Raw genomic sequence first — 60948 nt, forward strand, 5'->3', positions numbered from 1 at the left:
CAATCAATAAATTAAAACCCCCGCCCAGCACGCATTATAATCATATCCCACTGCACATACATTAAATTTCTTCTGATCTGATCTGATCTGATCTTGTGTGAAACAAACAAAGAAAGAAATTAAAAATGGATGTTGAGGAGGAGTGGGAAGTGTTGCCAGAGGATGGGTTTCTTGAAATCAATGATGATGGATCTGGGAAGAGCATCTTCTCCAGAAAATACAACAACACTCACTTCAACATGAACTACACCTACTTCGTCTGCCCTTCCCAATTCGTCGACCCGACACCCACACCGACAAAACCATCCCACGTTGTCCCTCCTCCGCCGGCTGTCGGCGCCTCAGAAGACAAGATATCGCAGGTTTGCTTCAAGAAAATGAACGATCATCATCATCAGGAGGCTGCAGCAGCCGAGAATATGAAAATGGATTCGCCTGCAAACATGACCACAGTAGTTGTGCCGCAGACTGATGATGATGATGATGATGTAGGAGGAGAAGAGTTCGAGGATACTAAGGATGTTGTTGTTTCATCATCACCGGGAAGAGCTGATCATCAAGAAAACGAAGAAGGCGGCGGAGGGTTCAACTTGTGGCAATGGAGTTTGAGTGGAATCGGAGCGATTTGTTCATTTGGGGTAGCTGCTGCCACCACTATATGCATCGTTTTCATCGAAAATCAGCAGAAGCACAAAAGGCAGCACCACAATCACAACATCCGCTTTCAAATCTATACTCATCACGATAAGGTACGTTTGCTAATTAATTTTACTGCATTTTTTTACCCAGCGGATCAGATCAGATGTATCATCTAGGATAGGTGCCAATTTATTTAACCATGATCTCATTTCTCACGGATCCAACGGCTCAGGTTTAGCCTCGTAGTTTAGATATAAGTGTAATGTTTATCATACAAAAAGTAATATTAATTAGAGATAAATTGATTGCTACTTATAAAAAAATTGTGATATTTTTTAATTAAAATGTATTATATAGAAGTTGAGTTATTTTATGAGAAAAATTGTAATACTAACTTCCGGGTTTCAAACCGACCTTTGAATCAAAATATAATATTTAGAGTTGTTGAAGAGTTGAGAAATATAATACTTATGAAAAGTCTCACCATCTCATGGATGGGTCTTATAGGAGATTTTGCCTTTATTTAATTAATAATTAACTTGTTATATTGACACTACAAATACATATATTTCAATGTTTTTAAGGTATGGTGATTAATGATTATTAAGGCATTTGACTTACACTTATCTAGTCTAAATTAATTTTTATGGGATTAAAACATAATTATATTGCAGAGGATCAAGGAAGTGGTTGAGCATGCAAGCAAGTTGAAGGAGGCAATATCAACGGCGAGGGGAGTTCCATTCACCAGAGCTCACATCACATTTGGGGGTTACTGCGATGCCTTTTAGTTTTAGGGCAAATATATATATACATCCACTTGTTGTGTATGCGTCACCTTCGTACCATTACATCCCAATTTATAGGATCTATTAATTTTGTGTACATAAATATTTTGAGAGATTCTCAAGTGTATTCGGATCTACTATATATGGGGTCCTAGATTGTGTGTCTGTGTTTTATCTTCTTTTTTTTTTTTTTAATAAATAAATCAAGAGTTAATTAGAAATTTCATAAATTTTCGTCTTTTTTGGGTAGTAAAACAAACATACACAATTTTTTTTAGTTGTGATTCCATTTGAGTCCCTCGATAAATGATGTTTTCACTTTTGGTTATCAATTTTTTTTATTAGTAAATTCTTTACTAATCATGAATTCTTCTAACAAAACAAAAAAAGCAGGAAAAAATAAATAAATAAAAAGAAGAAGAAGAAGAATAAAAGCCATCTCCTCTCATATTATATAAACTTAGCTTTCTACTTGCGTGAGTCTATAATGACCTCTATAGCCTAGCTAGCCGGTAGGGGCAAAACTATAAATTTCCTTTATAGGGCGTTTGGTTGGAGGGAAGGAATTAAATGGGAAAGAAATTGCAATTCCATGAGAAAAGAATAATATGCGAATAATGTGGGAGTTTAAATTATGCACCGACAACTGCTATCTACTCGACATGAGCTTCTTTCTTATGTTGCTTTTGCTGTTGAATCTTCAAGAGCTTTTATTGCATCTTTTTCTAGCTGTTCAGTTTTTACAGTCCCTAGGTCTGCGAACCTAGGCGCTCATACTCTTGCTACTGCTGCCTTTTCACAGGCTGGTATTTTATTTTGGGATTCAATCCCTCCTGACTCTATTTCTGATATGATATAAAACACATGGTGTTTGCTTTCAAAAAAAAATGTGGGAGTTTAAATTCTAGTGTTTGGTTGGAGGGAATAAAATTACTAGGAATTTCAATTCCAATGTTTGGTATACATGGGAATTGAAAGGGAATAAGGAGTATAAATTCCAAAATGCCCGTTGTTGTTGTTGTTGTTCTTATTATTATTATTATTATTATTATTATTATTAAATGACAAGTACACAAAAAATATAACATATTAAATTCAAATACCACTCATCTACCGTATCTCTTGAACTAGATATATTGTAATTAATTTTCATGCAAATACTTCATTAAATGTTAAGCTTCATAAGTTCAACATACATCAAAATTAAGCCAGGAACCAAGATATACATAATGTGCTTTTCAAAGTTTAGGCAACTCAAAATTTGCTTTCAAAATTGCTGCATATAAAGATTTACACAAATCACGCCATTTCATCACTATTTTGAACAATTCTGCATATATATTTTGAACATATCGGCGCATAAACAGAAAATTTTGCTTTTGAAAATTTAGATAAATACGTTATATACACATATAAAATTTAAATATTTAAGAGTTATGAGAAAACAAGATAATACACCGTATTAACTAAAAGAGAAGGTCATGCATCAATTATAGATTAAAAATGATAAGGGTAATTTTGTCTCAGGAGTATCTTTTTTTATTCCTTAAATCCATGGAATTGAAATCCAAGGGGGGCATGGGATTCTAAGGGCATGTTTGGTTGGCTGGAACTTTTTTTCCAAGGAAAACATTTTCCTATAAATCATGGGAAGTGAAGTTTTCTTGTGTTTGGTTCATTGGAAGTTATTTTCCAAAGGAAGTGCAATTCCTTATTTTCATGAAAAACAAAATCTTAGGTGAGGGGTGGGATTTCTTTTTCCATTGCAATTGGGAAGAAAAGCCAAATGGTATGACAAATTTACCCCAGTACTTCTCTCTTAATACATACATATAAATAATAATAATAAGGGCATATAGGTCTTTTTGCATATTATTCCTTACCATTCTAAACCCAACCAAACAGTGGAACCAATATTCTCAGTAACTTATTTTCCACTAACCAAACAATAAAATTTATCTTCCTAGTAACTACTTTTCCATGGAATTTCACTTCCACTTCCCTTCAAATATTTTCCGCGAACCAAACGGACCCTAATTCCATGAAAATGGGGGAATTGCAATTCCGCAGAATTGCAATTCCCTCCAACCAAACGAAGGAATTTAGTTATCTTCGGAATTAGGTGGGAATTAAGTGGGAATGAAATTTAAATTTCCTCCAACCAAACACCCTGTTATGGGTTAAGTATTTTAGGTCTCTCTAATAAAATTGTAAATATCATCAATTGAAAATATATAGTTATAATTAAGAAAATGATATTTTAGTCCCTCAATTATATTTATAGTGTAATTAATTTAAAAATTTTGCTTAAATGACATTTTTAGTCTTGTCTCACTCGGGCACTCGAACATGTAACCTTCAATTTAAAAAAATTCACAAGCTATAAGCTATTATTATTATTATTATTATTATTTGATTTTTTTTTAAAAAAAGTGTGAATCCTAATTTGGTATGGTCTTTTTGAACATTTGCATAGCTTTATTACTCCTACACAAGATGCTTTGACCACAAGAATTACTTTTAAGATTGAAATGATTCTTGGACTAATTTTAGCTTTTTTTTTTTTTTTTTTGTTTAGCTAGGAATAAAATGGATTGGCCAAATCATTTAGTAGGAGGTAGAATGCTATAAAAATGATTAAAAAGACCTTGACAGATTAAGATTCATTTCCTTTTCAATTAATCAATTAATATTTTTCATTAGACAAAACAAATAACATCATCTTGATGAAAACTTGCTAAAAGACTAATTTCACACCTTTAATAACTTAAAGAACCATTCTATAACACATGTATAATTTAAAGATTAAAAATGTTAATTTTTTTTTGATTTAATGCATTAAGTTTTTTATTTTAAAAAAAATGTTATTTTTTCTTATAATTATATCACTAATTAATACGATAGTACAATAAACAGAAAAGAAATACTACGTAGTAATTATACAAATTACATTACTAAGAAAAGATAATAAGAATTATATATACATAAATATTAAAATTAATTATAAAACTTTGGGGGGGCCCTGCAAGCCATAGCTTCTGAGTTACTGTGTAGGCGGTGGCGGGATTAGAAGAGCAACCCAAATGCAAGAGCCGTAAGAGAGGTGACGGCGGCGGCGGGTATGAAGGCGGCGGCGCTGGCGGTGGCGGAAGGACCAGGCGCCGCAGCTGCAGGGGCCTCCGTCGCCGCCGCGTTTTGGGCGGCGGAGAGTGCCAACAAAACCACCACGAGAGCGGCGAACAGGGCGTTCATCTTCATTGCCTCCATCTTTTATATAAATTGGGAGAATATATATATATATATATATATATATATTATTTAGGATTTGTGAAGATCAAGAATGTTTGGAGAAACTTGTGGAGTTGTGGAGGCAGATAGGATCTGGATTGATGACGAATATATATTGCATTCTGGGATGACCGAGAAGAGCGTTGGTCCACCGGCATTCTATGGCTTTTCCGACCGGACTGCCCGTCCCTTCGTATATAGGACGTTCAATATATATCTTCTCCTTGCTTTCTTCCAATATTATTTGAGAGAGATCAGAGTTTAACGTAATTGAATTGAAGTAGTGAACAATGTTATTTGTTTTTGAAAGCAAACAATGTTATTTCTTTTTTGAGAATACAAACAATGTTATTTCTAGACGTTAATTTTTACATATCGTTATACAAAGTTAATTCATTTTGGATAAAGTTAATTTTGGATACAGTCGATGTTATTTAAAAAATAAAATAAAATTGTGCATATAATATTTGGCATAATTCTCATCTTTGGTGTTTTTTTTTTTTCCAAATTTAATCATTAACAACTAATTTATCACAATTTAATATTGACTTTTATAATTTTACTAAATAAATTAGTAAATTTGAGTAATAAAATAGATTAGAAATTTAGTCCTCCATCATATAATTTATTGGCTCTGTTTGGTAAATGGATGTTGGCTGATTGGGTTGGCTGTTTGGGTTAGAAGGTATGATTTGTTAATAACATTGGTCCTGTTTGGTAAATAATCAGCCTATCAACCAATTTTGACTTATTTGACCACTATTATTTGATAAATAATAAGTTTTTTGTAACTTCAAAAGGCTAAAATTTAAAAGGCTACTCAAAGCAGCATTTTCAATTAGCTTTTTGAAAAAAGAAATTATACCAAACAGCTATCAGCTAACAGCTAATTTATCAAACAACTTTCTACAATCAACCAATGTTATCAACAAATCATATTTTCTAACCCAAACAACCAACCCAATAAGCTAACAGCCATTTACCAAACAGGGCCATTAGCTGATTGGAAAAAGTTGTTTGATAGATTAGCTGTTAGTTGATAGCTGTTTGGTATAGGGCTTGTTTGGTTATTAGCGGTTAGAGTTTAGCGGTAGCGGGTTGTGTTAGCGGTTATCAAACAGCGGGTTGTATTAGCAGGTTTGACCAGTGAATTGTATTAGCGGTTTGTAAAAAGATGTTTGGTAAAATTAGCTGTTTAGATTAGCGGTTGACATGTAAAATGATCTAAAAGGACATTCATATTATTATTATTATTTTCATCATTATTATGTAATAATAAAAAATAGAATTTACAATAACAATTACAACAATAATCACAATAAAAATAATAATAATAATAATAATAATAATAATAATAATAATAATAATACAAAACAAAATATATATATATATATAACAAAAAATATATATATATAAAATAAAAAAAAAATAAAAAAAAGAAGAAGACTTTGTAAATGTGATGTGGGATCTAAAAGATCCCACATCGAAAACATTTGAAAGAGGAGCACTTGAGCCCCTCTTCCAAAAAAAAATGCATGCATTTGTTTGGGATTTGAGAAGCCGAAAGGCTCTCATTAAAGAAGCCTTAAAGGCTTCTCAGAAGCCTTAAAAGCCTCACAGGTTTTTTTTTTTTTATTTATAATAATTATTAGTAATTAGTAATAGGGGCGTTTTGGGGAAAATTATATTTTCCCCAAAACGCCAAGCTCAAACGCTGCTCTTAGCAGCGTTTGAGTTTCCAGCGGTTTGGAGCAATCCGCTGCTCCAAACCGCTGGCTAACCAAACGTTTTTTTTGGCGTTTTGACTAAGTCAAAACGTCAAAATTTGGCGGATCCGCCAATAACCAAACATGCCCATAATTTTTTTCTCAAAAAGCTAATTGAAAAGGCTGCTTTGCGTAGCCTTTTGAATTTTAGTATTTTAGAATTATAAAAGCTTATTAACCAAACAACTAATAGTGATCAAATAAATCAAAATTGATTGATAAGCTGATTAAAATTGATTGATAAGCTGATTATTTATCAAACAGGGCCATTATATCACCATTAACTCCATGTACCTGAAGTCAATGTGTTGACACTTGTGGGCTTGTGGCCCAACAATCCACTCGACTGTGGCAAATTTTTAAGTGGACCAGATTCACACAGTGTAACAAGTTATTGTGTAGCAGTTGTGGTTTATTTAAAATTAAAAAAAAGTTCTTATTTGATGTGTGTTAAAATAATGAATATTTTGGTGTAAGATAATGTAATTTATGAATTAGAATAATGTATTTTATGTGTTATAATAATATACTTTATGTGTTAGAATAATGAAATTTGTGGGGGTAAAAGTAAGATAATGTATTTTATGAGTTAGAATAATGTACTTTACGTGTCATAATAATATATTGTATGAGTTAAAATAATATATAATGTACTTTATGTGTTAGAATAATGAAATTTATGTGGTAAAATAATGTATTGAATGAATTAAAATAATGTGCTTTATGTGTTTTTTTACCGTGGTCCACAGTCCACACAACTGTGTGGACCATAGTACACACAATAATGATTGACTGAGTGTTGTGTGGGCCATGAAAAGTTACATTTTTTTTTTGATCAGGGGGACGGGGGATACCCGAGGGAGAGTACATGGATTAGTTTCTCTCCCGAACTCTGCGATCACAGGTCACTTTGGCCAGATCATGCTGAAAAGCCCTGTCGCTAATTGCCGGGCTAGAGCAAAAAGTCTTCCAGCTTTCTTGTTGCATCGATCCAAGTTCTGCGAGGGAATCTGCTACCATGTTTTGCTCTCTATAGATCACCTTGATAGAAATGTTCCAAGTTCTTCGCATGCAACACTGAATATCCTCTACAATGTCTCTGATTGGACCCCAGAGAACGGGGCTGCTTTGGATCCACTCAACAACCTTCTTAGCATCAGATTGGAGCTCGACATCCCGAACTCCCTTTTCCCACGCCCATTGCATCCCTTTGATAATGGCAATAGCTTCCATCTCTTCCAGCGAGGTGACCTCAATGTTACCCGAGAATCCGTCTAGCCAACGTCCATTAGCATCTCTGAGTACACCTCCGACACCCGCCTTCTTGATAGAGGCTTTTACGCTGCCTTCAACATTGATAGTGTAGCGTCGATTTTCAGCAGGCTTCCAGCAGAGGCTGATGATCTGTTCCACAACTCGTCCTCCATTCATACTCGCCTCCCTCATGAAAGCTCTGCCTATCTCGTCCTTTGCTTCCTTGATCCAGGCTGCTTTCCTTTGAGTGCTTATGTGTTCATCGTTGAAGACTCTATTATTTCGCCAACGCCAGAGCCACCAAGCAGTAATTGCGAAAGTGCGTGGCCAGTCGTTGTTGTAGGATTGAATCTCCCCAGTTAAATTGCTGATCATCCACCTTCTGTAGTTCATTTGGCTCCACGCATTTGTAGAAGCACTTCCCAGGATCGCTGTCCAAGTCTCTCGAGCTTGTGTGCAATTCTTGAGGATGTGCTCTGTGGATTCGTCACAATCTGGGCAGAGATTGCACTTGCCATCGTCGGTCAAGCCTCGTCTCATTTTTAATATACTAAAAGTATATTATTTGTGTACTGAATGTACATTATACAAAATAGTATATTTTCAGTACTCAAATAATGTATTTTTTCTTAATACAAGGTACATTTTTAATATACTAAAAGTATATTATTTGTGTATTGAATGTACATTATTTTATAGTATATAAAATAATGTACTTTTGGTGCTTACATAATGTACTTTCAAATAATATATTTTATGTACACAAATAATATACTTTTTATTTATGATTCACAGCTATGTGGACTATGGTACACATAATAACGGTCGCTTGTAGTACCATCTAAGACTTTTAGATGGCATCACAATAGGGTGGATGATACTATAACAAAGTTTTCAATAGGGGTGGGCACTTCGGTTCGGTAAAACCGAACCGAAAGAACCGAACGGTACTTAATATAGAGAAATGGAACGGTTCGGTTCGGTTTTTTACCGAATCGAACCGAAAACCGTTCAGTTGTTTTTTTTTAAATATATATAATAATAATTAATAATGATTCGTGATGAGGGGATGATAGATGGACAAGATATTACTTTACAATTTAGATTGCCATGTTAATTTTGTGTTTGAATTGTTTTGTTTTTATGTAATATTTATATTTTAGACTTTGGATTATGCGAATATGTATTGTTTGGCAGTGTGTTGTTTGGAAAATTAGTAAATTTTGAAAATTGAACATCCTAAACCGAACCGAAACCGAACCGAACTTCATTGTAAAACTGAATGGTATCATTTTTTGTAATACCGAAATATCGAAACCGAAATCGAAAAAACCGAACCGAATCCCGAAGTGCCAACCCCTAGTTTTCAATCACCATGACTTTATTATCGAAATGATGTAATCATCTATTATAATGAGTTTCAACTTAATCTATTGGTATACCTTGAATAAATGCTCCAAGTTTCAAGTTATTGTCGAATCGATAGTTGTTTTGAACTTGTAGGTGTTAGGTTGAACTATATATTGCTAAGATGCAGGATGTGTTTTCCCTTAAAAAAAAAGAAAAAGAAAAAGAAAAAAGGCACTCCCTTGAGGGGCTAACTATTTTCCCTTTTAGAACTACTAGTAAGCCATCCGTGTGATGCACGGTATGAAATTTGAAAATAGAAATTTAATGTTATATTATTACAAAAATTAACTTTGTAGTAAATTTATAATTCATTTTGATATATACTTAATTTAATAATAGCATGACGGTAATAATCAATTAAAATAAGTAACAATATTAAAGGTGGATTATCATATTCATTACAAAATATATAAACACCTTTTTAGCTACACATAAAAATAAAATGTCCATTGTATATAAAAGTAACAAATTCTTAAAAACTTCCTTGTATACGGCATTTTATGTTGAAGAAGAATAATCTCCTTTATCATTAACAATAACAACTTTAAGACCATTAGAATTGTTAACTCTCAATAGAGCTACATATAGTTGTCCATGTAAAAAAAACAAGTTTCTTTAAAAATAGTCCAACATTAGACAAACTTTGTCCTTGGCTCTGGTTTATTGTCATTGCATAAAACAACAATAGTGGAATTGTCTCCTTTCAAAATTAAATGGCAATCGAGGATCTGATGGTGTCATTGATAATCTAGGGATCAACACTCGAGTACCCATATTTTTTCCACACAATATTTCTGCTTCAACAACATGCTCTGCTAATTTAGTAATAACCAATCTGGTCCCATTACACAACCCAATAGAGTGATCTATATTTCGCAACAGCATTACTGGAAAATCAACTTTAAGAGCAAGTGAATGAATGGTTAGGAATACCTGAGCATCGCAACCCATTCAAGAATTCCAGGGTATGTAGTTGAGCAAATGAATCTGTACGTGCATTAGAGTGACAAACACTGTCACAACTAAAATATGTTTTCCATCCATCGGATTCAAATTACGCATATACTGATTGATTTCATTAATTACATCTAGAGTTGGTGCTAATATAGCTCGGCCATTCAAATGCCGCATATCAAAAGAATCAGTAAGAAACATTGGGAATGTGTTGTTAACTATTGCTTCAATAGGATCACCTGAAATTTGTAACAAATTGTCTTTTGGAATGTCTATGCTTGTATGGCCATCATCTTCCACACCAATTTCACCATCACCTATAGCAGCTATCCAATTAGCAAAATTCTCAGTTCGTGCACGACAATCAACATCTCCTACTGATTGTAATCTTGATATTTTAGTTAGCCTTAGAACCTTACAACTGTTCCACAGATAAGAGGAGTTAATGCTTGCCCCAACAATATCTTGTCTTGAACCCTTTGGAATCACTGGTAAAATTTGTCGAAAATCATCACCAAGAACAACAGTCTTACCCCCAATAGTCAGACTTCCACTTAAGACATTTTCAAACCTCATTAGATCTCTCATTGTTCGATCTAATGCTTCAAATAAGTGTTTATGCATCATTGGTGCCTCATCCCAAATTATTAGTTTGCATTTGATTATTAACTCAGCAGGATCACTACCTTGTGCTATGTTACATGTTGAATCCTCATTAATCTGAATAGGTATAACAAACCGAGTATGAACAGTTCTACCACCAGGCATAAGAAGAGAAGCAATGCCACTCGAAGCAACATTTAAGACAATATCACCTTTTGAACGAATAGCAGCTGACAAAGTTTTCCAAACAAAAGTTTTGCTTGTACCCCCATAACCATACAAAAAATATAATCCACCATTATGACATTTAACATCTCCAAGTACAGTATCGTATACATATTTTTGGTATTCGGTTAACTGACTAACCAAGGAATCATGTTCTCTCTTAAGCTCATCACGATCATAAGACAACTCCTCATACAATAAACAATTTCCAGACACAAATTGATAACTTAAATCAGGAATAGGCATAGACGAAAAATTTACCAAACTTTTGTTCAAAACTTTCAGCATTTTTTCCAACTCAATTAAAGCATAAGTTTTCTTCTCATCGTCATTTAGAACCAAACCGAACAAAAAATTGCAAATATCTCTTATTGCTTAGAACTAATAAATATAATAAAGAAATTACTATTATTAAACTTAAAATAAACATAAATACAAAGAATATATAAAACAATACCTGAATCAAATAGTAATCTCCATTGAGTATATTACGCATCCTCAGCCAGGTGATGCCATACAACATTCCAAACATTTTCGGGTTGACTAATAGCATTTGAGGTAAGCATTGTTACAAATAGCCTCCTCATAGATGATGCTGATGACCATTCACTTGCTTTATTTATTGCATCAATATATTCTCTATCATCTGTTAGCAACCCATGTGCATAACATGCATCTCTATAAGAGAAATGTTGAACATCGTTAACAACCTTTATATCTTCAAAACACATAGGACTACGTACCAAATTCAACAAACACCTCATATAATAAATTTCGTCACTACCGGGTGGAACATAAAACATACGACCTATGACAAATCCTCTTTTCCTAGGATGCCACTAACGAATTTTTTTTCCACACAAATTTATTTGGCATTTCAGAATAAGTTAATACTCGTGCTTCTGAGTATTGCTTATTAGCTTCAAACCAACCAAGAAACATACTTTCCCCAATTGTATGCCTACTCAAAACAGCATCAACTGAATCATCATCATTGAAATAAACAGGTTGTTGTTCAGGCAAATGAAAACTAAGTAGTTCGACTGTAGGAGTCCTGAATTGAATGTCATAAAACATTGTAATATCATCTATAACCTGCTGACCATTAACATCTACGATACTCTTGTAGAATTCTGCAGTCACACGATTGTTACCCTTATTCACATACTTAAATAAGTATTTCATGGATCGGGACTGGTTGCATCATTCAACATTGATGTCTGCTCGATACTTCATAAACAAGTATCTGTTATGTTGGACTACAAATATGTTATCCAATAAAATGTTATTCTTATCAACAGTCTGACCATTGTCTAAACGCACTACTTGATGTGTGCTCGATACTTCATAAGAAAGTATCTGTTATGAAGGTGCTGATCAATATCTCAACGCACTACTTACACTTTATATTTATTAAATTAGAAGGATTAATATTTACCTCTTGTCTTGCATAAACATGCTAAAGAGTAGTAATCTCAATTTGACTACTTGAAGAACCAAAGTCCTTCTTAACAATAGACAACCTTGAACTTGAGTCAATCCTCCTTATAGGAGTGCACATAGATGGTAAACTGGGAATAAAACAACATAGAAAGTAACTTAGAATAAGTGCAAAAATATAGCTATAGAAATACAAATAGGACCATAGGGCTTACCTCTCAAACAGATGCAAAGAATTGTGGGCGTTTATGATTAAACCAAAGTTTTGTTGCATTGAAAGAGCTTGAAATCCTAACCTCACCATCTGAAGGCAGTAATAGATAAAAAGAATCTAATATTATTATGCCTTATTTTTGTTACAGGAAAAAAAATATACAGAAATGCTGATAAATGAAACTACAAAAGCAGAATGCCAGGCATATATCATGTACTATGTATTCACAAATATGAGCACAGAAATGGATCTACACAGGTAACATTGCTGCTAATTTGTCCATTATAAACACTAAAAATTGTTCACATTCACCAAGTTTTGCCTTATCTCTCTTACAGGTAAAAGAACAGAGATAGAGATACAAAAATTTGAAACAAAAGATTGGAGGGCTAAGCTCAGGGTCTATGGGACTCAACACTGAGCAGAACATTGGCTCTAAACAGGTAAGAACGCTGCTAATCTTACCAAATTCATGCTCTCATTTCTATTGTGTATAGAAAATACAAACTGAAGATAATAAACATATGAGTAGGATAATCTATATCAAATAAACGTTATTTGATAAAAAGACTTACTGTCAAGGAGCCTGACCCTGCATAACTGTAGCAGCAAAATCACATGTTCGACTGAAGTTGAATTAAAGTAAGGGAGCAATTGATCTACATGATCATCCCATACTATACAGTAAATTTGATTTTCACTGAAAAGAGAAAAGAAGTAATTCACATACAATTTCATGGATAATAGGAATCAAAGACAACATATATAAGTAATCAAACTTACTTTGCATCTTCCAATACAAAATCTATTAGCCTCGACATCCTACCTCCGAAATTTCTCTCAACGGGAGAGTAGATTTCCATTACTCTGCCAATGATATCTGAGCAAATAAAAAATTAGGTTAGAAGAATAGAAACATAAATGTAGAATGTAAAACATACAAATGAAATCACATACCTATCAACACCTTCTCATCAACCTCATGTTTCATTAGGATTAAGGAAAATAACTTCAACCGGAAGGTATGATTATGAAAATCGAATTTCTTATATTCCTTGACCAAAGTGTCGTTTTTAAATTTGATCACGAACGGTAGCATACTGGTTTTATACTGCAAGTAGTTTGACACACATAAGAAATTTTTTACTCCATAAATCTTCCCCACTTTAAACTTGCTGGAATACTGCTCAACTTGTTTCCTTTCGATGGTAGCATGAATAAAATTGCCCTACATGCATAACAATGAAAAAATAGTAAAGATATAACTATTAACAAAACTTTTTATTTTAAAAAACTACTCACCTCTTGATCATGAAATAGACATTCAATAGTCTTAATGGACTTTGATTTATGATTTACAAGTACATTATAGCAACGGACCAGACGTGCTCTAACAGCCTTGTTGCTAAAACCGGCCTTTAGTTGAGAACCAAGAATGAATTGGCCAGCCATGGTTGAAAGATAATGGGAGCTTTGAAGGAGATTTGTTGTATTAGCAGTGTGATGTGGTGTGTAAATGTGATTGTTTACGGATATATATAGCAAAAAATAGCATAGATAAGATGAAAGTAATCATCATATAGGCAATACATAGCGCAACTAACCTAAAGAAAACTCTTAAGGTTTCTAAGAACACCATTAAATAAGTTCAGAACTAATAGACCAATTAGATTCAACTTAGAGAAAATAAAATGTAGAGTCTTATTAAAGCTGAACAATTCAAAATCAAGAATTAATTCCAAAATTGTTTTCCGGCCAATTACAAATACAGATTAAAAAAAAAGCAATGATGATAAGGAAGCGTAATTCTTTAACCAAAACAGATACGGCAACCCATACAAATTCTTTGGGAACCTAAATCTCCGGTCCATTTTTTGAGAGTCCAACATAGAAGACAACTTTCACCCTAAAGTATAGCAAAAAAAAAAAAAAAAAAAACAAAGAGAAAACTAAAAGGGAAATTGTTAGACGGGAGAATGGAGCCTTTTTAGAGGCCAAATCCCCTCTCTTTATTATAATAAGAGATTATATTGCCCCAAAAAAAAGTGTATTTTCGACATCAATTGGGGATGTACATGTAAGGCATAAAAATTAGCAATAACAAGCAATGCATATTCAACCTCCATTAAAATTGTTGATGTATCAAAATTTACATCAAAAAATATAATGGAGCTACCTTTGAATCATGATAAGTTTTTGGGGTGTTTGGCAAACGACTGGTAGCTGATAGCTGATAGCTGATTGGTTTAGCTAGTAGCTGATGGCTGATTGCGTTAACTGATTTGACCAGCTGGTTGTATTAGCTGGTTATAAAAAACTGTTTGATAAATTAGTTGTTTACTTGTAGTTGATTGAATGTAAAATGACATTTAAGGGTATGAGTGTATTGTATTATTTCAACCTTTATTAAATATAACAAGAAGATAAACTCTTATATTAATAAATAATTATAAATTTTAGGTATCATCTATACTTTTTTAAGGACATAAGTTAATTATTTTTGTTTATTTAACTCTTATTAAATTATATTCTAAAACAATTTTTATTAATTATTTTCAATTATTATTATTATTATTATTATTAAATAACAAATACACCACCCATTTAAAAGTAAATTCCGTTGATTTCAAAAGAATAAAATGGTCAATATACTCATTGACCCCAACAAGCTTATAAAAAAGCTACATTCATAAGCTTTTCAATTTTCATCTTATTGGCTAAATCAGTCAAGGCCAATAAGTCATTTACCAAACACTTCAAAATAGCTTATTGGTAGGTCAAATAAGCTAAAATTTGACTTATAAGCCAATAACCAAACACCCCATTTATTTTTTGCTAGTAATCAATGATCTCTCATGCTGTTTGTTCCCCTTTTTGTCTAGGATGTTAAGTTTGATCTTCATATGTTCTTGGTGTGTTTTTGGATTGTCATACTTTGCTCTAGAAGTTTAAGAACTCATTAAATAAGAAATAAATAATATATTAATACATTCATATGCAAATCTTTGCAACCAATTGCGAATACAAATGAGTGTTTGAACATTTTTCGAGAGAAGAGAGGATCTATAATGAGTCAAAACTCGAGGGTCAATACTAAATGAGTTTTTACTAGAAACTCCAGTGATCATAATGCTCAATATATCACAAGCCATTCTAGACAGACATGAAAATCTTGTTTGTTGCTCTTTTCAATGTTGTAAAACATCCATGTTCACATAATACATAAGCTCTAGCTTCCTTCTTCTAGATATATATATCTAACTCAGACTTTGGAACATCATAATCAATCGTTTTACTAGAAAAATAAAATACTTCTACAGTTCTACACAATTGCACAAATCAAAATTAAAACTCAAAAAACATATTCAATAAAATTTAAAGTAAATTTATTAATTCAAAATACTTACACCAAAGTAATTGATATGTGATGCTTATGAACTACTTACTTGAACACTACTTGAATAAGATGCATTCATTGACATACTCGGAGTTGTAGTTACGTTGAACTTGAAGTATTATTGTAGTTAGCAAAATGCCCATACATCTTCTTCTTTATTATATCCAACTTACTTTTCCAACCTATAGAATCAAGGCAAAAACTTGTGTGAGATCGTCTCACGAGTCTCAATCCATGAGACGGGTCGGATCTTTGATTAATGAGGTTAAAGATCTAACTCATTAATCAAATATCCGACCCATCTCACGGATTGAGACTTGTGAGACGGTCCCACACAAGTATATAGTAACTTTGAATAGCAAAACTTAATACTATCTAATTTCATCATTAGATAAACAAAAATAGAAGCAATGGCAAGAATGACATTGTACTCACTCTAATACTGGTCAAATTTTCCTTTAATACTTGTTGCCAATTTGCCATATCTATCTTGAATAAGCGAATCATCACTATTTTCATTATCCACCAATAAACGCTCTATCGTTCAAATTTGTATTAGAATAAGACGATCTAGAAAATAATTTAGTGATAATATAAAATGGTCGGTCAAGAAATCTCAAATCAATTCTAATCTATTCCATTCAAAATCCACTAGACAAATACAATAATTCTTGTCATGTAATACTAGACTACCAAAAATACGTTTCAAAACACTTTTTAACACTACATATGTTGAATTTCACCTAATAATGGGAACATCTAATCTCAAGCCCACATTACTATCAGTGCTTCCTACCAAGAAGTTTACACAAATTTGTAATTTTTAATCCTTTTTGTTTGAACTCTTACAGCAGTTTGGTTTACGGAATGAATTTGGAGGGAATAGGAATAGTATTCCACAAGGAATGGAATAGGTAAGGAATAGAATATGAATTGTATTCTATTGTTTGGTTCACTGAAGGAATAGACTTTAGGAATTGTATTCCCATGTTTGGTTGGTTAAAAGAATAGAAATAGAATAGAGTTTAAAGACATAAATACCCTTATACATAATAATAATAATAATAATAATAATAATAGTAATAATAATAATAATAATAATATTATTATTATTATTATTATTATTATTATTATTATTATTATTATTATATACACACATGTATGCTTGTTTATATCTAAGTTGTCTTTAATTAATAATTCTTTAATATAAATATGTGTTTTTATAATAATAATAATAACAATAATAATAATAATAATAATAATAATAATAATAAGTTTTCAATAATAATAATAATAATAATAATATATTTGTTAGAGAGATACATGGGAGATTACTCTGATCCATATTATAATAAAAATACATATTTATATTAAAGAGTTATTAAATAAAGACAACTTAGAATTGAATGTGTGTATGTATGCATAATATATATATATAATTTATTTAAATATATATTTAGTGATAGATAAAAGGGAAAATTGCATCTTTAGTCCCTGAGTTATGGGGTAGTGCACCGTATCCGAGTTTAGTCCCTCACTTATTAGCAAAGTGGCGAGTTTAGTCCCTGATCATTAAATTTGACGAAAAAATTAAAAAATATATAAAATTTGAGGGGTAAAATAGGAAAATCACATTTTATTCTTATTCTTATATCAAAACTACTTTTACAACATTATTTTTTACTTCAAAGCATCATAATTTCAAGATTCTTCAATTTTAAAAGCAATTTAATAACTTTCATATGACTTGTTAGGAACCTGACTCACGTATAAAGAAACACATGATCATTGTATTTAGGTGTGTGAAACACACTATCCTAACAAGTTTTGATTTTTTTTTACTAAGTAACAAATGTAATCAAATTAAAACTTTTGAGATATAAAATGATGTCAAATTTCTCAGGTTGCTTTTATGAGAAATTCACTAAAAGAATATTTGACTAAACTACTGCATACAAAAGAACTTTTACATACTAAAAATCTCAAGTTATTTCGTTGGTGATCAAGTGTTTCTTTGTTTGTACTAAGTCTTAAGTTTGTTATACGAGAGCTAGTCAGCCAGGTTCCTTACAAGTCATTTGAAAGTTATTGAAATGCTTTTAAAATTGAAGACTCTTGAAAATAATTAGGCTAAGAAGTGAAAAATAATGTTGTAAAACTAGTTTTGATATAAGAAGAAGAATAAAATGTGAATTTCCTATTTTACCCCTCAAATTTTAAATATTTTTTTAATTTTTTCATCAAATTTAACAGCCAGGGACTAAACTCGCCACTTTGCGAATAATTGAGGGACTAAATTCGGATACGGCTATGACTCAGGGACTGAGTCGGTACTACCCCTATAACTCAAAGACTAAAGATGCCATTTTCCCTAGATAAAATTATAATTAATTATATATATACATTTATATAATACATTATATTTATTAAAGATAAATATAAAATAAATTGTAAAGGGTATTTTTAGTATTTTCAATATAAAAGCTATTCCCAATGGCATGGGAATAGCTAATACCATAGCACCCCTAGGAATGACTATTCCCTTTGCAAAGGTAATAGCTCATTCCTAGGAATGCTATTCCCATGACAAATTGACCGAACCAAACAATGGAATAGGTCTATTCCAAGGAATCCTATTCCATTCCTGACCTATTCCATGAACTAAACATATCATTAATGAAGCTGTATATTTAATATAGTTCGTCTATTTATTTATACATCAATTATAATTAATTTTACCAATCTTATTTATATAATCAAATATGTCTTACCTAATAGTTCTTATCATAACATAACAACAATATTTATAATCTTTAGTTCATGCATCACTAAGGTATCATGCTAATTACTTTTATATATTAAGATCAATATCAATAAAAAGTGAAGATGATCTACGTTCGCTACTGGAGATTCTCGAACCACATAAGAAAAGCAGAAGAAGTGGTGCCAGACTCATATAATTCAGGGTTTTGATTATTTATATTAAAATTTGGGGGAACTAACTAAAAAATAAGTCAACATCAGCTAAATACTGGCACCATATCATTAGAGAAACTGGAAAACCTATAAAAACAATTCTAGGCGAAAAAAAATTAATTGTTTGTGAATCAAAATATATGTCATGAAATGTTAGGGTGCGACATAATAATATGTTATGGACCTATAGTTCATGGTGCGGGATGACACTGTTTTCTTACTTGTAAACATTTTTTTTCTTTTTTACTTGCATTTACTTATATAAACATAATAATGAATGTAATAGATAAGATGATAGGCTAAGGGTGTGTTTGGTTCGCACATGGGAATGAGAATCGGAATCGGTATGAGTATCAAATACTAGATAATAGTAATGAGTTTTGGTGAAAGTATTTTGCATGTTTGGTAGTAGGGTGGAATGAGAATGATTATTAATAGTGAAGGAAGATGAGAATGAAGGGAAATGAAACCTTTATTTTATTAGGGAATGGAGTTTTGCCATTAATGGGGTAATCAAAACCTATAGTAGTGTTTTAAAAACCTTGTCAACCAAACAATAACAATGCATTTGATATCCATTCCTAATAGCTAAACCCGTCAACCAAACACACCCTAATTTTGTACGTTTTCCATTTATAATATAATTTTTAATTATTCTTTTTAAATTGAAAAATATTTCAAGTTTTCAAATATGAAAAATTGTACTAAGAAACATGTTGCTTTATTTTTTATAACTTCAAAGACCTTATGTTCTAATGGTACCCAGTTACACACTTGCACCCCATGTCCCCATATGAAAAGGGTGGGTTCAAAGGCTTATAAATACTACATGAATGAAGTCAATAATACTATTTCCTCGTCTCTTGTATTTGTAGTTGCAAACTTGCAATGGTAGGGTCGGGTTTGGGTATTTGACAATGATACGGATTGAGAGGGTGACTGCTCTGTTCCACACATGGCCCAATCCAAACCGCAGTCATAAACTCTACACCTTTCCTGCCTGTGACGCTAGCATCCCTCCATTTCCCAGTTTCAAGAGCTCCACAATGAGAACTCAGATTATCGACCATGGAGTTGTGAACCAGCCGACGCCGAGCATGCAGGCGTATCTCTTATGGCGCCCCACCTCCATAGACAGAGCTGGGGGAACCAATCGGAACTTACTCATCGCTCCATGGACCTGGCCAATTACCAATAGCTGCATCGCCGTCCGCCGTCGGTGGGCGCCCCTCATGGCATCCGCCGCAATCGGCGGCCGCCAGAACCACTACTCCGTTCTCGGCGTCTCTCCCACTGCTTCTCCCGCCGATATTAAGAAAGCCTATCGTCTTCTCGCTCTCAAGGTACTTGTACATTTACAGACTCGTCTACTCTGACTTAGATGCGTGGATATAATATTTGAGTACGGCATTGAAATAAAGTGGTGCTCTCGATTTGAATTGGATTATCAATGCGAGAATTGAATCGATTCCCTTTCTGTCGGATATGGAATTTTTAGTTGGGCTAGTATTCTTGTAGTTGGAAGTTTGATTGAAATTCTTTCTTTCTTTCTTCTGTTGAAAATGCTATGTTGCTAGTTTGAAATGCCATAATGAATCATGAACAGAAGTAGGAAAAGGATGTTTGGGTTATTAATTTGTTATTTTACCCATTTCCAGATTGTTTAACCCTATAAAATTTGAAACGTGAATGCACTTGTTGTTGCAATTTCTACCTTTGAACGTTTTTACCTGAAGAAAAAGTGAAGGAATGCATATTTATTAGTTCTATTAGATATGCAAATGTCTTTCTGTAGTTTTGTTTTTACCTATGTTTTAACTCATTTAGCATTTCACCTCAAATGATATTCAGTAGTTGGGCTTTCTTTTTATTCAAGTGCAATGCTTTCTGTTTTGCGTGATGAGTGAAACATTAGCCACTACCTGTAGTGTGCACTGGCCAGCAAAGGACCACAAGGAAGTAAACCAGCCTCGGTTGCACATAACTGACCGACTCAAACCAAGAAAGCCAATAGGCTGCTCCCTATGGGAGTCGAACTTGTTACCGTGGTTACCAAGTCAATAGCCTCACCAATTTGGCCGGGTTGCCTCCCAATGCTTTCTTTTGAATCTATAGGAATGTTCATGCAGCCAACCCAAACTGATTGGGAAAATTGGAATAAGACTAACTGCAGTTAATTCTGTGATGCTCTTCATGTTTTCACACTGTTCAGCTGTTCTCTCATATTTAGATTTGATAAATTTTCTTTTTCAATATCACTGCTTCCTGTAGATTAGATTGTTTTTCTACTTACACTCAAATTCTTTCTATCCCATCATGACTGCAGTATCATCCTGATGTTAGCAAGGATTCCGGAGCTGATCAGGCTTTCAAGAAAATCCGCCTTGCATATGACGTGAGCAAGCTATTTGGTTTTTTGAAATAATCTCTCAAGCTGTTTTGTGGCTCTTTGAGTAAACTTATTAAAGAAAAAGAAAGACTTTGAGAGATGTGGCTGCTTACAGTAATATTCTGATAACTGCTCAATATAGACTACTTATAAGGTTCTATCTCTCACTGTTCCTCCCACACACATATTCAAGCTGTTTTGTGGCTCTTTGAGTAAACTTGTTTAAGAAAAAGAAAAGCTTTCAGAGTTGTGGATGCTTACAATAATATTCTGAAAACTGCTCAACTTGACTAGTTTTAAGGTTCTATCTCTCACTGTCCCTTCCACACACATTGACAAGCACACTAGCTCACCCTGTGTAAATGTACAAAGCTTTCCTACTGTAAATACCACACAATCAAATATTTTTGTACAGGTTTCTGCTAATTTGGTAATTATTATAAACTTTTCCATGCTGCATTTATTTTCTTTATTTTGTGAGAGTGCTGCAGGATCTTGATCCTGCAGTGACAATAAGATGTACAATGCTTTACGATTGTGATAAGGATTTTATGGTTACTGCTTGTCCTAATAGAGTTTTCAGACCTTATATACGTATAGATGTGATGCTTCTTTGATGTGCTGTAAATAACTTATTACAGGAGAAAAATTATTTGCTAATGTTAAAAATAAAGACAATTTGCGTGATCTTTGCTAGGTATTGTCAGATGAATCAACCAGAACCCAATATGATAGGGCTCTCAAATATCAAGAAGACACGAGCAGGACAGTGGTGGGCAATTGGGATGACAACTTTGGATATGAAGATGGGTCAAGGACCTATAGGTGGGCTGAACTCAGACGAAAAATGCAACAGGAGACATATTGGGAACAGTATCACAAGAAAGAAAATTTTTCTTTTTATTATGAAACAGAGGATGGGTCAGATGAAGAAAGTATTGATGACGAAAGAGGACCCTTTCATGAAGTGCTTAGATCTGCCTTTCTCTCTCTGTTCCTAATGTACACAGTAGGCATTCGGCTATCTTTGACGTTTAGTAGCCTTATGGCCTTGCTTGACCGGAAGTTGGATGCCGGATACAAAATAGGTTATGTGCTTGCTTGGGTACTGGGAGGCAGAGGTGGCATTTTACTTACATTATGCCTTTCATTTTCAAGTTGGCTGTGCGGAAAAACCAGCAGCAGCGTAGTCGTTCTGGTGGTCGTAGCCATGTGGATTGGCTCAAATCTTGCAAGGTTTGCTCCGCTTCCGCAAGGTGCTATTCTTACCCTCTTGTACATGTCAATCAAGTTACAAGTTGATCTGAACTGACACTGCTGTCTGAGTTTATGTGTGTAAATATGTTGATGTCTTGCCTTGTCTTGTATAAGAAGGAAGTAAGATAATTGTCTAGTGTAAATTCATGTCTTGGGTGTAGTCTCCACTCTCCATTTCCTTCTGTTCACCTCTTTGAATAAATGGGAAAGTTTATTCTTATTCTCCAACATTTGTGTCACTAGTGTCCAATAGTTATACCATGGACCCGGTTCAGACCCATCACAATTTACATACTGAATGTTCACAATTAAAATTGTAAACATTCAGTATGTAAAGCGTGAACATTCAATATATAAACTATGAACATTCAGTATCTAAATTGTGTATTTTAAACCTGAATTTACCTTGCAAGGTGTACCCGGTCCACAGAATAATTTGCCACTAGCGTCTTGCTATTATAAATACCATGCTTGTATTGCGACTCCTGGATTAGTCTGTCTCTTGGTTTCACAACCCCCCCTCTCCCCCCATTTGTGCTCTTCTTTTTCTTTGGGTCAAGTTGAATACGGATGGGTCATGGGTGCTTTAAAAACAATTGTAGAGAAGTTATCCGGGATGCCTTGGGTCTTTGGTTTGGGGCTTTTCTTTTTGTATTAGTTCATGTAGCATGTAACATGTTGTACCTTATAAAGTGGATCACTGACATTAAGGTACATTTTAATACATTAAATATTTATTTTTTGAAGATATATTATTTGATTACTGAAGATTAATTATTTGAATATTACCAAATAATGAACTTTTAGTATACAAATAATGTACTTTTAGTGAACATTTATTCATAATCTACATTGCAACGTGGACCATAGTACATAATATAATTTGCCCACATTGGAAGCAGTCAAGCATATGGTTGAAAAATCTTGAACAACTACAACTTGTATAGGCAAAGGGGTATACGCACTAGGGATGTCAATTTTAGCTCGAAATTAATATGAAAATTAGTCAGATTGTCCAAATGGGACTAGTTCGATAGCCTGAGTCACCTAAGGCTATTATTTGTTTCCAAAGTGAGTCAATCTTAGCTCGAAATTGATGAGTTGGTTCGAAATTGATGAGTTGGTTCGATAAGACCGAAAAATTTTAAGATTAGGATAAAAAAGTTTAGTCTGAAAAAAATCAGCCAGATAGATAGTCCAAACGAGCTAGCCAAAAACTTAGTGGGTTAGCCCAATAGCCTGAGTCACTTAAGGCTATTATTTGTTTTAAAAGTGGTGTAAAACAAAATATTTAGAGAGTTTACAATCATTACACGGAGTATCATGAATCATGGTTCACCTTGTAAGGTAGATCACTAAAATAAGATTCATTTTTAATATACTGAAAATTCATTTTTTATGTGTTCATTATTTGGTATAATGAACCTTGGTGTACATTGCAATTTAAACAATGGTTTGTAGGATAATTTGTTGAGAGTTTATATATAAACTCATCTTTAGTAATTTTTATTAAATTTGTAAATAAAATTTTAATAATTTTATTACAAAATAAAATATATTTTTTAAAATAAATGAAAAAAACTTATTGTAAAATTTTAATTATTATATTATTATTTTTTTTTGAAAAATAATTATATTACGGAGTATATTATAGTGTAAATATATTAATTATTTTTAGTTGAAATGTGAAAATAGAGGTTTAGATTGATTGAATGATGTATTAGTTTATATATTTTTAGTAGAAATGTGAAAATAGAGGTTTAGATTGATTGAATGATGTATTAGTTTATATTTATTAGTACGGTAGTTTGTTAAAATTGAAGGTTTAGAATGTTAATTTGAAAACGATAAAAGTTTTAGTTGAGCATATCCGAGATTTAGGGCTAGGGCCATTAATTTTAAACTCAGGCAAAAAAAAGAAACCAAACACCTAGATAGGACTAGTTTAAAATCGAACGGACTGACCCAATTGACATTCTTAATACACAGTTTATTCTTAAAATTGATTGTACTATGGTGATTGTTTAATGAGGAGAGACATAACTAGATGACGGTTGCGAAAGTTTACATACATGAGATGATAATTTCTTTTATATTCATCATTTTGATTAAAACATATATAAGCAAACAACTTTTCTCCCTCTCTTATCACCAATTCAAACTCCCCCTTCATCTAACACAACCTCACCCTACAAGAACTCCTAAACCACACTATACGATAATTCCATAACTCGATAAAATTTTCCTATCATTTATTGGTAAGATCATATAGCTTAATATTTGCAATTTGAACCAATAACACAAATATTTGCATAATGGCACACATAATATAGCAAGTGGAATCTATAAGAGATTCTTAGAGTCTTAGAGAGACTTCTACTTAAAGATTCCTCTCTAGTGGAATCCTCAAAGTGAGCTGCTTTCCTGGTTACATTTTCTTTTTTTTTTTTTTTTTTTCAAAATTTGGAAAAGAAATAAATAAGAAAAAAGAAAACAGAAGAAACACAATACAAAACAAAAGATATAGCCCCTTCTCTTTTTTAAATGAGACCCATATAAGTTATATATTAGAGTTTATTCATGCAGATTCGTACTTGGTACAAACTCAATGCTTTTATATCCTACGCTATTTTCATTTATGCAATTCGATCACTTGCAATTTTCTGTGTGACATTTCTGAACATTGTGTAGTGCTTTCATGCATACCTAACGGTGCATTTTTTGTGATGTGTACCTAATGGTGTAATTTTTGGTGTATTTTTGTTATTGGTGCATATGTTCATAACTATTGATGCGTTCGCATTGACTGCACGTTAAGGCAGAGCCGCACCTAAACTAGAATATATATATATATATATATATATATATATATATATATATTTATTTATTGGGAAGAGTTCATGTGCGAGTATAGCTTTTTGTGCAGTTGTGTGGTTACGAATCTTAAGCATTAAAATAGCACACCTTTACACAAACCACGCATCTTAAGCTAAGAACACAACCTATACTCCTAAAGTTTTCAAATGGTGCACCTTCAGTACACAAAATACGCACCTTAAACATACAAACAAAGCACATTAAGTACACACAGACCACGCACCTTAAGCGAAGAACACAAACCACACACCTAAAGTTTTTAAATGGTGCACATTTAGTACACAAACTACACACCTTATGCACACAAACAAATCACTTTAAGCACACAAACCACGCACCTAAAATTTTAAAATGCCGCACCTTAAGTTTCGACACTGACGCACCTTAAACATACAAATTACGCACCTTAAGAATGAAAACCACGCACATAAAGCTTTAGGTTGACGCACCTTAATCACACAAACCACACACCTTAAAAAGGAAAACCACGCACCTAAACAACTGCACTGGAGAAGGCCAACCGCACAAGAACTATATATATATATATATATATATATATATATATATATATATATATATATTTGTTTGTTGTACACATATTGCAATTCTGCTGTCAGAATTACAAAGGCCCTTTTTGGCCTTTTATTATTATTATTATTGATAAAAGAAATAAATTTTTATAAGGTGATGTGATAGTTGGACATTTTTGAAAGAGAAGCGAGAATTACATGGATGAAGAGTAAATAGTAAATAATTACAAATTTAGTTATATAACTTATTAAAGTAAGAGATGATTGCAAAGGTGTGGATATCCTTTGAATTTATAAATGAGACCTGTACTTGGTACAAACTCAATGTTTTTACCATTCACTTTGGAATGGTACTAAGGGTGTGTTTGGTTGGGGGGTTTTGGTATAGAGAATGAGTATGAAAGTAATTGCTAGTGTTTGGTTGATAGGTTTTAAGAATGCTATTATGGGTTTGGAATACCCCATTAATGGGAAAACACATACCCTTATTAAATAAGGGTTTCATTTCACTTCTTCATTTCTTCCTCAACTATTAATATTCATTCCCATTCCACCCAACTACCAAACATGCTAAATAATTTCACCAAAACCCATTACCCTTACCAAGTATTTGATACTCATTCTGATTCCGATTCTCATGTGTGAACCAAACACACCCTAAGTATGAAAAGACAGCAAGCCAATCGACATGGTGAAATTTTCTATAAATTATATATATATATATATATATATATATATATATATATATATATATATATTCGTTAACTAATGAATTGAAGCTAGACATCCACATAAAATGTGGTAGGATAGTAGTATTTCTCTTCAAAAATTATCTTGTGGAAAAGTTGTCTTTTGAAAATGCCTAGCAGGTTGGTCAAATAATGAACACATAATGGACCAACCTTTTAGGCCGCACTATATTATTTACTACTTTATACGATTAAACAAGTTTGAGTTGCCATTAACTTTAGGAATAGTGTGACTTTCTTCTGACTCTACAGGAGGAAGCTTCTCAAGTTGAGATTCCTAGGAATTACACACCAATCAAACTCCACCCTTTCTTTGATTAAAATTAAAATTAAAATAAGTTTCGTTGTGCGCTAATCGGGTTTGGAACAAGTTTGACTATAAAAAATATTTACTCAAATTAGTTTAGATTCATACTCTAAAACTCATACATGTGCTTGTACTCTAATGGGGTTATACATTCAACCTAATCCTACCGTAAGTCTCAAAATCGTACTCCTAATTTTTATTCCTCTTTGTGTTCAAATTTGATCAGGAAAAGAAAAAAGAAATGGATAAACATCATACCCTATATTAAATTAAGCAATCAAGACATATCATGCCATAAGGAGTAAAATTTGAGAATTCATGTCTGATCTATTTTTAGTCCTAGTCTCATGCATCACCCTCGATTAGTGTTATTCAAACACGTGACATGATTGACAGTCACACTCACTATCTGGTCGCCAGATGTTACTAAACAAGGAAAATTTGGTATGTGTTTCTTGTTTGGAGTACTTTATTAATACTTCCATAAAGTTATCTTTATTCTTACACTACTCTCTCACTTCAAAAATTGAACGCACTTTAATTACATACATTAAAATAAAATTTTCAACAAAAATAAATAAAAATAAAAAAGTACAAAATAAGGTTGCCGCATCCATGCAGCAACCTTTTGTACGGGTTACAAGCTTGCAACATATGCGACATTTTTTTATTAAAAAAAAAAAAAGAAATTTCAATGCTTTTAAAATTTCTGTTAATTTACCAACCTTAAACTTTGAGGGATAAATTTAGCCTAAGCTTCATGAAGGGAGGCTTTGGATATCTCCCATGAGCGTGAGCTGTCGGCTCGGCATTCTCTCTTTACACTACATGTGGTCTGTCTGATCGGAATTTAATCCTACTTAATAAATCTTTCAATAATTATTACAATTATATTATTCCACTTCTCTTCACTTGTTTTCAGACCAACTTATGTTGTCTGGCTCATATATCCATTATCATACTCGATTATATTTTATTTGATTTAAATACCCGTATGTATTTGAAATTACTACTATGATTTAATTGTTACAAGGGCAACTCAACTAAGTTGGTTGGCAATTATCTTAATAACCACATACATGTTTAAGAGTTGCCTATAGGATCACAACGTGGGTCAAGAAAGTAGTTTTATATGGATTATCTTTTACTTTTATTTTTATTTCTCCAAAATATGGTTCTACCAGTACCTTATGGATAATATAAGAATGGAGTTTGGAACAAATTCGAGTAATAACAATACTAAGCGGGTTTGAATATAGGTAGTATTAAATGGATGGGTATCCACCCGTTGTTATACCGTGGACCATGGATCATGTCTGATATTGCAGTTGTGTTGAACTGATACTGCAGTTGTGTTGAAGGGAACTGTAGTTGCGCGGAACAGAGGCCGTGTCATCCGTCTGGAACTGCAGTTGTGTTGAATAGATACTGTAGTTGTGTTGAAAGGATACTGCAGTTGTGTTAAACGGATGAACGGTGTCTGTTCCGCGCAACTGCAGTTTCCTTTCAATACACCTGTAGTATCTTTTCAACACAACTACACTATTCGTTCAACACAACTGCAGTATCAGCCATGATTATGGTCCACAATGCATTGTGGACCATGGTGCACAATATAATTTGCGGGTATCCACTCCGCTACGCCCTTACAATATATATAATAACTTATCCTACAATTTAAATTTGAGCTTATTGGTATTATATATAATTAGTTCAAATCATCTATGTTTATACTACATGTTAAAAATATATATTAGGAGAAGGTTAATAATGAGTTATCTTAATTTGAACTCATCATCCTTAACTTTTTTAATAAAAATAGTTATATATTATTAAAAAAAAAAAGTTCTCAATTATTATAGTTTTCGTATAATTAAAGGTAGACACTAACGTGATCATCTTGTTATTGGATTGTGCTTTGGTTTGTATTTTGTGCTGTCTACATGATGTCTAAGTGAGTGCATGTTGGAAACTTGGAATTGTTGTCATAGTGGAATCTCCAATCTCTTTTTTTATTTTATTTATATTTTATATCACGATAAACTTCTTGAAAATATGTATAGGATAAACTTCTTTCATATGTAATAATGAACAAATCATACATAAGAGATAAATCGTATTAGAAATTATGTGTAAGAGTTCGACCAATAGGGTATTAGCATGAATCATTAGTACAAATCTGCACATCAGCTACACTTGTACAAGTGAATCCGCTAAACAAAAGTGTAGCGTTTTTCTTATGTATTTATTTACAGTTTTACCACCACACTTTTTTTTTCAACTGTACACTACACTTTTATTAAAAAGTGTATGAATATTCATATTTCTATGTTCATCTTTATAGTAATGAATTGAACTTGTATCATTCTTGTAGGAGCATATCCAATGTTTTTGACATATACATACATGTACCCTTCATTGTCTAATAATTGTTGTTCATCCAAAATTTTTGCACTTCTTTATGATCACTTTACAATATGTATGTTTGTGTCCTTTATGTTTAAGAAAGAAAGAAACATAAGAAATGTTATTATTTAGTTTCTTTTTGCCTTTTGCCCTTCATTTGTTTTTTTGGATTCAATGATGAATATAAAACAAAATTTCATTACATGTAGATCATATGCATGTTATATAGATCTACTAATGATTTCAATAAATTGAAAAGAACTTTTTTTTATTAGTGTGGTTTAGTATGCAAGTTTTGTGAATGAAGTAACAAAAACAATTTCTCAACAACATGGGTTCCAATAATACTTAATTAACTTTAAATTAGTCGGAATTATTTCATTAAAATAAAATATAATGACCCTTTTCATTCCTGAATTACAAGGAAATAGTAGTTTTTGTTCCTCAATTATATTACCGTTACTTTTCATTACTCAATTGTCTGCAAAGTGACTTTTAAACCAAACCGTAGTAGTACTTGGGGATGAAAAAAAATTACTTCGTAGACAATTGAGTGACGAAAAGTAATAGTGTGTATAATTGAGCAATGAAAAATGCTACTCCGTATTTAATTTCCTAATTCAATGATGAAAAATGTCACCTTTCATATGATTAATAAGGTTTACTTATTAATCATATGAAAGGTGACATTATTAAGTATAATATTAAGAGAGCTTTCCAACATAACACATTTTACATTAATCAAAGTTCTATATGATCAAATATCAATAAAAATAAATAAATAAATCACGGTATGGTAGGTGATGATCTGATGATGACGAACTTTTTAGACAACCCTAAAACTCAACTAGTTAATAGGACTTTTGGTCAAAAAGATGTATGGTTGCCTAAATGATTTTCTTTTAAAACACAATTGAGGTATGACACATGCTGCACTATTTTGGTTGAATTATTAGAATGATGAGATGAGATGAGATGAGATGGTGAGTGTGACAATTGACATTAGGAATGCCACTGCTGGTTAGTTGTTTCCAATACTCATACACTTTTTTTTTGGTCCTAAACTACACTATAGGAGGAACCTTTAAATTAGTATCATACACAAATTAATTTTCGTTCGCACGGGTGGTCCAATTAAGGGGTAAAGTGCTGACCAGATTAATTATTGATTTTTTTATACGAGAAGGAGTTCGAAGTACTCCCGACCTCTCTTAAGAGATAAGAGTGCACGACCACTCACGCTAACCAAAATGGTCTCCAATACACGTGCATGGTTTAATTTTACTAACACAAAAAGTCACCATATTTCTTGTCTAAATAATACAATTTATAACTTCAATTAGCTTTCATTAATCATTTATGGGGCATTTGGTTGGAGGGAAGGAATTAGATGGAAAAGGAATTGCAATTCCATTGAAAAAGATAATGTGAAATAAAGTGGGAGTTTAAATTCCAATGTTTGGTTTGCAAGAATAAAATTACAGAAATTTTAATTCTAATGTTTGGTATATATACATGGGAATTGAAAGGAAATAAATAGTATAAATTCCAAAATGCCCATTGTTATTGTTATTGTTATTGTTATTACTATTACTATTACTATTACTATTACTATTACTATTACTATTATTATTATTATTAATCTTATTAACAATGCAAATCTTTCATGGAATTTATAACTTCAATTAGCTTTCATTAATCCTTTATGGGGCATTGGGTTGGAGGGAAGAAATCTATACTATATATAAAATTAAAATCCTTCTATTTCATTTTCCTGCACAAAGTTTTGTAGTCAATTAATTAAATATTTTATTGGTCAAATAATTAATAGAACTTATTTGGTAAGAAAATGTAAAATGAAAATTAACTAATATATAATAATTGGTAATATTGTTTTTATATTCACGTATTAACGTAATAACATAATACCGTGTGGAAAAGACTTATTAATCTAGACTATATATAAAAGTAAAATCCTCCTATTTTATTTAATTTGTCCCGCCCAACCTTTTGTAGTCAATTAATTAAATATTTTATTGGTCAAATAATTAATAAAACTTATTTGGTAAGAAAATGTAAAATTGAAATTAACTAATATCTATTAATTGGTAATATTGTTTTAATATTCACGTATTAATATAATTGCATAATACCGTGTAGCAAAGACATATTAATTAGGTAATAACATAATAACATAATTGGTAATATTATGTATGGTATACTTGGTTTTCTATTTTGACCAACTTCCATATAGATGGTACATATTTTATTTACATTTTTTATTTCCATATATATGGTAGAAAACAGGAATGGAAATCAAGAATATTTAGATGTTTATTATATTTTCAGCCATTATTCAATACACAGGTATTACAATATTTTCAGCTAGTATAATTACGTAATAATTATTATGGTAATTAAGAAATTAATTACACAAATATTAGTATAATTGATTAATAATAATTAGTATAATTACAATTAAACATGGGTTGTTGAATTTTTTTATAATAATTACAATTAATTCATTTAGATAAGGTGAAAATGAATATACTTAAGGTATAAAAGAATAATTACACATATATTTGTGTAATTGCCTAATAATTACTATGGTAATTAAGCAAAACATTGGTCGTTGAATTTATTTTTATAATAATTAAAATTAAATTATTTCTCATTTTTTTCATATTTATTTTAGTAATAATATAATTACATAAGACATATTACATATCGATCTTTTTAAGATAATTGTAGACAAACAAGTCATATACTATTCAATTAATTGAGTGATAATTTTGCACTAATCTTATAATTAAATAAATGTACACGTTCAATATTAGATTTTTTTTTTATAATTTCATCTTTAATTTTATTATCTAAATATATAATAAAAAAAATTTATCCGTGCATCGCACAGGTAATTTGACAATTATTTGCTCTAATTCAAGTAAGAAAAACATGAGAAAACATAATCGATCCAACCAATTTCATCAATTGCACTATATAATATTCGATGTTATAATTTATATAATTATAGCCAAAAACCTTGTGGTTTAGTGGCACCTGGTGTCCTGGTTTACACTAATTGTTGATTTTTTGTGCTTCAGTAGGTTGAGAAAGTAGCTATGAACAGCAGAGTCAGTAGTCAAAAAAATTTATATAATTGTATACCGATCCAAATATTCTTAAAATATTATAACAAATCCATCAAAAAAATTTATATAATTGTATACCGATCCAAATATTCTTAAAATATTATAACAAATCCATCATGTGTAACGCACTGGTAAAAAATATCCAAGTATTTATTAACCCGATGCACCTTTAAACCCGTACCATACTCAGTGCTGGTCAGATTGATTTTTTCCATACAAGAGGGGGTTTGAACTCTTCACCTCTCTTAGAACACGAGTGCGCGACCACTCACGCCAACCAAGCTGGTTCTTAACTTAATTAACATAATAATTATTAGTCAATTATAGTAATATATGTACAACTAATTTCTTAATTACCATAATAATTATTAGGTAATTATATTAATATTTTGCAATTATAATTTTATAAAAAAAAATATGTATATAGAGATTACCATATTTATTTTGTTCTCATAGTAGTATATCTTAATTAAGCATAATTATTAGTCATTTATATTTTTAATAGTATACCTTAATTTTTTTATGGAAATACACGCCCAGTGAGACTCGAACCCACAATCGCTTGATTAGAAGTCAAGCGCCTTATCCATTAGGCCATGGGCGCATATATTTTATTTGTCCATTTTGACATTAATATTAATGACGAGACACCATTGTATAATTGTAATTATACTAATATTCATGTATTTATTAGCTTAATTAACATAATAATTGTTAGTTAATTATAATAATATCTATGCATTTAAAATTTCTTAATTACCATAATAAAATTACTGGAAATTTTAATTCCAATAATGTTTGGTATATATACATGAAAATTGAAAGAGAATAAGTAGTATAAAGTCTATTTCAAAAAAAAAAGTAGTATAAAGTCCAAAATGCTCATTGCTATTATTGTTATTGTTATTGTTATTGTTATTGTTATTGTTATTGTTATTATTATTATTATTATTAATCTTATAAACAATGCAAATTTTCAATCACTATTGTATAGAAATAAAAAATTCATTCGCTAGTATAAACAAAGTTAACAAACACATAACTCACGCCGTTTGGTTGCATAGATCGGCACACAGAATGAACATTATACAACACACCCACCATCAACGCATAGAATGAAAATTTTGTTGTTCAAAATTTAGGCAAATACATTATATACACATATCAAATTTAAATACTCGAGAATTTTGAAAAAACATACTTGATTAAGGTTAGCCTACATGATTATTACTGCTCAGGAACGAAATTCTTTGTTGACAATAGTTGAAAAATAATATACGCTATAATCTAGAAGGGAATGTCAAACATCGATTTGGTTAAAAAGGAGGGAATGAGGGAATTGCAATTCCGTGGAATATCAATTCCCTCCAACCAAACGAAAGAATTTAGTTGCCTTCGAAATTAGGTGAGAGTTAAATGGGAATGGAATTGTAATTTCCTCCAAGTAAACACCCCGTTAAAGTTTTGATCTAAATAATTAAAACCTAATATTATAAAGTTCACCAAAAAGATAGGTGAATACATAGAAAGCTTAAAAACACCCACACGCACATACACATAATGAGATAAATGAGCTAATACTCGAGTCTAATACTTCTAGTTATGGCCACAAGTTAGTTTTGGGTCAATTTTGATCCAAAACTAGCAATTTATAAATAAGAACTGGCTAATTATGAAAGTTGGTTTTAGTCTAGTCTGATAGTTCCAAACTGAAATCCTAGTATTTCTTTTGTTTTATTATTATTTAGTTTTTAATTTTTTTTTTCTCTCTAGATAGTTTTTAAACTAGAAAACAACATTTTCAATTCCATGATTATAGGGACTTTGGTTTATGTCCCAATTCTTAACCAAAACCAAAATCATCTGTATGGTTTCAATTCTAATTCAGTTTACATGGTAACCTAAATATTATTATATTTTATAGATTCAATTGTTCAAACAACAATTTAAATGTCAATTTAATCAAATAAGCGAGCATTGATTCTTCACTTTTTTGCGAAATTCTTAAAAATGTATAAAGGATAAACTCTCAAATTTTATTTTATTCTATTCTATTTGTTTGAAATCACTCATACTAAAAAGATTATTGACGATCATGTAGAAACATATATGTGCTTGTAATGAAGTAGTCGAAGATGAATTGTAGAGAAAAACACTCTATCAAAGTGTACTTTAACCAACATAGTTTTGCCATTATTAATTTATTATTAATCCTAGCATATATGTGCCCAAATGATGCAATATATCATTTACTTTCGTTACTTCACCTAATCAACCCATCCAAACATTTCTACTACGGCTCTGTTTGGCAGAGCTTATTTATGAGCTTATAGCTTATTTTAAGCTACTAATAAACTATAAGCCCTGTTTAGTAATGTTCTCAAAATAAGCTAGTAGCTTAAAATAAGAGCTTACTTTGAAACACTTTTAAGCATAACAGCTCTTCGGATTTCAGCTTCGAGCTTATAGCTTTTCAGTTTCCAACTACTTTTCAGCTTTCAGCTACCTTTTCAGCTAGATTTGCCAAACATAACCTACATGCATCATCTTTCATTAAAGGCCTACTAGTTGAAAATGATGACTGTATTGTTACAAAGTAAAAATTTTAGTATATATTTTGATTTTATTAGAGAGGGGAAAAAATAAATAAATAAAAATTGTATTAGTATTTTTTTAATTAATAAGAGCATGTTCCCTAGGGATAACTAAAAAGTGGTATATTTAATGTGTCACAACTTACAATTAGGAATGCAATAAACTTTACGGTTAAAATTAAAATGAATGGATTTAGTTGGTTAGTTATAGACAACCTAGACTGGTTTACCTTCTTGTAGTCCTTTGCCCGCAAGGGTCATAACTCATAAAGGAATTTGCTCAGTGCACACTATCATATAGTGACTACCAGTTTCTCTCGCAACTCAAAAAATTGAATGGATCGACTTTTTAGTTGATATTATTTAATTATTAATACTAATTAAATTATAATAAAATATATTTTGATATTATCACTTTGCTAGATAGATTACAAGTTTTATCAGATTCATTGAACTTTTATCCTAATAATAACAATATGAGAGTATGTTTCAAAAAAATAATAATAATAACAATATGAGAACTCTATAAATCCATCAAACTTTATTTATTATACGGATTCTATGACCTAAAACATTGCGCAATTGGTCAAAATCTTGTAAATTTGTTTTTTGGGGATATAAGCGTAATAAAGGCCTGCAAGAATCTTGTAATTTGTGAAGCTATGTTAGTACAAATAACATTTTTTTTTCAAAAATTATCAAAGAAATATGTATATGGAATTGGAATCTCATAAATTTTTTATTTAAAGTAGATATTTATATAAGAAAATTATTTATAACAGAAAATGATATATTTGACCACCAAGTTACTCCGTATATGCTATGTATAAATTCAGCCCTTCAATTATTGAAATGTTTATTTTTGTTCCTTTAATTATTTTCAAAGTGACAACTTTTGTTCTTTTTGTTAATAATTCATTAGATTTAGACGAAAAATAAATTAAAAAAAAAAAGAAACTTAAATGATATGACCAAGTATACAAATTTAATTTCATCTTCTTTTTCTTATATGAGACAAATTCTCTCGGTAATTTAGTAAATTTATTTTACAAATTTCAAACTCTTATATATGACTCTTATATTTATTGTCCATTAGGTTGGAGCTTGAAGTTTGTTAATTAAATGCACTAGAACACTGACAATGTTTATCTTATAGAAGAATAAAGATTCGAATTTTCATATTCATCCTTATCATTTAAGCTTTTTTGTTATAATTCCATCCAAATCTAACGTTATATTAACGAAGGACTAAATTCACCATTTTAAGAATAATAATGAGTTTTTTTGCACTTTTGATCCCACAACTATAGTAGCACTATCAGGATTGCTCCACGACTTTTAAACCTTGCAATCTAGGTCCATAGCTATTGTTTTTGTAGCAAAAATGGTCCTTCCGGTGCATTTTTCGTCAATTTCTCACTAGAAAAAAATTTACTTCTTTCAAGTAGGGTTAAAAATAACATTTCATTCTTTGGAGATATGTTCTCGGACTTTTTCGCAGATTTCCAAATCTGTCTATCCATTCCTCTTTATCTCACCAGATCTTCGGCCCTAGGGGTTGCTGACCTCGGATGCGAAGACGTTTGGCCAGACGTAGTTGATGCATGGAGGATGAGACAACATCTTCTTCCGTCGAAGTTGATGGGGAAGGCAGCCTCCATCTCCTTCTTCGATTTGGACATATGAGGCATCCTCTGTCTACGTAGATGGAGGAGGTGGAGACAGACTCCTCTTCCTTCTATGCAGATGAAGGAAGCAACCTCCACCTCCTTCGTTGACGTAGTCGAAAGTGCTCGCTCCTCTGTTCAGCAAGAGTGTAAAGTTTAGAATTTTTATTTTTATTTTTATTTTTTAGTTTTTTTAAATATATATATATATACACACACACACACACACACAGAAATCTGTTAAAATTGTGTCGCGCCTTCCCATGCGGTCGGTGCGATTCACACCACTCAATGTTAGAAAACGCACCGTAATGAAAATACATAAAAACACCAAAAAACACACCATACACCCAAAATAATGCACCATAACTCCTTGCCCCTAATGGTGCATTTGCTAACACTGTGTCGTATATATTTGCATACCTAGTGGTATGTTTTTTGGTGATGCGTACCTAATGATGCATATTTGTGTGGTGTATTTTCTAACATTGAGTGGTGTATATTTGTATACATAGTGGTGCAGCCGCACTGACCGCAAGTTAAAGGGTAGGCCACACCTGATTATGACCATATATATATATATATAGAGAGAGAGAGAAAGAGTCTAAAATTTTAAAATTTTATGTTTATAATTAAAAAATATTTTTAACATGTCACATAATGCTCAAGTCAGCGCCAACATTTTAAATTTGTCACGTTATATGCCAATTAAGTAATTTATCATGTTTTTCTTAGAAGGAGGAAGAGGAGGAGCCGCAGTGGCTACTCCTTTAACACACAAACGAATACCTTTTCAAAGCACGCTCTTCAGATCTCGAGAAGAAGAAATAACAATTGGCTCTTCATCAAATTGGACGAAGGAGGTTGCTCCTCTACATGTCAAGAGAAGGGCAGCCATGGTGTTTGCCTAGAAACAACTAAGCAATTAGTACCTAGAAATTTGTTGGAACCTGTAAAAATGTAAATTGTATTTTTTTTTTGTTCGATGATCTAATTGCACATATTTTTAGTTCAATGATTTAATTGCACAAACCTAAAAAGTTCAATAATTATGAATTTGATATTATCTTATAATTTAGGGACAAAAATATAATTTTTTTCTATTGTTTTAAAAGATATGAGTAATTTAAGGCTGGCCTCATCCCAGCAAGTGAATCACTTGCTGGGTGAGGTGGCCAAATAAATATATATTTATTTATTGTGTATGTCGCCACCTAGACTTGCAAGCTTGCAAGTGGCAGCTTTTCTGCCTGACATGACTGTTTTTTTTTTTTTTCATCAAGTATTTTGTTTTCCTTTTCTTTATTGAGAAAAATATATTAATTTTTTATAGTGATGTGAAATTGGGGTCCACTTTTAAAAGTTGAATGGATTTTTAGGAATGTAGTATGAATAGTAAATGATTTGCAAATTGGATGATGTAGAAGTGGGACTCATTTTTAAAAGTGAGAGAAAGTTGCAGGATAAGGTTAGCCTAATAGTTTAGATTTCCTCGATTTTGATCATGTTTATCTTTCAACGAAAAGATTACAGGGTGATGACGTAGTGAAATGAACTCTTGTCAATTTCATTGTCATATTGACATGGCATATACATATATGTAAAGATTACAATAATACTAATATGGCCATATATAAAAGTAATTATAATATATTTATGTATGTAGAATACTATTACAGTACGACCAGAGAATACTATTACAGTAATATATAGTAATAAATAAGATTTATACGACTCAGAATATTTAGAGCCGAATCTTTAATAATTAATACTCCGTATCTTTACATAAAGTAAAAAAATCAATGACATTTGACACATTGACTATTAATATGTAACTAACCAACTTTATTGGCGTGAGTGATCATGCACTCTCATTTCTTAAGAGAGGTTGGAAGTTCAAAATCTTGTCATATGAAAAAATTAATATGAACACTATGCCCTTTAATTAGGCCAGCCTAGTGTGAACGAGGATTAGTTTAAATATGGTACCGGCTTAAAAGTGACTCGTATAATTAGGGTCTCAAGACACCTCATGATCTAACAAAAAAAATTAAATTATTAATATGATCTAACAAAAAAAATTAAATTATTAATATGTATGTGTGTGTATATATATAGGTTAATGATCAAATGAGAACCTTTCCCGTGATAACCTGTGAACCAACATGAATGTACACAAACTATTTCATAGTAGATTGTGTGCATTGTAGACTGAAATATTGGATTGTGTGTAATAAATACACATACTATGCAACTAATACACTGTAATAAAGCCATGTAGGAAATTAGGAATGCTCCTACAATTCCAAGTTCCAACGCTATAAATAAACACAATTACTTCCATATCTACTCCAAGAATCACGAGAGATAGGATTGACAACATTGTTTTCTGATATCTCCGTTTCTGTTCTGCTTCTGTTTTAATCTTTGTTCAGATTTTCTGCTGTGAATAACCATGAATGCTTTAGCTGCTACCAACAGAAACTTTAGGCTGGCAGCTCGGCTCCTGGGCTTGGATTCAAAACTCGAGAGGAGTTTGCTCATCCCGTTTCGCGAAATCAAGGTTAAATTCCTGGTTTTCCTGCTTTCATAGTATTCTGTTTCTTTGACTTGTTTGAACAAAAATTTCAGGTTGAGTGTACAATACCTAAAGATGATGGCTCCTTGGTGTCCTTTGTCGGGTTTCGAGTTCAACATGATAATGCTAGAGGCCCCATGAAAGGTGGAATCAGATACCATCCGGAGGTAGATTGATCAGATTCTCAGATCAGTTCTTGAGATGAAATCAAGATTTTATATATATATATATATATATATATATATATATATATATATATATATTCTGTTCCTAAATCATGTTTGTTAGTTTATTTATGGTAAGAAAAAGGGTTGTGCATGATGCAGGTTGATCCGGATGAAGTGAATGCATTAGCACAACTAATGACATGGAAAACAGCAGTGGCTAACATACCATATGGTGGAGCTAAAGGAGGGATAGGATGCAATCCAAGCGAGCTGAGTGTCTCTGAGCTGGAACGACTTACTCGCGTTTTTACTCAGAAAATCCATGATCTGATTGGCGTCCAGATAGATGTCCCGGCTCCTGATATGGGAACAGGTCCGCAGACAATGGCATGGATTCTCGACGAGTACTCAAAATTCCATGGCTATTCACCTGCTACAGTTACAGGAAAACCTATTGTAAGTGCACAGAAGAAGAGGGGAAAACAAGTTGAATCTTGATTCTGAACTCTTAGAGAAAAGGTAACATGCCTCTTTTAACTTGTTTTCTTGAAAACAGGACCTCGGTGGATCTCTAGGCAGGGATGCAGCAACAGGAAGGGGAGTTCTCTATGCAACTGAAGCACTGCTTAAAGAGTACGGGAAGAGCATTGCTGGGCAGCGCTTTGTTATACAGGTTTGCATCATTAATGCAGTTATGATTTCAGGGATAGTATAAAACACCGATGGGGTTGTGTTCTTGTGACCTCAGGGATTTGGAAATGTTGGTTCCTGGGCTGCTCTGCTCATCAGTCAGCAAGGTGGGAAGATTGTTGCTGTTAGTGATGCCACTGGTGCGATAAAGAGTGAGAAAGGACTAGACATCCCTGGCCTAATGAAACATGTGAAGGAGAATAATGGTGTGAAAGGTTTCCATGGTGGGGATGCAGTGGATCCATACTCCATTCTGGTTGAAGACTGCGACATTCTAATTCCAGCTGCCCTGGGAGGTGTCATTAACAGGTTATTCTCACAATATACATATATAACAGTTAGAACAACCATATTTTCAAGAAATGATCCCAAGGTTCTGATTCTCTGATCTGAATTTGATTGAAGGGATAATGCAAAGGACATCAAAGCGAAATTCATTGTTGAGGCAGCTAACCATCCAACTGATCCTGAAGCTGATGAGGTTAGTGTAGGATCAAGGTGTAATCAGAATTTCAAACCCATTGTTAAATGAATATAAGTGTAATGTATTCTGCAGATTTTAGCAAAGAAAGGAGTTGTGATTCTACCAGACATCTATGCAAACTCAGGTGGAGTTACTGTCAGCTATTTTGAGTGGGTTCAGGTGATTACCTCTGTTGCCTTCACCAGCAGACTTCTTACACAACTTACTAATGGATTAAAGATCCTAAATTATTGAATATGTTTAATCCTTCTTGTAGAACATTCAAGGGTTTATGTGGGATGAGGAGAAAGTGAATGCAGAACTTCATAAATATATGACCAGAGGTTTTAAAGATGTCAAGGATATGTGCAGCACCCACAACTGTGATCTTCGTATGGGTGCATTCACCTTAGGAGTTAACCGTGTAGCCCGGGCTACACTTCTTAGGGGATGGGAAGCCTGAGAAGGGGAATACAAAAAGGACCTCTATCAACTTCTTAACTTTCATTTCATTTCCTGCAATTGAACTTTGCAATGTAATAGGATACAGTATCTATGTTCTCTAAAGAGCTTTTTTATCTTTATATATTTCCCTTGAATTTCTTTTACTTTGGGTGTGAATTATTGGAACTTTGGAAGCAAATCTTTATCCCTACAGAATTTACAAATTGGTACTAATGTGACCCATGGAAATCTAGAGTACACAAGGAGCAAATAAAACGAAGAAAATGACACTTTTTTCATGCAAGTTATTAGACATTTAATTGCACAAGAGAGTTCAATGAAAACATAAGAGTGTTACAATAGCTTGAAAAGGGTGGAGAAGAACAGGACTCGTAACTGGAGTGCAGAATGGGGTTATCTGCGAGTGCTACAGTCTACAGTACAGAATGACTATAAAATTCTATAGGAAATCAAACCTCCTGCAGTCTCAACAACCACCCGATTCATTTTAATGAGCAGCAGTAGGTAAGATCTTGCTTTATGCCCTGCAAATGAGAAAGCAGCAAAACAATGCTCATGTTCAAATTTGTGTCTTTCTTTATATGGAGAAATGTCAGATGCCCTTTCAATGGAAGCTAAGTTTGGACATGCATTTGTAAATTAATATGCATAGCATTTACTATATAACAGAAACAAAATTCAGTACAATGGCAATAGCAGCAGCCCTAGTGGGCATTTTGCAGAACAGAATATCATGTAACCACTCAGAGGTAATGACAAAATTCAGCTTAGTGCCAATTTCAATTTATATGGAGAAATGTCAGATACCCTTTAGTTCTCAACTTTCAATTGACACATTTCATCCCACAAGTCCCAAAATTGTTCAAATATTAATCCTTCCAGTTAAATTCTGTCAAATTTAGATGGAGAATGGAAGCAATTTGGACATTTCAATGACTTCACCGCATCCCAATACTTTTTATTTATTGAAAAAAAAAAAAAAAAAATTGCAGGCAATGGCCACTGGTTGCCATCACTTCCAGTGGCTATGGCCAGCAAAAATTATGGTCAGTCTTGTGGCCATTGGAAACAATGGCAAGAGGTCCAGTCATCATTCCCAGTGGCCACAGGGCCAACCAGGAACAATGGGCAATGGCCAAAGACTTTTTTTTTTTTTTTTTTTTCATTTTTCATTCGGCAATCAGTCCTTGTGGCCATAGTCAGATCGAGAACATAGCTACTCACCATGGTTCTTGAACTCATGGCATGCAATTTTGTTTTATGTTTTTATATAAAATGTGGGGAAAGGATTAAGTCCAAGAAATGTCTAAATTGCGGACTGCCCCCACTTTTTGGTACATGCTAGGCATGTGCCATTTCTCCATCCAAATTTGACAAAATTTTGACAGGAAGGCCAGGACTGGAACAACTATGAAACTCATGGGATCACATATGTCAAAATTGAAAGTCGAGAACTAAATCTAGAACTGCCAATATACTATATGAACCAAAAGTAGAATCAAGTCTAGAATGAAATGAAGACATACCCAATCCTAATGATTCAACTTCATCCAGTTGGAAGGCACATGGTTTAGTCTTTTTTGTTCTAAGACATAGATTAATCTTCTCAACAGCAGCAAGCAAGTCCTGTAAGAGGCATTAGACATTTACACTCAGAAACAAAAGAAGCATTTTATGTTGTTTACATGACTCTTGGTAGAGAATATGTTTAAAATATAAAATAGGACATAAATCCACTATTCCACTTCAATTGGAAACATAAATAAGAGCATTAATAGTCACATACAAGGTTAAAGATCCCCTCAGAGACATCTGTTATAAGCATTTTGAACAAATGAATAGTGAATGCACATATATTTACAATAGTGGCATGGCTTATATGAATCCTGGAATCTAGTCCAAACAGAGATCAAATATTTCCCTGGCATAACTCACAATCATAGCATGTCTTAGTCCTCATATGTGTTAGATGTTTTTTCATCTGAAATGTTCACTATTTTGTCAAACCTTTGCTTACAGAAAAGAAGCCATTTCAGCTTCATACTCTTTGTTTAACCACCTTAACTAATAACAACAGTGAACAAAATAATACTCTGTAAGCATTTTACCTCCCATGATGCTAAACTCTTCATATGCTTAGGAAGGATCTCATAATCATCTAGTGACACACATAATAAGGCCGTAGAGTCTTCAAATGACATCAATGAACTGTCCATCTCATCTACATTAAAAGGCAAAAATTACAACATTGGTATGTCAATGTATGCACTATCACCAATTAAACATCTTAACAGAAAGCAACAAGTTTTAGACCTTCAGCAAAATCCAAAATCTTTGTCACGGATTGAAATGGCTCCTCATCGACCATACAATTAGCTGCAAATCATAATAAAAGGAGGACTAACAAAAGCATCCAAACAGAAACTTTTTTATATAGCAAACATCAGAAGTGAGTTTATCTACTTACCTTCAGGTGCAAGAGTAGCTAGACAGGCATCCGAAAGTCCAAGATTTTTTAAATTCAGTGAATCATCATCTAGTCTAAAGGTGTCAAAGAGCACAAAATAGAAATCCAGTAAAATTCAGTATTAGATTTTAAACTAATGCAGCCAGCACAGTATTTTATAGTAACACAAATAACTCTCACACAAGGCAAGATATGCTGATACACATTCATAAGCAAACTAAATTCCGCTTTTCCAGAATTTTAATGACAAGCTAAGGCACATGCAATTTGATAACTTACATCACACATTTGCACGCCAATTTTCTAGAATGAAAGGATACAGAGGATCGTCTTCAATTTTCCTTGTAAAATCAATACTGTTGTTTGAAGAGACATCATCCATTACGACTTCACTTTCCCCTTCTTCATCGTCATAATCAATATCGACTAATACATCTCATATGGTAGAAAATTTGAAAAAACAAAAAAAAAACAAAAAAAAAAAACAAAACAAACAAACAAACAAACAAACAAAAAGGTAATATTAAGAACAAAGAAAATTTTCAAATTGCAATAATATAACAATAGTATAAAGTATAAAGTACTTACTGGAGGAGATGTAGCCCAAGGAGCGGAGATGATCCTGGAGAGACAGGAGGTCATTTTGGTTCTTCTTGTAGACTTCATTGCAGTGGCCGAGGAGCTCCTCAAACGACACCGTTCCGAAGGACATAGATTCCAACAAGTTGAGATCGCTGCTTGCCGACGACACTCTCCGGTTCAGGCATTGCACGAACGTCGTCGACGCAGAATCTAATGCACATATACGTACAATCACGTTTTAGAAGAAAAGACGTTATGGTTAAATTTAGGAAGAAATGGTACCGAGGGGGATCGGGCGGCGGTCAACAGACTGCTTGAGGGCGTCGCTGCTGGTCTGTAGGTGGTTGCAGAAAGCGGCGACGGTTTTGCTGAATTTTCCGATCGATGCTTCCATTTCTGCCTCCGTCGTCTGGCTTCGCGATCTATGGAGGATTTGAAACTTGAAAGTGAGGTAATGAGCGCCTTGGGTTAGTTAAGAGCTCAATATTAAAACAAGATATAAACAATAGAATAAAATTAGTAATAAATAGCGCCTGTAGCTCAGTGGATAGAGCGTCTGTTTCCTAAGCAGAAGGTCGTAGGTTCGACCCCTACCTGGCGCGGAATTTTTAAAACTAATTTTACGCCAGATGAGCCAGCTAGTTTTCGGCTTGGCCATGTAACCCGTTTAATCCCCAGTTGGGCCAGCTAGTTTTGGGCTCGGCCAGTCAACCCGTTTAATCCGTATTAATTCAATTTATTACTTAAATTAAATATAGTTTATAATTTAATATAGGAATAAGGTTCAAATCAACCACGGAACGTAACCTGAAAGTGCAATTAGGCCACTGAACGAAAAAAAATGTGCAATTAGGCCACTAAACACTCCAACTACATGCGATTTCACCTGATAGCAGGTTACCTTCAATTTCATCAGGTTGCTTGCTTATATCAGTTACTAGTTTTATACGCGCATTGCGCGAATAGGTTAATGCCCAATGTTTATATTTAAATAAATATTTGAAAGTATATCAATGCAAGATTATATAAGAGAAGTTTATACATGGGTAATTGAATGTCGAATTTTTTTATTTAAAAATCTAACTCAAAGTATATGAATCGAAGATAATATAGAAAATTCATTATAATTATTATTAAAATAAATGTTGCAACCTTGTAAAATTGATAGTCTAAATATTTGGTCTAAAAATAATAGTCTAAATAAATACTACTTTTAATTTGAATTTTTCTAAATGTTCTTAATTCACTTTTGAGTAACATTGTCATTGTCTTCATCTTTACTATTTGTTCTCTTCCTTTTTGTTGGTAGTGTGTTATTTGCAATTCGGTTATTGTTGTTAGCATAGATGACAACGTCATGCAATGAGATTATGATATTGGAGCTATGGACTTTCCTTTAGGTGTTTTGCTTGGGGTTCATTTGGTTTAACCATTATTGTTGAATGAGTTACGTTATTGTGGATAAAGAAATCCCTAGTTTATGAAAAAAAGATTAAATAAATTAATAAAAATTTGAAAATTTTAAATATTATGTATTCCAAAGATATTAAAAGGTAGTTTCTCGCTTCAATTTGATGGGTAATGGGTTATTTGAGTACTTTCATTGTCAACAAATCCCCTAAGTAGTTAATATGATTGGTTTCAAACTATTCTTTTTTATTTTTTTCATGGTAGTAAAGAAATACATATGTATCATTTTTTGGTGTAACTACTAATTTATTTAATTCAATAATAGTAAAATAGAGTGATTCCGCTTCAATTTGTTGAATTATTTGATTACTCTCTTTGTCAACCAATCCTCAAGTAGTTAATATAATTAGCTTCAAATCATTTTAATTTTTTTCATAGTATTAATAAAATACTTCGTAAATAAATATATAACATTATTTTGTACTATAACTTTGATATTTAATTACAAGATATTGTAAAAATAAGATAATGGACAATGTAATGAATATCAATTGATAAATTTGAATGTAAAGAATCTTTGCAATGAGAGAAAATAAAAACAATATAACTAATGAAATTATTTCTTTTATTTAATTTATTTTTTTGTTAATGAATAATTTTTTTCAAATAAATGTATTGTAGACACATAATTCTAAATTAAAGTAATACATATGTATTATTTTTTGTTGTAGCTACTAATTTATTTAATTTAATATGAGTAAAATAGAGTGAGAAACTTAATTATGTCAAATTTAATTGAGATGAGGTTCGAACCTAAGACCTTTCTTATAGAAATTAATGGGTAAGTTAAAAGTTAACGGAATATTAACGGAAAAGAGAATATTTAACGGAAAACTTAACGGATAATCATAAAAGTAAGGTTAAATTAGGTAATCTCTATTAATAATATTAATCTGAATTATCTTAACCATCTATTTGATTAAATAATTCATCTGAACCATCCATTTGATTAAATAATTTGACCGCCATTTTTTCTACCCATTTTAGGCCTAACTTTCTTTGGTTCTTATTAGTATAGTAGATATGGATGGTGAGTAGGTATTTTAAAATAATTTTTTAATAATAAATATTAAAAATTAAAATTAAAAATTAATTTTAAAAAAAAATGGTGCCCCCCTCCCCTCCCCTCCTTCGTCTCCAACGAGAAAGGGCTCATAAATTCTATCTATAATACCTTGAAAATAAAACACTAGTAAACACTGAATCTTGGCCTTTTTTTAAATAAAAATTTTAATTTTTTTCATTTATCTTATTTTAATTTTTAAAGTTTATTATTAAAAAAAAATTTTAAATGCCAACTCACCATCGATGTAAGCAGACAACCTGATGAAATGGAAGGTAACTTGCTATCAGGTGAAATTGCATGCATTTGGAGTGTTGAGTGGCCTAATTGCACTTTTATTTCGTTCAATGGCCTAATTGCACTTTCAGGTTACGTTCAGTGGCCAATTTGAACCTTATTCCTTTAACTAGTTTTATACGCGCATTGCGCAAATGGATTAATGCCCAATGTTTATATTTAAATAAATATTTGAAAGTATATCAATGCAAGATTATATATGAGAAGTTTATACATGGGTAATTGAATGTTGAATTTTTTTTATTTAAATATCTAACTCAAAGTATATGAATCCAAGATAATATAAAAAATTCATTATAATTATTACTAAAATAAATGTTTGCAACCTTGTAAAATCGATAGTCTAAATATTTGGTCTAAAAATGATAGTCTAAATAAATACTAATTTTAATTTGAATTTTTCTAAGTGTTCTTAATTCTCTTTTGAGTAACATTGTCATTGTCTTTATCTTTACTATTTGTTCTCTTCCTTTTTGTTGGTAGTGTGTTATTTGCAATTCGGTTATTGTTGGTAGCATAGATAACAACGTCATGCAATGAGATTATGATATAAGAGCTATGGACTTTCCTTGGGGTTCATTTGGTTCAACCATTATTGCTGAATGAGTTATTGTGGATAAAGAAATCCATAGTTTAAGAAAAAAGATTAAATAAATTAATAAAAATTTGAAAATTTAAAATATTATGTATTCCAAAGATATTAAAAGGTAGTTTCTTGCTTCAATTTGCTGGGTAATGGGTTATTTGAGTACTTTCATTGTCAACAAATCCCCTAAGTAGTTAATATGATTGGTTTCAAACTATTCTTTTTTATTTTTTCATGGTATTAAAGAAATACATATGTATCATTTTTTTTGTGTAACTACTAATTTATTTAATTCAATAAGAGTAAAATAGAGTGATTCCGCTTCAATTTGTTGGGTTATTTGAGTACTCTCTTTGTCAACCAATCCCCAAGTAGTTAATATAATTAGCTTTAAATTATTTTAAATTTTTTTTCATAGTATTAATAAAATACTTGGTAAATAAATATATAACATTATTTTGTACTATAACTTTGATATTTAATTACAAGATATTGTAAAAATAAGATACTGGACAATGTAATGAATATCAATTGATAAATTTGAATGTAAAGTATCTTTGCATGAGAAAAAATAAAGACGATATAACTAATGAAATTATTTCTTTTATTTAATTTAATTTTTTGATAATGAATAATTTTTTAAAATAAAGGTATTGTAGACACATAATTCTAAATTAAAGAAATACATATGTATCATTTTTTGTTGTAGCTACTAATTTATTTTTAATTAATTTAATAAGAGTAAAATAGAGTGAGAAACTTAATTATGTCAAATTTGATTGAGATGGGTTCGAACCTAAGACCTTTCTTATAGAAATTAATAGGTAAGTTAAAAGTTAACGGAATATTAACGGAGAAGAGAATATTTAACGGAAAATTTAACGGATAATCATAAAAGTAAGGTTAAATTAGGTAATCTCTATTAATAATACTAGTATTTTCGCATTGGATTTGCTATAATATTTTAAGAATATTTGGATCGATATACAATTATATAAATTATAACATCGAATATTATATAGCGCAATTGATGAAATTGATTGGATCAACTATGTTTTTTTTTATGTTTTTCTTGCTTGAATTAGAGCAAATAATTGTCCAATTACCCAATGCGATGCACGGATAAATTTTTTATTATATATTTAGATAATATGCGATGCACGGATAAATTTTTTATTATATATTTAGATAATAAAAATAAAACGGATAAATTTTTTATTATATATTTAGATAATAAAAATAAAGATGATAAATTTTTTATTATATATTTAGATAATAAAAATAAAGATAAAATTATAAAAATTATATATTTAGATAATAAAAATAAAGATAAAATTATAAAAAAATTATAATATTGAACATATACATTTATTTGATTATAAGATTAGTGCGAAAGTATTACTCAATTAATTGAATAATATATGAGTTGTTTGTCAACAATTATCTTTAAAAGATCGATATGTAATATGACTTATATAATTATATTATTACTAAAATAAATATGGGAAAATGAGAAATAATTTAATTATATTTATTATAAAAATAAATTCAACGATCAATGTTTAGCTTAATTATCATAATGCCAAGACCTTGTGGTCTAATGGCACCCGGTTGCACTCACATATGAAAAGGGAAGGGGGTGGGTTTGAGTCTCAGTGGAGGCAATTTTGACTTTTTGTGCTTCAGTATGTTGAGAAAGTAATTATGAACAGATATTACACTAATATATGTGCAATTATACTTTTATACCTTAAGTATATTCATTTTCACCATATCGCATTTAGTTTTTTCTTCCTCCATATGTGAATGAACTAATTTTAATTATTATAAAAAATCTAACAACCCATGTTTAGTTATTTTTTTTTTAAGTTTTTACAATTTAAAGTTTTCAAAAGAAAAATGTAATTAATTTTTTTTAATGTTTTTAAATAATTTTCAGTCAATTAGTAATATCCTTTCCCTTTTTCAATTTGCCTAAATTATCCTTCCTTTTCTATTAGGATCTTTTCAATTTGCCTAAATTATCCTTCCTTTTCTATTAGGATCTTTTTATATTTTCAATCAATTAGTAAAATATCTATTAGGATCTTTTTATATTTTCAATCAATTAGTAAAATAAGTATTAGGATCTTTTTATATTTTCAATCAATTAGTAAAATAAGTTTTAGGATCTTTTTATATTTTCAATCAATTAGTAAAATAAGTTTTATTTTCCATTTATATTTTCAATCAATTAGTAAAATAAGTTTTATTTTCCATTTTATCTTTACTATTACTATTGTTTGGACCGGGATTTCACAAAGAATGATTTTATTTTTATTGATAGTAGTATAAATATAGAAGTATAGGTAATTAGTTGAATTATTATTATTCGTGTAAATAATAATTAATAGATTATTTTTTTCTTATAAAATTACGCAGATTTTGTTTTCATTATTCTCACAATTATAATGGTTTAAATTATTATGAGAATTTGGTAAATAAAATTTTGTTACCAATAAAACGTTATTAATTTTTTACCAATTAATTAATAATATTATTTTGAAATTTGAAGGGGAGGATTTTACTTTTATTAATAGTCTTTATACATGAATATAGAAACAATATTACCAATTAATGGATATTAGTTAATTTTCATTTTACATTTTCTTACCAAATAAGCTTTATTAATTATTTGACCAACAAAATATTTACTTAATTGACTACAAAAAATTGAGCGAAAAAATGAAATTGGAGGATATTACTTTTATATATATATAATATGGATGTTTTCGAATGATCCCGTACCAACATATGTTTGGTATATCACATGTCGTTTTCATTGCACTAACTATACCATCAAATAAAGTAATAACAGTACATTCTTTTACAAAATTATTGAGTTTATAATATAACACTATATTTAATTATTATGTAAATTATATATTAATTTGTAATACCTAATACTAAAATTGTTAATAAGTATAGTTATCATTACTCTATGCTGTTTTTTCTTTTGCAAGAATGGTATTATAAAATCAAGCTGCTTGGAAACATTACCTGGAAGTCACGGAGTAGGCACTCCACTGTCTGTTGGTTGACTGCGAAATGTTGATATTCCTGGGACAAATAACAATGAATCAATCGAAGACAAAAACATGCTCTATTAGTGAAAGAAGAAAATTGTTTTCGATTTGTAGATCAGAATTGAAAGAAAACATTGGGAAAAAGATGTCTCTTTTTAGCAAACTCCCTTGTATTTCTTCTTCTGCTAATGCCAGATTGAGAAAAATCGAATCTGTTTCCCTAAACCCAGTGAGAATTGAAAGAAAACAGGCGCAGCAACAGAATTTGCAGATTTGACAGTGGGGATGTCTGGAATAATTGCACTGCGTTTCTCTTTTAAAGTTCGCAGTATATGATTAGGGATTTATATAAGGTTGTATCTTATTACGATAGAATTGTAGTATGATAGGAATTGTAATGTAGAATTGTAGTGCGATAGGAATTGTAATGTAGAATTATAGTACGATAGGAATTGTAATGTAAAATTGTACAACGAATAGGAAAATAGAAAATAATAGCATCCTAAATATTGTATGACTGTTTTGGGCGGGAAGCTTAAAGTGAGGATTTTGTTTTTATATATAGTATAGATAGTATAGATATAGATTGGATTTCGTATTTTAATAGCAGATTTATTTGATACGAATTGTATTGGAATTGTAGTATAGGAGTTGTATTGTTTTAATATTATTCTATTATTTATACGAATTGTATTGGAATTGTAGTATAGGAATTGTATTGTTTTAATATTACTCTATTGTTTTAATATTATTTTATTATTTTAAATTTTTTAATGTACAATATTTTGGGCGGGAAGGAAGATTTCGTTTTGGAGGATTTTGTTTTTATATATATAATATAAATATTAATTTGAATTATCTTAGCCATCTATTTGGTTAAATAATTCATCTGAACCATCCATTTGATTAAATAATTTGACCGCCATTTTTTCTACCCATTTTAGGCTAACTCTCTTTGGCTCTTATTAGTATAGTAGATATAATTAAAAATTTTGTTATACGTCATTTTTCATAATTATATATTTGTATATTTATGATCATGTAACTAAATCTTTTTGTACGTATTTAATTAAAAGAGCATGATACTAATTCTTCTTTGTTTATTTTTTCTGTATATTTTTAAATTTAATTTCCTTTGTATTTATATAAATATAATAGTGCTTTATATATATATATATATATATATATATGGATGAGATCTGGTGCGAATAATTTCCCAGGTGCAAACATGCGGTGAGATCTGAGCAGTTGATCAAATCTAGATCAACAGCTCTAATCATTGAAAATTTGAAAAAAAAAAAGAAAAAAAGAAAAAAAAAAGCGCATACTAAAGAACAAAGTTTAAAAATGATGCACCTTAACTGTTACAAAGACACACCTTAAGTGTTAGAATGACACACCTTTAAATGTTAAAATGACACACCTTAAGTCTTTACATTGCACACCTTCAGTTTTTAAAATGGCACACCTTAAGTGTTACAAAAACGCACCTTAAGTGTTAAAATGACGCACCTTAACTATAAAACTTATGCACCTTAAGTGTATAACTAACGCACTTTAAACAGACTCTTCCCATGATTTCAACTGATGTCGGACTTCTTTACTCTCTACCATCACCTGAATATCACCCCTACTATTCCACTATTTACCCACTCACTAGGCTACCTATCCATCTCATAGTGTGATGGCTAACGTTTCATCGATGGGTTGGACATCGCCATTAAGAAGTGGAAGAACGCCTTCATCTTCGTCCGACTAACCAACCACCCTTTCAACTTTTCAACTAGCTGGCATCGGTCCTACTACACGCTGGATAAGCCCCCTCCTCCTACCGACGAGCTGACAAGCCACAAAAACGCGCTCAAGGATCTAGGCTTGGTCTAGGTCACGCCGTGGTCAATATTGATAGGGCCATTAGGTAAGCATGACCACAAAATGGACCATTAGTTACGCATAAACATACTACACAGTGTTTGAAAACGCACCATTAGGTGTGGTGAGGTATGGTGCATTTTTCTAAGTGTGTGGTGTGTTTTGTGGTGCATTTGTGCATTTCTTTGTTGTGTGTTTCCTAACAGTATTGGTGGTTTTTTTGCATAACTAATGGCGCGTCTGCACCGACCACACATTAGACGGTAATGTGTAAGATACTTTAGGAAATATCTTCATTTATAAAAGTAAACTATGTCATTTATTAGAACTTTCAAAAAAGGGGAAAAATCAGACAAATCGAGAGACACAAAACAAATAAGCAAGAAGTTATCATATCTTTCTTGAAATTCAGGTGCACATTGTTAAAATTTCAACCCTGGATGAGTTGCCAAAAGTTCTCTAAGCACTGGTTTGAAGTCTGCTTGGTTACAATCAATTTCATCAATTAAACGTCTCACCTTCTGGCTCAACAATTTTTACCATTTCTGTAGTGAAATCAGTGCATCAAGAACACAAAAGTATCAATGAATCACCTTGCTTTTGGGGTATGCATATTTAATTCCTCCCCAATAGTAAAATGGAGAATTTGATGAAGCAAATTAAACTTTCTTGATTCAAAATGCCCCTACACCTGAAATATTCAGAACAAATCCTCATATGAGAACTAAAGAACTGCATAATATATATTAAAAACAATTTCATTATTTTATGATTTTATTAGCTTTTGCTGCATAAATCTGATTTTAATCCACATACAAATTGCCACGGAGCAATAGAGCTAAGACATTGGTTGAGCCTCATCGGCCAATATCTTTGATTTCTAAGACATTGTCCTCTTCAACCTATTCCATCAAAATAAGTGGTGGTTCCTGCTTTGTAGCAACAATGTTTCTGGCTCAATCCTCTCTATTATGTCAAATGCAAAAAGTTTAGTATAATTGCAACTTCATACAAACTAGATTTCAGGATTGATTCCTCGAAAGTTGGGGAATTTATCAAGCCTTCAAGTGTTTTTTTTTTTTTTTGTTGGGTCAATCAAATTGAGCATTGTGTGCATCATTGGCTCCGTTTAGCTTAGCCCTCTCCCAAATATAAGTGAAAGAGATACTTCACTAATATGATTTTGTCTCTTCTCTATTACTCCTTTTGGTATATTTTCAGCATTCAATTTATGCAAGTAATGCATACTCATTCTTCTGGCGCTATATATTCATGTTTGCAACTCATACAACAAAGCTAGAACCTTTAAATTCAATATAATTATAAAACTGAAACAACAATCACCCAAAAATAACAATAATATTATTGATCTATTTTAGATTCAAATATGTTCTTTTTGCAAACAAGCACCAGTAATCTATTTGCACATGAGATACTACAAACAAGAAAGAAGCAGACAACCAAAGAAGACAAAGACAATGACAAATATATCTAAAGGCGAATTAACAAAACTTAGAGTAATTCCAACCAAAAGTAGTATCTACTACCTAATACCATACCAACTACAATAAGTATTCAGATATTTTTTTTTAGAAAAGTGTAAACATTAATTTTAATGTCAACTATAATGAAGTTCTCCTATATAATATTGCATTGATATATTTTGAATTATTTATTTAAATACAAACATTGAGTATTAAATCAATCACGCAATGGGCATATAAAAGTAATTCTTTTGATAAACGCAAATCGAAGAGATAAATATAATGGTTATAGTATATTTATTTCAATATTTACATCTTTACGTTATAAAGGCAATACATATAGGGTGTGTTTGGTTGGGGGGTTTAGGCATAAGGTATGGGTATCAAAGTGATTGTTAGTGTTTGGTTGATAGGTTTTGTGAATGCTACTATGGGTTTGGAATACCCCATTAACGGCAAAACCCATACCCTTATTAAATAAGGGTTTCATCTTCCTTCATCATTTCTTCCCCAACTATTAATAATCATTCCCATTCCACCCAACTACCAAACATGCTAAATACTTTCACCAAAACCCATTACCCTTACCAAGTATTTGATACCCATTCCGATTCCGATTCCCATGTGCGAACCAAACGCACCCATAATTTAATAGTAAGTAGAAAGATAATATTCCAAAAAGTACAGCTAATACAAACAGTTGTATAATGGTTGTTATATATTAAAAATTAAAAGTTACACCATAAATTTGGCACAATATAATACAACTGGTTTAATCAATTACTATATTCGTTATTTTTTCCATATTTAGACTAATTCTCATTTACATCTAGCCGACCCAATTAAGAAACTAAATAATGGTCATATTGATTTTTTTATAAGAGAGAAAATTTTGAACTTTCGACTTCTCTTTAAGAGATAAGAGTGCATGACTACTCACACCAACCATGTTGATTTCTATATCTCTTATTTTATAGTTTATGAGATGACCCAGTCGCTGTTCAGCTACAAATATTTTAATTTGTAACCCATCCTCACAACGTATACCAGGAATTGAAGTAAATTGAGAAGTGAAGATGGGATTTGGAGAGACTATCAAGAGGTACCTTCACAACGTTCGTGGAGATAACGATGAAGGCAAAACGTTGTACCTTATGGATTACAAAAGGCTTAAGGGGATTCTCATGAATTGCTGGGCAAACAACGTTGCTAAGACAACCAACGAACCTTGCCATTGTACTTTCTTATCCCTTTCTCTATTTCATCACGTTTTCTCTAGAAAAAAAACGTAACAAAAACAAAATTTTAATCATATAAATATATGATTTTGAATTTCTTTGGAAAAAAAATGGGATTTTTTGTTTTTGTAAAGTAATGGATGAGATGGGGTGATAGTGTTGGGTGTCGGCCAGATTGGCTAAATTCAGCCCCTGTTTGATTCAAGACGTGGCGGTGTGACATCTTCCAAATAAATTTCATTTGAGATAGCGGTCTCTTGTTAGTAAGTCAGCAAATGGAAAAAATACGAGTTGGGTCTCGTATTTTGACCATTACCTAATTAAATTGTTGTGCATTTTTCTGGTACGGTTCGAGGGTTGTGTAATAATGTTTTTTTTTTTTTTGGGTGCATTATTAATTAATTAATTAATTTGAATTTCAGTTTGTGATGAAAGGTTGATGGTGGAATTGAGAAGGGAAAGTTGGGAGGTAGAGAGGTGTTTTAGGTACAGAGTAAAAGAAGTGGTGCGAGTCCATGCCGCCGGGGGTGTGGAGAGATGCATCGCATCAATGCGCCGCTATTTCTTCAACGACCGCCGAGAGATAGCCAAAGAGTGTCGCCGTTTGATGCAATATGCCGCGGACAACGCGGCTCTTATGCACAAAATCATTCACAAGTATAATCAAGTGAGTCACATACATACATACATACATCATTCCCCAACTACATTTAACTTTTTATCTCTTTCAATCATGGTTGAAAAAATAGTTAGGCGCTCCCTAGACGCTAGGGGAGCGCCTAGCGCCTAGGACGCCTAGCCGGGGATTAATCGGGGTCTAGGCGTTCGTGTATTTTTTTTATTTATTTTTTTTTTTTTAAAATTTGTTTAAGTATTTTAAATTTTTTAAAGACTAATAATTATAAATTATATAATACTTTAATAGTTAATACTAAAATATTAAATATTAACCTAAAAAATATCTAAAGTTTGTACAATTTAGGATTATTTCGCTCAAAACGATGTTGTTTTGTGTGAAATAACCCATTAAAACAAAAAAGAACAATAGTTAATCGACCGACTAAAAGGCTTAGTCGGTGCCTAGGCGGTCTAGTCGACGCCTAGGCGGTCAGCGCCTAAGCGGCCTAGGCGGTGCTTTGGCGGCCTAGGCGGAGCTTAGGCGGCCTAGGTGGTCGCCTAGCCGACCAGCCGCCTAGACCACCATTTAATGTGATACGCTAGGCGGTCGACCAGCGCTTAGCGCCTAGGCGGGGATTAATCGGCGCCTAGGCGGGATTTTTGCAACATTGCTTTCAATAGATGATAATAAATTAATAGAATGATAGATTATCGTAATTATTTGTTGGTGGTAATAAATTTTTGTCCTTGAGTGTCCAGATACTATTCAGTATTTTGATAATTACATATTAATATATTACATAGAGTTTAATGCTTATGTTACTAGACTATAATATTCTTGGCCTTTCTTAAAAAATTCATTTTATTTTTGTTAGTAATAAATTTTTTTTTAAGTACTATGACAATACAATATTTGATAGTCACATATTAAATATTAATATTAGACCCTATTTGGAGAGTTATCTCAATTTATGTTTCTTCCATGTTTGAATATGATAATTCGTTAAGAAAGATCAAGAGTGACCAACTTGTTTCGACTGTTTTGTAATAAAAAAAAAATTAATACTCCAACTTTCTATATATATTCATTACTTTTCATTCAAAATGGAAAAAAAAAATAAAAAGAATTCTATTCAAAATAATTTACTTTCCAAATTTGAAAATAGCTAGATACTATTTTTTTTTATTGTAAATATCTCTCAAAATTTTAAATACAAAAATCATACATTACTTTTTATCGCTATAGCTATTATCAACATTCATATTCACTTACCAATACTATTTTAGAGTGATGAGGGAAACCCAAAACATCTGCTTACTTACTTACCTTCTACCCTGCTATTACTTTCATTTTTATTATTACTTGTTACTATTTACCATCCACCACAACTACTGTTTGGGTGACTAGACAAACTTGACCCTAATTGATAAACTAGTTTAGATTACTCATAATTGGTCGGTTCAATGACTAAGATTCAAACTTAGGGACTTTATAGTTACAAGTTTATATCTTTAATCATCTTGACTTATGTTACATACTATTTTGATTTTTATTATTACTTGCTTTATTTGTCACTATTTACCTATCTTCACTTTGATATACTTGCCGTTGGATGGGTTAATATTATTGTGGCTTATTATTTACATTTGTATTTTTACCTAATAAAATAATTTGATTTCAAATCATTTTATATTTTATAAATTGAAAAAAATTACATTTGAATATAATTTATATTTTATTGAAAAATGAGAAATTAATTCTTTTATGAAAATTTGGAAATGAACTAAACAAGTCATAATATTTTGATACATACTGTTTTAAGAAACTCGTACAATGAATTTATCCTTCATACTAGTAAGAAACAAGTCATAATATTTTTTTACACCATTGATCTTGCCCGATCTTGTGATTTATAATGATTTTGATATGATAATATACATTACTACACCACTGCACCACTACACAACTGCATCAGATGCACTATTGCTCCACTCCTCAGATCTCGACCGTCCAATCTCACATCTCAACGGCTATATATATCTCATATATGTTTTCTTGCTGCAGGTTCACAATTGTAAGGGTGGGAGCAGAAACTGTGAATCTACGTTTGGTGCTAAAAGCTTGAATATTCTGCAATCGCCATGGTTGAAAGAATTGGGAGCTCTTTATATCAATTTGAACGAAGACTCCAATGGTGGAAAGTTCAAAGATCTCTTCACTCCTTTCTCTTGTGATCTCAATCCTGCCGACCTTCTCATTACTTTGAATCTTTCAAAATCCTTGAAACTCGAATATAGCATAACATGCCCTATTTGTCTGGTGAGTAATTCATTTTAATTTGCAACATTTTCTTTTTTAATTTCTCATAGCATGCTCTATGTGAGCTATCTATTAGTCTTCTCGATTTGATCTAATCAGTTATGAGTAACCTAAATTGATTTATTCCACTGTAATTTTTTTTTTATCAATTAAGGTCACAAGACGGTCTTCATCCATAAAACACATTCGGGTAATCATATACATGCTTTTTCGTAAACCGGGGAACCTTAATAAAGGTGGATAAAATTGAAAGTCATGATGAGTTTGAACTTCACTAGAATGTTTCATTTGTTATTTTATAGGTTTCATGGTCAGTATTACTGACATGTGTGTTTTTCTAGATTCTAAAAGTGTTTTTCACTCACAATCTCGATCTCATTTTGAATTATGAGGGGAACCCGCAACTACTACTCAAGAGTTTACATTAGGTAAACTCTGCACATTGTGACCCTAATCGACAAATGACAATGAGGTAAATCAATGTAGATTGCCCATAAAACCTCTCATTTTTTACCACTTTATGATGTTCTAGAAATGAATGTTTTCAATAGTTTCGAGAAAAAAAAAAAAACTTTAATTTTGATATCATGTTATAGAACTTCTTATAATTGTGGTTAAGTGGCATGAAGTGATTCTCCAAAATGGGAGGTCATGGGTTCGAGCCTATGTGTGTATGTACATGATATTGTGTGTATATTTATAGGATATTGTTTTCCACCCGCATGCACTGGGATGTGGTCATTTTTTCTGCAAAGAGTGTGCTTGTGCTGCGGCTTCTGTGACGATTGCCCAAGGTTTCAAGGCCGCAACTCAGTATTCAAAATGCCCAACTTGCAGACAGGTTAATTTGTATTCAATTTAATATACACAACCATTTTGTAACAAAATCCAAAATTCACAGTAGTGTTAGTTCTATGTTTCGTCATATGTTGTCCACAAAATATTAATATCAAAATATCTGATATGATCCTACAAAAAATTCTAAAGTGATACTTAAGTTGAGATCAAACCTCCACTTCTAAATAAATTTTTGTGATTGAGTTACAATGGGATGGTGCTCACTCTCCTATAAAACAATGATGGATGTTCTTGCACGTTTCAGGAAGGGGTTTATGCCGATGCAGAGCCTATGAGGGAATTAGGTTTGCTTGTGAAGAAGAGGTAATTAAATTTCATATTTTATTTTCATCCTTACCCCCCCCCCCGTGTGTTATATAGAAATCTGTTCAAATGCGGCCGCGCCTTCCCGTGCAGTCGGTGCAGTTCACACCACTCAATGTTAGAAAATACACCACTCAATGTTAGAAAACGCACCACAATGAAAATACACAAAAACACCATAAAGCACACCACACACCCAAAATAATGCACCATAACTCCCCTGCCCCGAATGGTGCATTTCTAGACACTGTGTGGTGTATATTTGTATACTTAGTGGTGTGTTTTTTGGTGATGTGTATCTAACGGTGCATATTTGTGTGGTGCATTTTCTAACACTGAGTAGTGTATATCTGTATACATAGTGGTGAGGCCGCACTGTTCACACGTTAAGACGCGGCCACACTTGAACATGACCCTATATATATATATATATATATAATTAGTTTCAAATTAGATATGTTAACATGTGAACATGTGTGCCATTGTACACAGTTGATTTTCTGATTTATAATGATTTTGACCTAATAAATATACATCATTGCACCACTGGACTAGAGGCACCGTTGCACCACTTCTCAGATCTTAGCCGTCCAATCTCACATCTCAATGGTGCATAAGAGTTCATAGATTCACACTCAAATAGTGGTTCTCACCTAAACCATACCCATATATATATATATATACACACACACACACATAGACAGAGACTTATTGATCTATCATCTATGCTTGTTTGGATTAAAAGGATGTGTATTTTAACATTACATATATATTTAGTCTAAAACAAAGCATAAAAATAAAGAAAGTTATGCATATTTATAAAAGTAGGATGTCACTTAATCTTTCTTATGCTCAGATTTTTTCAAAATGATAATGTGTTTTTTTTTCCTAAATGATGCAACCAAAGTTATGCATATTTATAAAAATGTCTACTGAGTTTTAATCTAAGTATAAACCTCATATTAAGATTTATCACATTTTTCATAAGAGACATCATTTTATCACGTCTCCGCCCCACACACAAACACACACATATATACTCTAATTGAAATAAATTTGTGTGAATATGGTGATGTGAATTTATTTTAGGAACAAGAAGTATTGGAGGGAAAGGCGTGCAGCTGAATATGAAGCACGGCTAAAGCAATCTGCGGAGGCTAATACTGATGCATTATTCGTGTTAGCGCTCTGAATTTATTAATTTATTATATATTATTAGGATATATAATGTTATATATTCTTCGTTTAAATTTTTCAGTATTTTTGAAATTTTGAATTTATTAATTTATATTTGATTTTTATCAAAGATTTTGATCTTCAATCCATGTATAGATAGATCAGATGCTTACTTGCTTGATCATCTATATTTTTCTTGATTAATATTAGAGTTTATTATTTTTCTTTTTTGAAGTAGTTCCCCCAGGACTTCATGTTCTTGGTATATATTCATTGGGTTCGGGAAGCATAGATAGTTGATAGT

General features: G+C 31.7%; 6 protein-coding genes and 2 non-coding genes across 9 annotated transcripts in view; 5 read left to right on the forward strand and 3 right to left on the reverse strand.

The window, feature by feature from the left end:
• Positions 1 to 1614, forward strand: part of LOC116014798 — a 1740-nt gene extending 126 nt beyond the window's left edge. Inside the window, exons 1-2 of the mRNA XM_031254750.1 lie at positions 1 to 749; positions 1314 to 1614. The exon at positions 1 to 749 is cut by the window's left edge and continues 126 nt beyond it. Coding sequence (XP_031110610.1) covers positions 126 to 749; positions 1314 to 1430 — 741 coding nt within the window. The 5' untranslated portion in view covers positions 1 to 125 and the 3' untranslated portion in view covers positions 1431 to 1614. The remainder of the gene's footprint in view (positions 750 to 1313) is intronic.
• An 8482-nt stretch (positions 1615 to 10096) lies between these two features.
• LOC116030337 lies at positions 10097 to 11173 on the reverse strand. The gene has a single exon (XM_031272600.1). The coding sequence runs from the start codon at positions 11171 to 11173 to the stop codon at positions 10097 to 10099; it is 1077 nt and encodes a 358-aa protein (XP_031128460.1).
• An 8683-nt stretch (positions 11174 to 19856) lies between these two features.
• On the forward strand, positions 19857 to 22828 carry LOC116009489. The gene is made up of 3 exons (XM_031248792.1): positions 19857 to 20297; positions 21281 to 21349; positions 22041 to 22828. The coding sequence occupies exons 1-3, from the start codon at positions 19872 to 19874 to the stop codon at positions 22653 to 22655; spliced, it is 1110 nt and encodes a 369-aa protein (XP_031104652.1). The 5' UTR covers positions 19857 to 19871; the 3' UTR covers positions 22656 to 22828.
• Positions 22829 to 33152: 10324 nt separating this feature from the next.
• Positions 33153 to 33225, reverse strand: TRNAR-UCU. Its single transcript has one exon. It is a non-coding gene; the product is annotated as a tRNA-Arg (tRNA).
• Positions 33226 to 39105: 5880 nt separating this feature from the next.
• On the forward strand, positions 39106 to 41423 carry LOC116001394 (glutamate dehydrogenase B). Its single transcript, XM_031241279.1, has 8 exons — positions 39106 to 39445; positions 39514 to 39627; positions 39787 to 40083; positions 40184 to 40300; positions 40376 to 40626; positions 40723 to 40798; positions 40874 to 40960; positions 41058 to 41423. The coding sequence occupies exons 1-8, from the start codon at positions 39338 to 39340 to the stop codon at positions 41241 to 41243; spliced, it is 1236 nt and encodes a 411-aa protein (XP_031097139.1). The 5' UTR covers positions 39106 to 39337; the 3' UTR covers positions 41244 to 41423.
• A 92-nt stretch (positions 41424 to 41515) lies between these two features.
• LOC116001403 lies at positions 41516 to 44753 on the reverse strand. 2 transcript variants are annotated; one of them, XM_031241292.1, is made up of 8 exons: positions 44577 to 44753; positions 44301 to 44504; positions 44033 to 44138; positions 43713 to 43786; positions 43559 to 43621; positions 43354 to 43466; positions 42772 to 42871; positions 41516 to 41769 (listed from the first exon to the last, which is right to left on the reverse strand). In XM_031241292.1, the coding sequence occupies exons 1-8, from the start codon at positions 44686 to 44688 to the stop codon at positions 41675 to 41677; spliced, it is 867 nt and encodes a 288-aa protein (XP_031097152.1). In that variant the 5' UTR covers positions 44689 to 44753; the 3' UTR covers positions 41516 to 41674. The 2 variants fall into 2 exon arrangements, with proteins under 2 accessions (XP_031097152.1, XP_031097146.1); XM_031241286.1 differs by having other exon boundaries at positions 44033 to 44147.
• A 70-nt stretch (positions 44754 to 44823) lies between these two features.
• TRNAR-CCU lies at positions 44824 to 44896 on the forward strand. The gene has a single exon. It is a non-coding gene; the product is annotated as a tRNA-Arg (tRNA).
• A 10311-nt stretch (positions 44897 to 55207) lies between these two features.
• Positions 55208 to 60660, forward strand: LOC116030428 (probable E3 ubiquitin-protein ligase BAH1-like). Its single transcript, XM_031272712.1, has 6 exons — positions 55208 to 55367; positions 55792 to 56036; positions 58053 to 58307; positions 59011 to 59148; positions 59410 to 59468; positions 60558 to 60660. Exons 1-6 carry the CDS (start codon positions 55208 to 55210, stop codon positions 60658 to 60660), a joined length of 960 nt encoding a protein of 319 aa, XP_031128572.1.
• The last annotated feature ends 288 nt before the right edge of the window (positions 60661 to 60948 follow it).

Source organism: Ipomoea triloba, chromosome 1 (genome assembly GCF_003576645.1).
Source record: "Ipomoea triloba cultivar NCNSP0323 chromosome 1, ASM357664v1".
Lineage (NCBI taxonomy): Eukaryota > Viridiplantae > Streptophyta > Magnoliopsida > Solanales > Convolvulaceae > Ipomoea > Ipomoea triloba.

What these genes read in the sequence shown, in the direction of transcription:
- LOC116009489 (XM_031248792.1), top strand. Translation starts at nt 19,872, where the DNA reads ATGATACGGATTGAGAGGGTGACTGCTCTGTTCCACACATGGCCCAAT. An exon ending in ATCGTCTTCTCGCTCTCAAG is followed by an intron (nt 20,298 to 21,280) that starts GTACTTGTACAT and finishes TCATGACTGCAG; the next exon opens with TATCATCCTGATGTTAGCAA. An exon ending in AAATCCGCCTTGCATATGAC is followed by an intron (nt 21,350 to 22,040) that starts GTGAGCAAGCTA and finishes GATCTTTGCTAG; the next exon opens with GTATTGTCAGATGAATCAAC.
- LOC116001403 (XM_031241286.1), bottom strand. Translation starts at nt 44,688, where the DNA reads ATGGAAGCATCGATCGGAAAATTCAGCAAAACCGTCGCCGCTTTCTGC. An exon ending in CTTGGGCTACATCTCCTCCA is followed by an intron (nt 44,148 to 44,300) that starts GTAAGTACTTTA and finishes CTACCATATGAG; the next exon opens with ATGTATTAGTCGATATTGAT. An exon ending in AGCTACTCTTGCACCTGAAG is followed by an intron (nt 43,622 to 43,712) that starts GTAAGTAGATAA and finishes TATGATTTGCAG; the next exon opens with CTAATTGTATGGTCGATGAG.
- LOC116001394 (XM_031241279.1), top strand. Translation starts at nt 39,338, where the DNA reads ATGAATGCTTTAGCTGCTACCAACAGAAACTTTAGGCTGGCAGCTCGG. An exon ending in CAGTTACAGGAAAACCTATT is followed by an intron (nt 40,084 to 40,183) that starts GTAAGTGCACAG and finishes TCTTGAAAACAG; the next exon opens with GACCTCGGTGGATCTCTAGG. An exon ending in CTGGGAGGTGTCATTAACAG is followed by an intron (nt 40,627 to 40,722) that starts GTTATTCTCACA and finishes ATTTGATTGAAG; the next exon opens with GGATAATGCAAAGGACATCA.
- LOC116030428 (XM_031272712.1), top strand. Translation starts at nt 55,208, where the DNA reads ATGGGATTTGGAGAGACTATCAAGAGGTACCTTCACAACGTTCGTGGA. An exon ending in AACCAACGAACCTTGCCATT is followed by an intron (nt 55,368 to 55,791) that starts GTACTTTCTTAT and finishes TTTGAATTTCAG; the next exon opens with TTTGTGATGAAAGGTTGATG. An exon ending in AATGCCCAACTTGCAGACAG is followed by an intron (nt 59,149 to 59,409) that starts GTTAATTTGTAT and finishes TGCACGTTTCAG; the next exon opens with GAAGGGGTTTATGCCGATGC.
- LOC116030337 (XM_031272600.1), bottom strand. Translation starts at nt 11,173, where the DNA reads ATGCCTATTCCTGATTTAAGTTATCAATTTGTGTCTGGAAATTGTTTA.